The sequence below is a fragment of the Akebia trifoliata genome, chromosome 5 (genome assembly GCF_017979445.1).
Source record: "Akebia trifoliata isolate Shusen 1 chromosome 5, ASM1797944v1, whole genome shotgun sequence".
Taxonomy (NCBI): domain Eukaryota; kingdom Viridiplantae; phylum Streptophyta; class Magnoliopsida; order Ranunculales; family Lardizabalaceae; genus Akebia; species Akebia trifoliata.
Genome location: NC_141379.1, coordinates 15,352,796 through 15,424,884, shown reverse-complemented (window position 1 = coordinate 15,424,884; position 72,089 = coordinate 15,352,796).

Below are 72,089 nucleotides of genomic sequence, written 5' to 3'. Positions count from 1 at the left end.
GACTCATGTAAGCCCGGATCCCAGCTATATCCCTCTCCTCAGCTTATCCTTGCACAAAGATTTGAAAGTATTAAGGCAAAACATTTATTGATAATACCTTTTTAAATTACATGCATTCCATGGTCTAGGCAGCTCCAGACCAGATATTGTGACTAAATAATAGGTTCCCTTTTGGCTCATTTTTGCTATTCTATATGGCCCTTCCCAATTTGTACCCAGCTTGCCACTATTCTGTTCCTCCGTATTTTGGAATACTCTTCGCAGTATCAAATTTCCTTCTTGAAACTGTCGAGGGTGGACTTTCTTACTAAAATAGTTTTGCAACTTCTTGTGGTAGTGCTCTAATCTGACCAATGCCACGTCACACTTTCCTCCAACAAGTCCAGTTTTGCGACCAGTTGTTGGTTATTCCTACCAGATTGAACTACCTTGGACCTCATGGTGGGAAAACTATTTTCTGTAGGTATCACGGCTTTAGTTCCATAGGCCATGGTGAATGGGGACATCCCCGTATATGTTCTGGCAGTTGTCCTATAAGCCCATAATACTTTATGTAAGACTGATGTCCATCTACCATTTGCTTCCCCTAACCTCTTTTTCAAAGTGTCTAGCAGCACTTTATTTGTAGCCTCAGCTTGGCCATTACCCTGAGGGTACTACGGTATGAAAAATAATTGTTTTATTCCATATTCACTGCAAATTTTTTTGATCTGATCTCCTAGAAACTATCTTCCATTGTCAGAAACTATGGTATGTGGCAAGCCAAACCTACAAATAATATTCTCCCAAAAGAACTTTTGGACTTCTTACTATCGAATTCTTGCCAATAAGAGGGCTTTCGCCCACTTAGTGAAATAATCCGTTGCTACCAACAAGAAAGTTAGATTGCCTAGTACCCTAGGCAACGGGCCTATTAAGTCGATCTTCCACTATGAAAATGGCCACGGGCTGACAAGGGAGTAGAGTTATACTGCTGGTTATCAGATTATTTTCCCATGTCTTTGGCAGCTATCACAGTGCTTGACATTTAGCAATGCATCCTTCTACAAATAGGGCCAGAAATAATCTTGAGAAAGTACCTTATGTGCCAAAGATCGCCCTAATGAATGATTTTCATAGTCTTCCCCATGGATTTCACTTAACACTTCTTTTGTTTCTTCCAGGGTAAGCAACACAAGAGTGAATCCCCTACAGACTTCATGTAAAGAGCCCTATCTAGAATAATGTATATCTTTGCCCTGTTCTTGGCCCTCTTGGCCTCCTTCGAATTATTGGGCAGCTCTCCTTATTGTAAATAGGCTAAGATTGGACTCATCCCTCTTTAGTCTCTCACAACTACTACTAAACAGTTAGTCTAAGCTCATCTATTGATGGACGTTCCTGGTAACTCAACGATAATTCTCTCTTGTACTTCCCAGCCAGCATCGAAGCGATGTAGGCCAGAGCATCTACATGCCTATTATCTGTCTGAGGTATGTGTTCGACCTTTATCTCCTGCACGGTGCATGACAGTCCTAATTTTCTCAAGATAGAGCTGCATCAGAGGGTCCCGAGCCTCAAATGTCCCATTGATGTGGTTCACCACTAACTATGAGTCGTTATAGACGGTGGCCTCAGATATTCCCAGACCTGCTAAGGATTCGAGGTCGAGTAACATCGCCTCATATTCTTCCTCATTGTTCGACGTCTTGAATCCCAAACATGACCTTGCTGGAAAAAAGGACTCGAGCTAACCCAAATGACTCATGAAAATTCAAGACAAGTACTCACACCGGGCTTGATTAGGACTGAGGACTGAGACATTGCTTACAACCGGCATGACTGAGGCATTGTGATCTTCAAAGAACAACTGGGCGATGTTGAGAAATTTTGAGGTCATTTCTCACTGTTGACTTGATATTGACGTTTACTCTAACTGACCGGATTTACAACCTTAGCTAAACGATGGACGATGGAGCTTAGATATAATGATAACCCTTAAACCTCATTGAAGGTGAATTTAATCAATTCCAGGATTATCCCCTTGATAACATTTTAAACGAACCCTGAGATTTTATTGAATTCTGTGCACCAATCCATTAAACAATTCATTAATGTAATGATTATTCAAAAAAATAATTTTATTGCACTCTTGAAAAATATTGACAAATAATGTTTTCATTGAATAACAACTTCCACAAACATATTTCAATAATTTTTCATGCAAAAATAGATTTTTTGTAAACCATTTTTTTCTGAAAAATATTTTTCTTCCTTTTCTTTTTTTTTTAGAAAATATTTTCTGTTAGAAAACTTTTTGGGAAAGCATTTCCTTTTGGAAAATCTTATTCTTCCGAAAAATATTTTACTTTTGAAAAGCATTTCTCTTCTGAAAAAGATTTTTCTTCTGGAAAACATTTTTCTTCTTTTAAAATGGGTTTAAAATCCGAATCAGAAAAAGTTTAAATTTCATTTTGATTCAAATGGCTCGGCCCATAATGATTGTTGGATCGAGATGGACTGGGTCAAGTTTAAAATGGATTTTTTATTGGGTTGGTGCATCCATTTTAATTTCCAAAAATAACATTTTTGATTCTTGGGGACAATCATACACTCTGATCTCATCATTCACATCATTCACATACATTCATCAATCCAAAGGTTCCATTCAATAACAACCCGGGAACACCCACGATAAGTTCGAGTCGTGACCTACAGGAAAGGTTTTTAGACTCTAAGCTTACTACGTGCAATGCATTTTTATCTAGCCACCCTTGCCCAAGCACACCTATATACCTTTCGATACATGGTGACTTGGTTTGATATACCGTTGTAGACACCCCATTTTTTGCATCCGCCTGATTAATCAACTCATCAACCCGATCGCAATGATTCCCAATGATGGATGTGTATTCCATTGCTTTATTTTGTTACCAGATGTGTTTCAAAAATCCGGATGAGGTATCTCGAATTGACAAAACCTTAGAAACCACGCTACGCTAGGAAAATACGACCCCAAAAACATAGAAATCATCATCTTTCAAATCAAAAAGAAACTTCACGATAAAAATCACTCAAAAATTATCAAATTACCAAAATACCCCTAACCTCAAAACAACCCTAGAGCCTACGTTACGCTTAGGAAAACTCTCTCAAACACATAAAATAACAAATCGAAACCAAATAAATCATTTCACCAATTTTAAAAGAATTCGACAAAATTACGAAAATGCCCCTCATAAAGTTCACAATCAATTCACACAAAAAACTTCATAAATGACATAAAATAATATTTCCATTGAATTCCTTACGAAAAATCGATTCTAAAACATCCTAGAACATTAAAAATCGACTTAAAACGTGAAAAGTCCTCTCCGGGGGTAAAACAGTAATTTCACAATTTTCATAATTAAAAAATTCGAAATTAATAAATAAAACATTAAATAATTAAATTGAAACATTAATGAAATTAATTTAAAAATTTGAACCTAAAAAATCGATTAATCGGACTCTCAGGCAAAATTGTTGAGGGTTCGTGGGATATTTCTTTAAGGATCCCTCCATTTGGAGGTCCAAAGAATTAAAGAAATAATGGAAGGGGGTTCTCCAAAAATTAAAAGTAAATCAAGCAAGACTAAAGTCAAGGTATTAAAGTCAATAAAGTGAGACTAAAGTCAAAATTAAAGTCAATTAAGCAAGACTGAAGTCAAAATATTAAAAGTCAATCAATTAAGATTAAAGTCAAAACATTAAAAGTCAATCAAATAAGACCAAAAGTCATAATAAAATTCTAATTAAATAATAACTCTATCTAATAGAGTTCTAAATTAAAAATAATTCTACCTAAAACAATTCTAATTAAAACACAATTCTACCTAAAACAATTCTAATTAAAACACAATTCTACCTAAGACAATTTTAATTAAAACACAACTCTAATTGAAAGATCTCTAATTAAACACTAACTCTATCCAAATCAACCCTAAAAAACATCTATAAATAGAGGTGCTCACACTCTATTTTCGTATCAAATGATAAACCCTAAGAGAAATAGGTCTAGAAGCTTCCATAGCCTCCCATAAACTCTAGTTTTGGAGCCCCAACTCCTTACCTAACATCCCTCCTTCAATTTTAACCTAGAAAACACCTAAAAACCCTCCAAAAACACCCTTAAATCCGCAACAAACTTTAAGAGTTCAGATCCAAAAATAAGGAGATACCTTGCCTCGGAGATCCGAAATCAAATTCGGAGACAGAACGAAGCAAGGAAGTACGGTACAATGAGTTATTTTTGTCAGATCTGAGGAAACAAAATCCTTGCTATCGGAAAGGTATGAATTTTTTATTTTTGTTTTTATCTAGGTTTTTAACAATGTGATATATTTGGGAAGTTAATAGAGACCGACTTTGGCCGGGCGAGGTTGGTGCCTAACACCTTCCAACCCCGTAACATGATCCTCGAATTCAGATTTTTTATGGTAGATTAGTTCTTTTTATCCATGTTAGAGTCAGTTTGGTTCCTAGACCACAATAACTAGGTCGCGACTCCCAAACCTCAAGGGTCAAAAGCGGATCAGCGCACCCCGCAGATTGAAGGCGCTTTCAGTGGCGACTCCACTGGGGACTATTGAGGATCAAACTTGAAAAACCCCAAGAATGGGAGCATTGCCAAGATGACCTAGTTTTTTTATTATTTAGTTGGATTTATTTTATTTATTTTTCTGTTTATTTATTTTTTTGTCTTGATTGTAGATGATTTTGGGTATTGCATTTTTTTTCCAATTAAGGATCACTTTTTGATGACCCCTAAATAGTGAAAGATTCAAATTGACCTATGATAATGATGGAATGATGAAAGTTGGACAGAAATATTAAAACTTTTTTACAGAACATTCTAGTGATAATTAAGTCTGGGAACCTCTTAACAAAACGTAGATCTCATCGAATAGATTAATGTAGAACTTGATTTTACTCAATTTCGTTATCGGAAGCCTTAGATATCATCGATGCAAGTTCAATCTGTAAATCTGAAATTATTTCTGAATGAAAGTTGGGACAGCAACGTTAAAACGTTTTTACAGAACATTCTGGTGAGAACTAAGTCTGGACACCTATTAATAAAATGTAGATCTCATCGAGTAGATTAATTTAGAATTGAGTTCACTCAATTTCGTTATCGGAAGCCTTAGATATCATCGATGCAAGTTCAATCTGTAAATCTGAAATTATTTCTGAATGAAAGTTGGGACAGCAACGTTAAAACGTTTTTACAGACATTCTGGTGAGAACTAAGTCTGGACACCTATTAATAAAATGTAGATCTCATCGAGTAGATTAATTTAGAACTTGATTTCACTCTATTTCGTTATCGGGAGCCTTAGATATCATCGATGCAAGTTCAGATTGTATTTTCCTAATTAACAGAAACTCTGAATTTATCTAATGTTGGCACAATTAATGTTCTTGAGAGTGAGCTCATCTCAACCATTGTCATTATATCATCAATGTAACACCTATTGGAATCTCGATTTATTTTGGATCACCCAAAAGTGATCATTGATTGGATCTTAAAAATTATAAAAATTATGCCTATTGCAATGTTTGTTTGATCATTATCATATGCCATATTTATTGATTAATTTACCATGATCTTGCTTGAAATACATTATTGATGTTGATCGTAATGTTAATGTGCTTATGTGATGAGAATAATGTGATCTTAATTGAATATTCATATGATTTGAATGATTTTGGTTTTGATTAAATGTATGATTGTTTTGATTGGATCCATGGGCCCATTTGTTTGAAAAAGGTCTCGGGCACACCCCACCCTGTTTTGCACACACCACATGCACGTTTGCTGTTTTACTCACTTACACGTCCCATTTAGCCAACGTGGCACTAGTGCGTGGCCCGATCTCTTTGGAGATGCGACGTCATTCATGAAAACCATAACTCCAGTCACGTACCTTAGGGTATATCAAACTGGGGCATCAATACCGTCTGATCAGGTGATTCTGAGAGATATATTGATGCACCCAGGCTGGAGCGACCTGAGCCTTTTACCTATTGTGAGCCATACAGTCACATGTCCCGATTGCCAACGTAGTACTAGTACGTGGTCGGTCCTCTCGTGGGATGCCAAACCATTTATGAAAGCTACAACTCTTGACTCGTACCCATAGGTATATAAAAGATAATCCAAGTATATCAATTGCACTTCTTGGTCAAAACCGGTGCCTAAGCAAGATCTTGCCCTGATGTACCCTACTGTACGAGGGGGATAGACTACGTCTATTATAGACGAGAGGTATTTAAGTGGGCCCTTGCTCAGCATTATGCGCCACCTCTCAACTGGAGATCAAACTGGCTATTTTTTGCTTTAGAGAAGTGAGTTGAGGTTTTAGATTATCACCTATACGGTATATCAAACCAAGTCACCACGTATCGAGAGGTATATAGGTGTGCTTGGGAAAGGGTGACTAGATAAAAATGCATTGCACGTAGTAAACCTAGAGTCTAAAAGCCTTCCTATAGGTCACGACCCGAACTGACTATGGGTGTTCCCGGGTTACTTTATTCAATCCAACCAACAGGTAGGTGGGCAAACCAATCCAGAATAATCAAACAAAACCCACAACATCGGTCCGACCCAATCGGTGAAATGTACCGATTAATTTGAACCACTTAAACCAATTGACCCAATGGACAAATGGATCAAACTGATCAATACCAAATTAGTTGGACTAATTGATTTCACTTTTAAAGATCCAGAGCACTTTATCTAGAAAGATTCGATCTTAAGATCAAATTAATTTATCTGATCAAAGGTTCAATCCCAATCAGGGGTAGACCCGCATCTAACATTTCTCACTTTCTTGGTCACTATAGACTTATGGTGCATTTGGATTCGATTTTCCGTCAGACTTGGACTATTTTATGTCAAAACTTTAATCATGTGGTTAAGAGTCAAACCTTTAGAGTCAATGGTTAACCTTGGTTTACCTCCAATCAGGTGATAATTGGTCCTAAACGTTCTAAACCTCCATCTGTACCACTTTGGGTCCGTGAAAAGAGTCGTCTTTCTAGAGTACCATTGCCAGTAGTCAGTCATTGCCACAAGAAGAAACGAGTACCATGGATGAAGCTGCGCTCCGTCAGATTTTAGAATCTTTTCAAGCCCAGATTATTGCCTCTGTCCAAACACAAATTGAATCTCTGAAAATTGAAAAGGGAAAAGATAAAGCTATAGAACCTCAGGATGTGTTTGACCTCGTTGAAAACCAAGAAGATGATCAGTTACACGTCGACCCTGTCCTAGCTCATCGAATAACTCAAGTTGAAACTGCTTTGAAGAACATCAAAGACCCTGATGATCTTACTTTTGGATTAGGGTCAATGACCTTGTTTCCCACGGTCCGTCTACCAGAAAAGTTCACAATGCCAGATATGGAGAAGTTTGACGGTATTGGATGCCCTAGGACTCACTTAAAAGTATATGTCGGCATAATGCAATCTCAGGGTCTAAGTGAAGAACAGATGGCTCAACTTTTTCAAAGAACCCTGACAGGTCCTGCACTACGCTGGTTAATGTCATTGGACTCATCTCGGGTAAGAACATGGCATGAATTGATGAAGGAGTTTATTGGTCGGTACTCATTCAACACAGATATTGAACTTACAAGAAGAGACCTAGAAACTACTAAACAGAAACCCGGAGAAACTTTCACTGAGTTCATTGCTCGATGGAGAGCTAAAGCCGCTCAATTGTGGACCGACCTCAAGAGAAGGAACAAGTCAAGATTATCCTCAGGAATCTCACTCCAAATTATGCCAAGTACTTGATGCCTCAGTACCTTCCTACTTTTCAATCCCTCATTGAGGCTGGAAATCAAGTTGAGGATGCCTATTCCTCGGGACTTTTTGGTTACCCGTCTGAGTCAAAACCCAAACATTTCAAACCTAATGTCAATTCCTTACAAGTGGCCAACACCTCCTTCGCACTATCTCCACAAGCTACTCAGCCTTCACAAGCTAAGCCTAGGAGACAGTTTGCCAATCTTGGAATGTCCCTTAGTGTTGCTTATCAAAAATTGATGAAAAGGGGATTGCTGGCACCTTTACAACCTAAGCCTTTACCTAATCCTCTTCCCCAAACATGGATAATAGGCAATTCTGTGAATTCCATCAGATGCCTGGTCATATTCTTGACAGGTGTATTACTCTCCGACATGCTATCCAAGACCTTATTGAGCAAGGAAAAGTCACCATACCCACTCCTACTACTCCCAATGTTAAGACTAACCCTTTGCCTACCTTTCAAAATCAACCCCCTCCTACTCTGAACCTAATATCAATATCCAAACCTGAATCAGTTGACCCAATTTCCTTCATTCACCCAATCGGTCTAAACAGTGCATTCGCTCCATGCCAGAATGAACTCAACTACCCTAAGGCAGTGACAGACTGAAGAATAGAGAAATTATTGAAGCAATGGGTTGTCCCGCATATGACAAGAATATGAAGAGATAGTAAAAACAGGCAAATTCAAGTCATCCATCGAAGATAACTGAAGTGGCATAGACTCTAGAATTATGTCCCTCCATTCATAATGATGTCATAGTTTTTTTTAGCTTTAGTTGCGTCAGTCTTTGAATTCAGTTAGTCATCTTTATTTTTGGGTTTTAGAAAGGTTTGTCAGTCTATGTTCTTTTCAATTCCAATAAATAAAGAAGCTTTTGATTATCTTGTGTGCAATAATGATGTGAACATAAAATCTAAAATGAGAAATGACTTAAAGCTCACTAACTGAACTTAATAAACATTAGAATTAAAGAGTACACTCAAGAAGTGCAAATTGGTGATACATTATCCTCAAGAGAACATGAAAGAATAATAAACTTACTTGAGAAATTCAACAATATTTCTTGCATGATCTCATAAGGATATATGGATGAATTACACATAGATCAAGTCAAGAGTGATTTCAAAGTCAAAGATTATCGGTCAAAGATGATATAGCTGAAAGCATCAACAAAGATGCTAAGACTTACAAGTGGATCTACCATGTTTTTCACTCAAGTGAAGAAAGTTCTCATTCACAAAAGAATATGAGATTTCTTTTGAAGTTTGGAAATAGTTGAACGAGTCAAAGTCAAATACAAATAACTCAGTCTCACTCAACTCCGTAGAAGAAGACTGAAGATTACTCTTTCTCAGAAGAAGATTGAAGACTCATTCTCAAAAGAAGACCTTACTCGATAGAGCAATCAAGACATCAAGTTCCTAAAACCTTGGCCAAATCAAGTAGTATTTCACAAAAGGAGGCCTTCATTGGTCGAACCATTTTCCTGTCTTACCAAGAAAAAGATAACCCGTCTTTAACCCCTCGCAGCCTAAAAAAAATAAAATCAATAGCCTCTTCTTTCTAAACTATGCCGACCACCTTGGGAGGGAATCTTATTATGAACTACGTTTTGACCTATCCAAAAAGAAAAAAAGAAATATTTGGGGTACGTAGGCAACCTGAGAAGTTACTTCAGGCCCGGTCATTAAAAGAAAAATGTATTCTCTTAAGGAAAGTGTCATCCAAAAGAAAAATCCCCTATTGAAATGTTCAAAAGAAAAGAATGCCAAACTAGGGGCATTAAAAAAAATCAAAAGAATTGATAAAAAAAATGTCAAACTAGGGGCATTTAGAAAAAATCAAAATAATTAACAGAAAAGAGAGAATATCAAACTAGGGGCATTTTGGGAAGTTGAGCCTTATATCTTTTCTTTCTAAACCATATCCTAAGCCCACCTATTAAGTCCTCCTGAATGCTAATTGACTCAGTTAAGGTCTAGGGAACCAAGAAGTTGTCAAGTTGGTTATTCAAAATCATCAAGAAAAAAGAGAAGCCCGCTAAGTCGAAAACCCGAAAAGGCGACTTAGGCAAAATTTAGGGTATAATCATAAAAAAAGAAGGCCTGCTAGGTTGAAAACCTGAAAAGGCGACCTAGGCAAAAATCAAGGCATCATCAGAAAAAGAAAAACAAAGTCCGCTAGATTGAAAACCTGAAGAGGCGATCTAGGAAAAAATTAGGGTATCACTAATGGAAGGAAATGTCCCATCAAGAAGAAAAATTCAGAAGGAAGCTGTTGTGCAGAAGCTAGAAAATGCAGAACCATTCAAGCCACAATATTCATTTTTCAACCAAGAGCTCACATCCGACGAAGACAATGTTGAAGTCAAAAAAATCAGAAGTCATTTTGAACATTGTAGGATCTTCAACAGTATGTTACTTGTTCAAGTGTTCGCTACTGGAAGATGTAGAATCATCAACCACTTTGAAGAGAAAGATCTCCTATTCTAATATTTATCAAGATTTTTAAGTCCAGCTCAAGTATTTCTCAAAATAATGATCAATTCTTTATTGCACATATGATAATCTTAAGATCTTAAATTTAAGAGAATGTTAGTTCTTCTATCTGTCATACATCAGAGTTCATATTTTTCAAGCGTAATCCATTTTATCAATCTCGTAGTCAAGTTCCAATAAAGCCAACCTTGAAACTAGGGGCATTTTTGAAAGTCATTTAATTCCAAAGTTTTGTTCTTAATCACATGATAAAATGAAAATCTTATTTAAAAGTCCGATGAAGTCAATGATAATTATGAATCCAAATACATGAAGCTAATAAAGGCTTGATCTTTCAAACTTTGAGCTCGATTTTGAATCGTAGAATCAATTAATAGGATTGTTTAAGTTCCTATAAACTAAGCCCGAGAAACGTGACTTAGTAAGTTCGAGTCTGAGAAATGAGACTCCAATTTTTTGAATCGTAGAATGAATAGGCTTTTTGAAGTGCCTACAAACCTAAGTTCGAGTCCGAGAAACGAGACTCCAAATTTTTGAATTATAGAATGAATAGGCTTTTTGAAGTGCCTACAAACCTAAGTTTGAGTCCGAGAAACGAGACTCCAACTTTTTGAATCATAGAATGAATAGACTTTTTTAAGTGCCTATAAACCTAAGTTCGAGTCCGAGAAATGAGACTCCAACTTGTTGAATCATAGAATGAATAGGCTTTTTGAAGTGCCTACAAACCCAAGTTCGAGTCCGAGAAACGAGACTCCAACTTTTTGAATCATAGAATGAATAGGCTTTTTGAAGTGCCTACAAACCTAAGTTCGAGTCCGAGAAACGAGACTCCAATTTTTGAATCATAGAATGAATAGGCTTTTTGAAGTGCCTATAACCTAAGTTCGAGTCCGAGAAACGAGACTCCAATTTTTGAATCATAGAATGAATAGGCTTTTTGAAATGCCTACAAACCTAAGTTCGAGTCCGAGAACGAGACTCCAACTTTTTGAATAATATATAGGCTTTTTGAAGTGCCTATAAACCTAAGTTCGAGTCCGAGAACGAGACTCCAACGTTTTGAATCATAGGCTTTTTGAAGTGCCTGTTAACCTTAGTTCGAGTCCGAGAAACGAGACTCCAATTTTAATAGGATTGTTTAAGTTCCTTTAAACCTTAGCCAGAGTCTGAGAAACGAGACTCCAGCTTTGTTTGAATCATATTGAATTAATAGGATTGTTTAAGTTCCTTAGCCTGAGAAGCTTGGCTACAATAGGCTCGAGTCTAATAAACAAGACTCAAATTTTTCGAACTCTAAAAAAAAATTTCAAATAGGATTTAATGAAGTTCCTACAATGTTATGACTCCAATTACTTTATTGTTCAACCTTGCCATGATTGCTTTCGTTGCATAAGCACATTTCAATTTTGAATCATTATTGTCAGTGAGAGAAGATCTCTGGGACCTGACACATTTTTACTCAGTTTCACACAGTACACACACTCACACTTGCACCTTTTAGTCAAGGAGAATTCTTTAAAATTCAAGGATCTGACACTGTCAATGAAAGCTCACGCTTGAGGACCTGACAACATTTTTGTTCGGGGAGAGTTTTACGCTCAAGGATCCGAACGCCCTGACGAATTGCTAAATCAGGCTGCAAAATGAACTGTCACTAGCTTTGGCATTCAGAAATCGCACTATCTACCAAAATAGATTTGCTATCTAGTTTGCTTCAACCCTCTGCCAAAGAAGGGCATCTGTAGACACCCCATTTTTTGCATCCGCCTGATTAATCAACTCGTCAACCCGATCACAATGATTCCCAATGATGGATGTGTATTCCATTGCTTTATTTTGTTACCAGATGTGTTTCAGAAATCCGGATGAGGTATCTCGAATTGACAAAACCTTAGAAACCACGCTACGCTAGGAAAATACGACCCCAGAAACATAGAAATCATCATCTTGCAAACCAAAAAGAAACTTCACGATAAAAACACTAAAAATTATCAAATTACCAAAATACCCCTAACCTCAAAACAACCCTAGAGCCTACGTTACGCTTAGGAAAACTCTCTCAAACACATAAAATAACAAATCGAAACCAAATAAATCATTTCACCACACAATTTAAAAGAATTCGACAAAATTACGAAAATGCCCCTCATAAAGTTCACAATCAATTCACACAAAAAACTTCATAAATGACATAAAATAATATTTCCATTGAATTCCTTACGAAAAATCGATTCTAAAACATCCTAGAACATTAAAAATCGACTTAAAACGTGAAAAGTCCTCTCCGGGGGTAAAACGGTAATTTCACAATTTTCATAATTAAAAAATTCCAAATTAATAAATAAAATATTAAATAATTAAAGTGAAACATTAATGAAATTAATTTAAAAATTTGAACCTAAAAAATCGATTAATCGGACTCTCAGGCAAAATTGTTGAGGGTTCGTGGGATATTTCTTTAAGGATCCCTCCATTTGGAGGTCCAAAGAATTAAAGAAATAATGGAAGGGGGTTCTCCAAAAATTAAAAGTAAATCAAGCAAGACTAAAGTCAAGGTATTAAAGTCAATCAAGTAAGACTAAAGTCAAAATTAAAGTCAATTAAGCAAGACTGAAGTCAAAATATTAAAAGTCAATCAATTAAGACTAAAGTCAAAACATTAAAAGTCAATCAAATAAGACCAAAAGTCATAATAAAATTCTAATTAAATAATAACTCTATCTAATAGAGTTCTAAATTAAAAACAATTCTACCTAAAACAATTCTAATTAAAACACAATTTTACCTAAAACAATTCTAATTAAAACACAATTCTACCTAAGACAATTTTAATTAAAACACAACTCTAATTGAAAGATCTCTAATTAAACACTAATTCTATCTAAATTAACCCTAAAAAACATCTATAAATAGAGGTACTCACACTCTATTTTCGTATCAAATGATAAACCCTAAGAGAAGTAGGTCTAGAAGCTCTCATAGCCTCCCATAAACCCTAGTTTTGGAGCCCAACTCCTTACCTAACATCCCTCCTTCAATTTTAACCTAGAAAACACCTAAAAGCCCTCCAAAAACACCCCTAAATCCGCAACAAACTTGAAGAGTTCAGATCCAAAAATAAGGAGATACCTTGCCTCGGAGATCCGAAATCAAATCCGGAGACAGAACGAAGCAAGGGAGTACGGTACAATGAGTTATTTTTGTCAGATCTGAGGGAACAAAATTCTTGCTATCGGAAAGGTATGAATTTTTTATTTTTGTTTTTATCTAGGTTTTTAGCAATGTGATATGTTTGGGAAGTTAATAGAGACCGGTTTTGGCCGGGCGAGGTTGGTGCCTAACACCTTCCAACCCCGTAACATGATCCCCGAATTCAGATTTTTTATGGTAGATTAGTTCTTTTTGTCCATGTTAGAGTCAGTTTGGTTCCTAGACCACAATAACTAGGTGGCGACTCCCAAACCTCAAGGGTCAAAAGCGGATCCGCGCACCCCGCGGATCGAGGGCGCTTTCAACCGTATAGGTGATAATCTAAAACCTCAACCCACTTCTCTGAAGCCAAAAACAGCCAGTTTGATCTCTAGTTGAGAGGTGGCGCACGATGCTGAGTAAGGGCCCACTTAAATACCTCTCGTCTAGAATAGACGTAGTCTATCCCCTTCGTACAGTAGGGTACAGCGGGGCAAGATCTCGCTTAGGCACTGGTTTTGACCAAGAAGTGCAATTGATATACTTAGATTATCTTTTACATACCTATGGGTACGAGTCAAGAGTTGTAGCTTTCATAAATGGTTTGGCATCCCACAAGGGGACCGACCACGTACTAGTACTACGTTGGCAATCGGGACATGTGACTATGTGGCTCATAATAGGTAAAAGGCTCAGGTCGCTCCAGCCTAGGTGCATCAATACATATCTCAGAATCACCTGATCAGACGGTATTGATGCCCCAGTTTGATATACTCTAAGGTACGTGACTAGAGTTGTGGTTTTCATGAATGACGTCACATCTCCGAAGAGATTGGGCTACGCACTAGTACCACGTTGGCTATATAGGACGTGTAAGTGTGCAAAACAGTAAACGTGCATGTGGTGTGTGCAAAACAGGGTGGGGTGTGCCCGGGGCCTTTTTCAAACACATGGGCCCATGGGCCAGATTATGTCATCACATATGGATATTAAATGAATATTGATCAAGAAAATAATACAAAACCCATCACATCGAAATTAAGATGAAAGCAAACACATCACAAATATATCTGTAAAGATCATGGCACATTATATGGGCATATAACACAAATAATAATTAATCTGATCCAACATTAAAAAGGCTCACAAATTTGTTGTCTATGGTCCAATCAAGGGTTACTTTTGGGTGATCCAAAATAAATTGAGATTCCAATAGATGTTACATTGATGATAGAATGACAATGGTTGAGATGAGCTCACTCTCAGGAACATTAACTGTGTTAACATTAGATAAATTCGGATTTTCTGTGAATTAGGAAAATACAATCCGAACTTGCATCGATGATATCTAAGGCTCCCAATAATGAAATCGAGTGAAATCAAGTTCTAAATTAATCTACTCGATGAGATCTACATTTTATTAATAGATGTCCAGACTTAATTCTCACTAAAATGTTTTGTAAAAACGTTTTAACATTGCTGTCCCAACCTTCATTCAGAAACAATTCCAGATTTACAGATTGAAGTTGCATCGATGATATCTAAGGCTTCCGATAACGAAATTGAGTGAAATCAGGTTCTAAATTAATCTACTCGATGAGATCTACATTTTATTAAAGGTTTTCAGACTTAATTCTCACTAGAATATTCTGTAAAAATGTTTTAACATTGCTGTCCCAACCTTCATTCAACAACAATTCCAGATTTACAGATTGAGTTGCATCGATGATATCTAAGGCTTCCAATAACGAAATTGAGTGAACTCAGGTTCTAAATTAATCTACTCGATGAGATCTACGTTTTATTAATAGGTTCCCAGACTTAATTCTCACTAAAATATTTTGTAAAAACGTTTTAACATTACTGTCCCAACCTTCATCATTCCATCATTTTCATATGTCAATTTGAATCTTTCATTATTTAGGGGTCATCAAAAAGTGATCCTTAATAGGGAAAAAAAATGGAATACCCAAAATCATCTACAATCAAGTCACAAAAATAAATAAACAGAAAAAAATAAATAAAATAAATCGAACTAAATAATAAAAAAAACTAGGTTATCTTGGCAATGCTCCCATACTTGGGATTTTTCAAGTTTGATCCTCAATAGTCCCCAGCGGAGTCGCCACTGAAAGCGCCCTCGATCCGCGGGGTGCGCGAATCCTCTTTGGACCCTTGAGGTTTGGGAGTCACCACCTAGTTATTACGGTCTACGAACCAAATTGACTCTAAAATGGATAAAAAACTAATTTACTAAAGAAAAACTGAATCCGGGGATCACATTACAGGATTGGAAGGTGTTAGGCACCAACCTCGCCCGGCCAATGCCGGTCTCTACTTATCCCAAATAAGACTACATTGCTAATGACAAAACCTAGATAAAAATATAACAGAAATGTTACCTTCGATACGCAAAGGTTCTATTCCCTCAGATCTAGTGAAACTGCTCCTTGTACCGTATTCCTTGCTTCGTTCTATCTCCGGATCTGATTTCTGATCTCCGAGGCAAGGTATCTCTTTATTGGATCTGGATTCTTTGAATTTTTTATGGATTCTGGGGTATTTTTGAAAGGTTTTTAGGTATTTTTTAGGCTAAAATCAAAGCATGGGTATTAGGTAAGGAGTTGGGGCTTCAAAATTAGGATTTTAGGGAGGTTGTGGAGGCTTCTTTACCTACTTTTTCTAGGGTTTTTTCTTTGATACGAAAATAGGGTGTGGAGGCTCCTATTTATAAAGTTTTTTAGGAGAATTAGGGTTTGATTAAGATTTCTTGTAGGGTTTCAATTAGGGTTTTGACTTTGGTCTCATGAGATTGACTTAGTCTTTAGGGTTTTAATTTAGGATTTTGACTTTAGTCTTATGAGATTGACTTGATTAGTTTGGATTACGATTTTGATTTAGGGTTTTGATTTAAGTCTTATGAGATTGACTTAATTAGTTTAGATTAGTGTTTTGATTTAGGGTTTTGACTTTAGTCTTATGAGATTGACTTTAATACTTTGACTTTAGTCTTTCTTGGTTGACTTTTAATATCTTGACTTTAGCCTTACTTGATTGACTTTAATGTTTCACTTTACATTATTTAATGATTTATTTATTAATTTTGAAAATTTTAATTATTAAAGTTGTAGAATTATCGTTTTGCCCTCGGAGAGGATTTTTTACGTTTTAAGTCATTTTTCAATGTTTCAGGATGTTTTGGAATCAGTTTTTTGTAAGGAATTCAATGAGAATGTTGATTTTTATCATTTATAAAAAAAATTTATGAAATGGTCGTGAATTTTATGAGGGGTATTTTCGTAATTTTGTCGAATTTTGTGAAAATTGGCGAAGTGGTTTATTTGATTTCGATTTGTTGTTTTATGTGTTTTGAATGGGTTTTCCTAAGCATAACGTAGGTTCTAGGGTTATTTTGATGTTAGGGGTATTTAGGTAATTTGGTCATTTTAGTGGTTTTTATCGTGAAGCTTCTTTTTGGTTTGCAAGATGATGATTTTTATGTTTCTGGGGTCGTATTTTCCTAGTATAGCGTGGTTTCTAAGTTTTGTTAGTTCGAAATACTTCATCCGGATTTTTTAAACATATGTGATAACAAAATAAAGCATTGAAATGTACATCCATCATTGGGGAACCGTTGCGATCAGGTTAACGAGTTGATTAATCAGGCGGATGCAAAAATGGGGTGTCTACAACGCGTAGTTTCAAATCAACAGGTTCCTATTATTTCATTATGCTTGCTTCTAGTCAAATGAATTAAATCGATCACATCACTTTGCCAATCGGACTGTAAATCATTTTATTAATTTCTTATTTTGGTAAACCTGGTAATGATAAAGGATGCGTCCGGATTTAACAAAGAAGAAAATATTTTATTTGGTCGAAATTGCTCTAAGATATTCTACATCATCCTATTTTGTGTCTATTATTTTAATACATTTTTACCCCGATCATTCTCTCAAGTCACCCAACTGGTCGTCTAAGCATAATCTCTATTATTTGGTCAAATCCTTTGCCTTTATTGATCGTGATCTCCAATTTATTTCCGAAGGATTATCAATCTTCAACACAGTTAATCTACGTCAAATCATGCAAGATTTTGTGAACCAGATGAATCATGCTTGCCAATGCCACCCGATGGGGGCATGCCAAGATAACGAAGATAGACATAAAAGGGATTCAACGACTAGAATCAATACTTTAAAAAAATATGAATTGTTAAGCATGCCTAAATATGACGGAACTTCCTGTCCAAGAAATCACCTATGCTCGTATGTCGGGGACATGCATCTTCGAGGTTTAGAAAGTGAACAAATGGCACAATTATTTTGCACCACTCTCAAAGGACCCGCTCTTGAATGGCTTATATTGTTAATACAGTCTCGACTTCATACTTGGGAAGAAATCATGGAAGAGTTTATGAAGCATTTTAGTCTAAAGATCACTAACTCAAATCCAACAAAATCGACAGTTAACATTATTAAACAATCCAAGCCTAGAAGAAAGTTTGATAATCTCGAGATGACTTTAAGTATCGCCTTGAGGATGTTAACAAAGAAATGACTATTACAGCCTAAATCCGTACCCAATGCCTCTCAAAATAATGACGAAAGTCACCAGTTCTGTGAATTTTACTAAGTTACAAGTCGTTACACTGACAAATGTATATCTCTCCGCCATGCTATTCAAGACCTCATCGACGTAGGGAAGATAACCTTTAAGTGAAATATTGAGTCTGCTAGATAAGACACCATTTAGTTGTCCTAGTCTTTCCATTATTTTTTATCTCGTTAATTTCCAAGTAGTGTCAAGTTTCAAAGAAAATTTTTTTTTACAAGAGTCATTGTTCTAGGTTAATAATGGAATCCTTCCATTCCAATGAAATAAAAAGATTCTTTCGATTATCATGTGTGCAACAAGTCTTCAAATTTTGAAAATGAATTTGATTAAAAATTGAATCTAAGGATAATTCTTGAGAAGTACGAATCAAAACTGTCCAATTCCTAGAGGAACATGAGAAAATAATGGACTTACTTAAGGAGTTCAGAGATGTTTTCGCATGATCCTATGAGGATACGCCTAATGTGAACATTAATATTTTTCAACAATGAATCTTTGGTCTAATGATATGGGCACGACATATATCTCTAGAATCGAAGGTTAGTCTGACAGTTCGAAGATACATCGCATCTCGAGGGAGTCATGGTCAAGAGATAGAAAATTTGGAGCATGAATTACACTCAGAAGAATCAAATGTCACCAATGAGTTCAAATACTCAAAGTAACCCATCAAATTGGATTAAACACTTCAAGATCACAGCGTTCAGAATTTATCATCTCAGGTATCAAGGAAATGAACATTATATAATGGATGCCAAAAAGGAGACATCAAGTAAGGGGAAAATTTTTTTTTTAGAAAAAATACTATCTCTAAGAGCCAGAATCAATACTATAAGAGAAGACCAGCTCAAGTACTCAATGTTAAAAATAAAATCACTCGTTCAGAAGTTTGAGCCCAACTTGGGCAGGTCAGTTATCATCTAAAGAGACCTTACAAGGCAAAACATTAACTAACCTCAATCAAATTATGTGATACCCCATTTAAAGAGGGCTTTCTTTGATCGATACACTTTTCCCAATCTCACCCTTTTTAAAAAAAATATATATATATTTTCCTTCGCTAGCCCCTCTATCCAATATGAAAAGATAACCATTTTTTTTTCTAAACCACACCAACCAACCAACCTAGGGGAAGGTATTTCGAACTACGTTTAGACTTGATGCCAAACTAAATTGGGGTACGTAGGCAACCTGAGAAGTTACTTCAGGCCCGGTTAAAAAAATAAATGATTTCTACTCCTAGAAAAAAATGGAGTATTTTTCAAAGAAAAATCTTTCATCCAAAGTATAGAAGAAAAAATCAAGAATGCCAAACTAGGGGCATTTTTTTAAATAAAAAAAATAAAATAAAAAAATATACTTAGAAATGGAGAGTACATTAGACTAGGGGCATTTTTTTTTGGGATTTTTAACCATATATCCTTTCTTTCTAAACCCTTCTAAGCCTACCTAAAAAGTCCTCCTGGGTATTACGTAAAATGGTCAAGGGAAATTCGTGCTATCGCTAATAAGGATCTCTTAATGAAGAAAAGTAAAAGCCTGCTAAGTTGAAAATCTAAAAAGGGTGACTTAGGCAAAAACTAAGGCAAGCTCGTAAGGTTGAAAATCTGAAAGGACAACTTTGTCAACAATCAGAGCCAAGAAAAAAATAAAAAGCTCGCTAGATCGAAAACCTGAAAAGGCGATCTGGGTAAAAGCCAGAGCAAGCTCGTTAGATTGAAAATCCGAAAGGACGGTCTAAGCAAAAAGAAGAGCATATAAAAAATAAAATTCCTAACCTGCTAGATTGAAAATCCAGAAGGACAATTCTGACAAAAGTTAAGGCACCATCAAAAAAGAATCCGAGAGGAGAATCTACGAAACTTCCTTCAAGGCTCATGCCGTAATAGAAAGATCAGACGAAGGACAAAAACTCAGAAGACATCGAAATCACCTTTGATTTTCGAAGGAATGTTCATTAGATTAAATGATCTGAAAGGGAGAAAGACAGATTAATTTCAAACTTCGAAAGAAAAATCCAAACTTTCAATGTTCATCAAATTTTGAGTTTTTCAAATAATGTTCATTTATTCAAAGTTGCACATATGATGCTCTTAAGAGTCTCAGAATTTCAAAGGATGAGGTCACTTGAGCCAAGCATGTTCGTCTATTCTTTGTCATCTTTAAATAAGGGAATTTTTTTTATCTCAATCGTAGAAGTTCTTGTTATGTTTCATGTGTTCAAATTGTCTGTTGAGCAATCTTGACCTAATAAAAATTAACCATCTCAATAAATCTAGATATTGTCAAACCAGGTTTATCAAAAAGAAAGAAATTCTGATTTAAAGATCATTTTGGAACATGTGCCTAAAGAGAATGAGATGCCTAATATGTTTTGAACAGAAGTTTTCAAGGTTTTTCTTTTTAAACTTTCTTTCCATTAGTGTTTATTCAATTTTTTTTTTGGGATAAAAGTATCGCAAAAACTTGTTGATCACTCAGATCTTTTCCCAGAGATTTTCTCAACCTTTAAGTTTTATTCTACTCAGAATTTATTTCCCAGATTTATTCCCAGATTCATTTATTATTTCCATGATTCTTTCCAAATTCACTAATTATTTCTCAGATTTATTCATTCCTAGATTCAATCATTCATTTCCAAATTCATCATTATTTTCCAGATCTGTTCATTCCCAGATTCAATCTTTCTTTTCCTTACTTTATCTTTCCCAAATTTATTCATTCTTTCATAGATTCATCCACTCTCTCCTAGATTTATTCATTTTGCTCAGATGCCGCCAAGGGTTAACTTGGATTTTGCTTAGTTGCCGCCAAGGATTATCTTAGATTTTGCTAAGCCAGTTACCGCCGAGGGTTTGCTCGGATTATGCTCAACCAGTTGCCGCCAAGGGTTATCTTGGATTTTGCTCAGCCAGTTGCCGCCGAGGGTTATCTCGGATTTTGCTCAGTTGCCGCCAAGGGTTATCTTGGATTTTGCTCAACCAGTTGCCGACAAGGATTATCTTGGATTTTACTCAGCCAGTTACCGCCGAGGGTTTGCTCGGATTATGCTCAGCCAGTTGCCGCCGAAGGTTTGCTAGGATTATGCTCAGCCAGTTGCCGCTGAGGGTTATCTTGGATTTTGCTCAGTTGTCGCCAAGGGTTATCTTGGATTTTGCTCAGCCAGTTGCCGCCGAAGGTTTGCTCGGATTATGCTCAGCTAGTTGTCGCCGAGGGTTATCTCGAATTTTGCTCAGTTGTTGCCAAGGGTTATCTTGGATTTTGCTCATCCAGTTGCCGCCGAGGGTTTGCTCGAATTATGTTCAGTCAATTGCCGCCGAGGATTTGCTCGGATTATGCTCAGCCAGTTACCGCCGAGGGTTATCTCGGATTTTGCTCAGTTGCCGCCAAGGGTTATCTTGGATTTTGCTCAGCCAGTTGCCGCCAAGGGTTTGCTCGGATTATGCTCAGCCAGATGCCACCGAAGGTTTGCTCGGATTATGCTCAGCCAGTTGTTGCCGAGGGTTATCTCAGATTTTGCTCAGTTGCCACCAAGGGTTATCTTGGATTTTGCTCAGATGCCGCCAAGGGTTATCTTGGATTTTGCTCAGCCAGTTACCGCCGAGGGTTTGCTCGGATTATGCTTAGCCAGATGCCACCGAAGGTTTGCTCGGATTATGCTCAGCCAGTTGCCGCCGAGGGTTATCTCAGATTTTGCTCAGTTGCCACCAAGGGTTATCTTGGATTTTGCTCAGATGCCGCCAAGGGTTATCTTGGATTTTGCTCAGTTGCCGCCAAGGGTTATCTTGGATTTTGCTCAGTTATGCTTAGTTTATGCTTAGTCTATGCTCAATTTATGCTCAGTCGATGCTCAGATTATGCTCAAATTATGCTCAGATTTTACTCAGTTCCAACTTAAACTCTTTGAAATTTATCACAGATTTTAAATCACACACTTACACAGTTGTTACATCAGTCAAGGAAAATTTTCTAAAATTCAAGGATTTGACACTGTCAGTGAGAGCTCTCGCTCAAGGACCTAACAACTTTTTAATTCAGGGAGAGTTTTATCCTCAAGGATCCGAACACCTCGACGAATTGCTAAATCAGTGATGAGACTATTGTTATTCTTCTCACCGGAGTTAATAATAATCTTACGTTTACCTTACTTGTGGGCAAGTAGGGGATCGAACCCAAGAGAAAGGCGGAATAGAGTTAAGCTAAGAAGATAAAATTCAAATTAACTAAAAGGAATTAAAACTATTTTTCTTTGTATTTTTGAACTTATAAGAAAATGTAAAATTACTAGAAAAGAAACTAAAGTAAATGAAATTAAAAGCAAGTAAACTTATGAAATTAAAACACCATTGGAGGTGGATCTACCTAGAACATGTTGATGAGCAATTCTTAATTTCAAGCCTTTTTATAACTCAATCGTAAGGGCTTGGTGTTAGCTCCTTAGATCGAAAAGTTTTGCAAATGAAATGAAATAAGGGAACATAAACAAAGTAGAATTCTTTGAAAACTTCCTACTACCAATTATCTAATTTAAGCATACTTTATCTTGATCTAATCTAAGCATAAAGTATCTATATTAAGAATAAAAGGTGCAAGAAACTTAAAGAGAATTCATAAGCATTTTAAATAATAGAAAGGCATGAAATTAAAAATAACACAAAAACTTGCTCTAGGCTTTTCCACTCTCCAATGGAGGGGAACTTAGCCTAATGTCATTGCAAGAGAGGGAAGATAAGAGATGAAAGAACTTTTCTTCATTTCATTGAGAAAATTACAACTTCTTCTTCTTCTACTTCTTACAAGACTAATTAGCCAAAAGAAAATAACTAGAAAATGAAAATACAAAAAATAAGAGAATAGGCAAAGAGCCTTAGATTAAAAGAGTCTTGGATAAGAGAACTAAGATGGGACCCTTTCTCTAGAAATAGAGACTCTATTTATAGAGAAAAAAGTGTGTATAAGAGTCTAAAAGTAGCCTCCACTTTTCTTTGCACAAAAAGACAAAAGAAGAGAATATGAGTTAAGGATTAGGGCATTCCAAAGGATTAGGGCATTCCAAAGTGTTAGGACATTCCAAAGTGGGCCCAAATGCTTTTGCCTTGAGATTTTGATTCCAAATTGTTTATTTTCTGCACAAGAAACACACGTAATTAGATTTATCTAGTAAATTAATTTAATTATATATAATTAAACCTAATTAACATGCAACATGGTGGTTTGAGGCTTATCATGATTATTATCTTAATATAGATAAATAGGTAAAAAAATCAAGATAAATATCCAGAAAATGTGCGTATAATTGAGTGTTTGGAGACACTCATCACACCCCCAAACTTACCTTTTTCTAATCCCTAGAAAATAAAACTGTCACTTTCGCAGGCACCTCGACTGCATTTAGCGAATGCAGCAAGCCCTTGAACCGCTAGATTACCCCTAGTGAACGAGTTTGACTCGTGAGGGTTTGCAGAAAATATACCCACAAAATTTGAAAATAACTTTGAAGTAAAAATAGTCAAAATCAAAACTTATATTGAAAAGCACAAGTTTTTTTTTTCAATCAATTAGAAGTACTGCTTGGTATAGAGTCCCAACCCTTATTTCTCTACGACAAAACTTAGACTTAAATTGACATTTGAGCCATAGTGATTCTAACTCAGAAATTTAAGAGATTCGATTTCCTAAAATGAGTTTCAACCTTCTAACTACTCAAGAATAACTGGAGTAACTTAGGGTTTAATTCTAAACTTAGCATCCTGTCTGGGGTAGTGAGAAGTGAGGATATTCACTTTAATACCTCTAAGGGGCTTTATCTGTGATATTCCAGTATACTCACATTTTTATACTTGATGGCTTTCACCCTACTAAAACTTTACATAACTTTTAGATCTTTGATTTTTTTTTTTTTTTTGTTGAAAAGTCTCTCCTTTTTTTTCTATTACTTCTTCACTCTTTTTCTTAGAAAAGTAGGTAGTCATTTTCAAGGTACCCAGTCTAATTTAATGGTTGCTGTACAATGTGTATACAACCCAGTTCTGTTTTTCTTCTGATCAGCCAACCAATTGAATAAGGAAGTCAAAGTTCATCAACCCTAGTTTTTCCTTAAACTCTAAGTAGAAAGAAGGTAACAAGCTCTCTTAATATAATCTAGACTCTTGGTAATCTTATTAGAAAAACTATAAACCAAAAGATAACTTTGCTCTAATTTTTGCCTAAGAGAAACACAAATGGGGACTCCAGATCATAGTTTCCAATGAAAGACTGATCAAATATTTTTAACTAAGTACTTAAAGATACAAGTTAAGATTTTGAGCAAAATACAACAAAGTCGCCAACTAAATATTTTTCAATTTTTTTTTTGAAAGAAGAAAATAATAAGTGGAAATCCGACCCATACACCCTCAAACTTAAACATTATATTGTCCTCAATATTTCAACATATACATGCAAAGGTAAAATTGAAATTGACAAAATGAAATGAAGTGGGTTAGATAGCACCTGAGAAAGACCTTATAGTCCTGTTGATATTTAACACAATGTCCCTTGAAGTGCATGGATTGCCTCCCAGAAGCGCTAAGTTTAACATCTTTAGCTAGACGAAAACATAGTTAATTTTGATAGATAGGATCATTGAGAAAAAGAACTTCCTCTTGCGGAACATACTCGAGAAACGGTTTGAGACGTTGGCCATTCACTTTGAAAGTGGATCCGTCCTTAGGATTAAGGATTTCAACAGCATCATGGGGGTAGACTGTTTGGATAATATATGGGCCAGTCCATCGAGACTTAAGTTTTCCTGGAAAAAGGTGGAGTCTATTATCATACAACAAAACTCTTTGATTAGGAATAAAATTCCTCCTAAGAATGTGCCTCTCGTGAAAGAATTTGGTACGCTTTTTGTACCTTTTGGCACAATCATACGAGTCATTTCTAATCTCTTCTAACTCGTCTAGTTGTAACTTTCGCTTCTCACCGGCTTTATCAAAATCAAAGTTGAGGCGCTTGATCACCCAATATACACGATGTTCTAGTTCTACAGGGAGATGACAGGCCTTGCCAAAAACTAACCTATGAGGAGACATCCCTATGGGTGTCTTGAATGCAGTCCTATAGGCCCAGAGTGAATCACTTAATCTCAAAGACCAATCTTTCCTTGAAGGATTAACTATTTTTTTTAAGATAGTCTTTATTTCCCTATTAGAAATCTCCACTTGCCCACTTGTTTGTGGGTTGTAAGGTGTGGCAACCTTATTCGTTATGAGGTATTTCTTCATCAACGCAGCAAATATCTTGTTGCAAAAATGCGAGCCACCATCACTTATGATAGCTCGTGGAGTACCAAATCTTGAAAAAATCGTCTCCTTGATGAATTTTATCACAATCTTGTGATCGTTAGTTCTACATGCCACAGCTTCAACCCATTTTGACACATAGTCAACGGTAAGTAGGATGTATTGGTAACCCTGGGAGATAGGAAGGGTCCCATGAAGTCTATACCCCACACGTCAAAAATTTCGATGATCAGGATAGGATTTTGAGGCAATTCATTTCTCTTAGAGATTTTTCCTAATCTCTGACATCTATCCCAAGATTGTCTAAACTCGTGGGCATCACGAAAAATACTAGGCCAGAAAAAACCGTATTGTAAGATTTTCATGACGGTCTTCTTACCACTGAAGTGCCCTCCGCAGGCATGATTATGACAAAACTCTAGGATACTGACTTGCTCACAGGTTGAAATATAACGTCTAATGATTTGATCGGGACAATACTTAAATAAGTATGGTTCATCCCAGAAATACCATTTTGTTTTTGACAGAAGATGAAGTTTCTCTTGACTAGTCATTTCGACTGGGAATTAACCTGTAACTAGGTAGTTGACAATGTCCGCATACCATGGAGCATTAGCTTGAGAGATTTGCATAATTTACTCATCGGGAAAGGATTCAGAGATGGGTAAGGATTCCTCGGATGGCTTGTTAACTATCCTAGACAAGTGATCAGCTACGACATTTTCTGCCCCTTTTTTGTCTCGGATCTCGAGATCAAACTCTTGTAGAAGTAGAATCCAACGGATTAATCTTGCTTTAGCATCTTTCTTTGATAGAAGGTACTTCAATGCTGCGTGGTCTGTGTAGATCACAACTTTAGATCCTATAAGGTAGGGGCGGAAGTTTTCAACGGCATAGACCACTGCTAGTATTTCCTTCTCCGTTGTAGAGTAGTTAAGTTGAGCATCGTTAAGGGTTTTACTAGCATATTGGATAACATGAGGTTGTTTTTCAATTCGCTGACCCAAAACAGCTCCTATTGCATAATCTGAAGCGTCGCACATAACTTCGAATGGAATGATCCAGTTTGGAGGTTGAATAATGGGTGCCGAGGTTAACTCGGACTTGAGCTTGTTGAACGCAGAGAGACATGACTCTGAAAAGTCAAAAGGAACATCCTTTCCCAATAGCTCACATAAAGGCTTCGAGATTTTCTCGAAATCTTTAATGAATCTACGATAAAAACCTGCATGGCCTAGGAATGACCTAATTTCTTTGACCGTTCTAGGAGGTGGTAATTTTTCAATTAGACTTACCTTTGCCTTATCTACCTCAATTCCTTTAGCAGAAAAAATGTGCCCTAGCACAATCCCCGATGTTACCATGAAATGGCATTTTTCCCAATTGAGGACTAGATTGACCTCTTTGTAACGTTGAAGGACCAAAGTCAAGTGATGGAGACATTCCTCAAAACTTGGTCCGAAAATTGAAAAATCATCCATGAACACTTCGAGATATCTTTCTAGCATGTCGGAAAATATACTCATCATGCACCGTTGAAAAGTAGCGGGTGCATTGCACAATCCAAAAGGCATGCGACGATACGCGAAAGTTCCAAAGGGATAGGTGAACGTTGTTTTCTCTTGATCGATTGGAGCAACAAGTATCTGGTTGTACCCGGAATAACCATCTAAGAAACAATAATAAGAATGTCCTGCTAGACGCTCTAACATTTGATCAATGAAAGGTAAGGGGAAATGATCCTTAGGAGTCATCGAGTTGAGTTTCCTATAATCGATACACACTCTCCATCCATTTTGGACTCGAGTGGGGATTAATTCGTTGTCTTGGTTCACTACCACAGTGATACCAGATTTCTTAGGACTACATGTATAGGACTCACCCAACGACTGTCAGAGATAGGATAGAGATAATACCCGCATCTAGCAATTTCATCACTTCCATCCGAACCACGTCTTTCATAACAGGATTTAGGCGTCTCTGAGGTTTAAGGAAGGTTTAGCAAAATCCTCTAAACGAATGTGGTGCATCACCACAGATTGACTAATTCCCTTGATGTCAGCTATGCTCCAACCAATAGCTCTTGATGTTCCCTTAATACTCCTAACAACTTTCCCTCTTGCACTTCATTGAGGTGAGAGGAAATGATCACAGGCAAGGTTTGATTCTTGCCAAGAAATGCATATCTCAATGTCTCTGGAAGAGATTTGAGTTCTAATTTTGGAGGCTCGACATGAGAAGGAACAAGATTGGATGTGCGCACAGGAAGACTTTCAGCTTTTGCGTGTGTCACCGCACAGAATCTAAGAGTGGAACGGATTCAAGCAAAGCATTGACTTCGCTTATAGACTCTTCTACGTCCAAGTCAAAGCCAAAGTGAGCCAAACATTTTGTTAGGGAATCAGAGTATCCTAACTCTTGATACGTTTCATTGACTAGCGTATCTATCATGTTCACTTCCTCCATACCATCATCTACATCAATTCCTTGGAAATTGTGGAAGACGTTCAGTTTCACTTTCACAACCCCAAATGCTAAAGTCATAATTCTGTTTCTACAACGAATGACTACGTTAGCGTGGCTAAGAATGGACGTCCTAAGATGATAGGAATATGACTGTTCGAATTGATGATTGGCTCTGTGTCTAAGACAACAAAGTCAACAAGGAAATAAAAATCTTTGACTTTAACTATCACGTCTTCAACTATACCCTTTGGAATTTTTATGGACCTATCGGCTAGATTCAACGTGATATCTGTAGGTTTCAAAACCCCCAAACCTAATTGTTTATAAACCGAATATGGTAAAAGGTTCACACTAGCCCCTAAGTCTAAGAGACATTTTTTGACTACTTGATTTTCAATACGAATAGAAATTGTCGGACATCTAGGATCCTTAAATTTTGGTGCAATCGTTTGTTGGATGAGTAACGAAGCTTGGGCTGTCATAATAGCTTTCCGAGGAAATGGTGTTTTCCTTTTAGCTATGGTCAAATCCTTTAAGAATTTTGCATAAGAAGGTATCTGCTTAATGGCATCTAGGAATGGGATATTGATATGCACATTTTGGAAGACTTCTAAGACACTCTCAAACTACTTACCTTTTTTAGAATCTCTAAGACGATGGGGAAATGGAGCTTTTGGAATTGGCAAAATGATAGGAGGATTTTTCAAATCTTTATCCTTCTCTATTGGAGACTCTATGGCTTCTTTTTGAACTTTGTCTTTTTCTAAGACTTTTTCTCCCGTGTCAATAGGTTGGACCTTGTTGTCCACCTTCTTTCCCTAACGCAAGATGTGGATAACCTGGACTGAGTCTTGTGGAGCTCCAGAATGGCTTCCTACTTCGTATTGACCTTTTGATCCATTTGGAATCATAGGTTGACCTCTAGGGTTAGGGATAGTCTGACTAGAAAATTGACCTTTCTCTCTCCCACTCAATGAAAAAGCTAACTGCCCCAACTGAACTTCCATCTTAGCTATGGATTGCGCTGTGACCTGGTTAATCTGAGTTTGATTTTGAGGGGTTTGCTGTTGAGTTTGGATGAATTGTTGTTGCTGTCTCATCAACTCGGCAATCATAGATTCTAAGGACGATTGTTGTTGGGCAGGCTGTTGGTAATTGGTCATGGGATCTGGTATGATGGCTCTGCAATCTGTAAATTGTTGGGGTTGATAAGGGACTTGAGGAACAATTGCTTGGTTTGTGGAAGAACCAGATTGCTTAGGAAAACTCCTATTATAACCTGACGGACTACTAGATTGAATAGGTTTGTTCTGTCTGTATGAGAAATTAGGATGAAACCTATTATCTGAGTGATACATTTGGCTAAAGGAGTTTGGAGTTGGCTTCTTAAAAACACTATAGCCATTAATCGCATTTGCTTGTTCAGCTTTGATTTGAGGCAAGGTAGGACAACACTCGACCAAATGGTCATTGTCGTCGCATATGACACACAAAGAACTTGGTTCGACAGTCACTTGCGAAATTGTACGAGGGTCTAGGTGAGATTTGGATGCTGAGATGGTAAATGCATCTAACTTTTTCGTGAGGTTATTCATCCCACTCACTAGACTACACATGACATTTTTGAGATCAGGGTCTGCCTTCATCTCATACATGCCTGTCTTCCTAATCAGATCGTCTCTATCAAATTCTTCTTAGTTAGTGCTCCAATTTTGAGCACTCTCAGCTACTCTACGAGGAAATCGTACGCTTGGTTGGGAGTCTGGTTCATGAACTGACCCTTATGCATTGACTCGACTAAGGTACGTTGATTCATTGTTAATCCTCTATAAAAACTTTACACCAACTGTGCTTTGTCAATGCCATGGTGTGGGCACTTGACCAATAAATCATTGAATATTTCCTAAGTTTGGGAAAATTCATCATTAGAACGGGTTCTAAAATTTCTAATAGAGTCCTTCATTTTCTCAGTTTTGGCCACAGGATAGAATTTAGCCATAAATTTTTTTGATAGAACATCCCAGGTAGATATGGAATTAGGTGTTAGGGAGTTTAACCACGCAGCTGCATGGTCTTCCAAGGATAACGGGAACAGAATAAGCTTGATACTCTCCTCATCTAGATTCTGATTTCTAAAAGTTTGACATATAGTCAAGTCTAATTGATTTTAATTAATTTGATTGGATGACTAGTGAATTGATTATCCTAATTAGAGCAAGGAATTGGTAATGACTTCCAATCCTTATCTTATCATGCCATCCCTAGGAGAGGGGTGCTCTTTACTACTTAACTAACTATTCCAATTGTGTGCAAATTGAAAAAATAACATACAAAGGCAAGGAGTAACCCACTAGCAAAAAGAGGCGTGGGTGTTTCGGATTACCTCCCGTGCTAGACGGGGTGAAGACGGTTTGGGTCGACTTAGTCCACCAACTCCATTTTGGTGTGCGAACCTAAGGAGCCTGAAGGTAGGTATGTCCACCCGTCGTCCTTCCTTAGTCTATTACAATCCAAGCCTTTTTAGATAATTATAAAACTTACAAGAAATCCTATACAAGAGTTTCTAAAACAGAAAAATAAACCTAACTAAAGATTAAAGGAAATTGAAAGAAAAGAAGAAAAAAAAATGTTCACTTACGAGAAGCAAAACAGAAATGTTAGTAGAAATGATAGTAAATGGACTCAAAAACAGAATCTGACTTACCGCTATCTTGCTAACTTTGTCACATTTTATAAAAAATTTCGTTCTACCCCAAATCGATATACACTAATAGATAATCGGAGATCGGAGTAAAAAGTTACAGTCAGTTTAAGTTCTGCTGTCAAGGGTGAAAAAGAAAACGAGAATGACTTTTTTTTTTTCAATGTTTTTTCCTTTTTTCTTCTCTCTTAAAATCTCAAGAATACTTGAACTTATAGAAAGAAACCAAAAGAAAAAAGAAAATAAAATAAAAATGAAAAAAAATAAATTTTAAATAAAAACTTACCACTACTACCTTTACCTTTCCCCGGCAGCGGCGCCAAAATTCTGATGAGACTATCGTTGTTCTTCTCACCGGAGTTAATAATAATCTTACGTTACCTTACTTGTGGGGCAAGTAGGGGATCGAACTCAAGAGAAAAGAGGAATAGAGTTAAGCTAAGAAGAAAAAATTCAAATTAACTAAAAGGAATTAAAACTGTTTTTCTTTGTATTTTTGAACTTATAAGAAAATTTAAAATTACTAGAAAAGAAACTAAAGTAATTGAAATTAAAAGCAAGTAAACTTATGAAATTAAAACACCATTGGAGGTGGATCTACCTAGAACATGTTGACGAGCAATTTTTAGTTTCAAGCCTTTTTATAACTCAATCGTAAGGGCTTGGTGTTAGCTCCTTAGATCGAAAAGTTTTGCAAATGAAATGAAATAAGGGAACATAAACAAAGTAGAATTCTTTGAAAACTTCTTACTACCAATTATCTAATTTAAGCATATTTTATCTTGATCTAATCTAAGCATAAAGTATCTATATTAAGAATAAAAGGTGCAAGAAACTTAAAGAGAATTCATAAGCATTTTAAATAAAAGAAAGGCATGAAATTAAAAATAATACAAAAACTTGCTCTAGGCTTTTCCACTCTCCAATGGAGGGGAACTTAGACTAATGTCATTGCAAAAGAGGGAAGATAAGAGATGAAAGAACTTTTCTTCATTTCATGGAGAAAATTACAACTTCTTCTTCTTCTACTTCTTACAAGACTAATTAGCCAAAAGAAAATAACTAGAAAATGAAAATACAAAAAATAAGAGAATAGGCAAAGAACCTTAGATTAAATGAGTCTTGGATAAGAGAACCAAGATGGGACCCTTTCTCTAGAAATGGAGACTTTATTTATAAAGAAAAATGTGTGTAGAAGAGTCTAAAAGTAGCCTCCACTTTTCTTTCCACAAAAAGACAAAAAAAAAGAATATGAGTTAAGGATTAGGGCATTCCAAGGGGTTAGGGTATTCCAAAGTGTTAGGACATTCAAAAGTGGGCCCAAATGCTTTTGCCTTGAGATTTTGATTCCAAATTGTTGATTTTCTGCACAAGAAACACTCGTAATTAGATTTATCTAGTAAATGAATTTAATTATATATAATTAAACCTAATTAACATGCAACATGGTGATTTGAGGCTTATCATGATTATTATCTTAATATAGATAAATAGGTAAAAAAATCAAGATAAATATCCAGAAAATGTACGTATAATTAAGTGTTTGGAGACACTCATCAATCAGGCTGCAAAATGAACTGTCACTAGCTTTGACATTCGGATATCGCACCATCAACCAAAATAGATTTGCTATCTAGTTTGCTTCTACCCTCTGCCAAAGAAAAGTATCTGTAGACACCTCATTTTTGTATTTGCCTGATTAATCAACTCGTCAACCCGATCGCAATGGTTCTCAATGATGGATGTTTATTTCATTGCTTTATTTTGTTACCAGATATGTTTCAGAAATCCGGATGAGGTATCTCGAATTGATAAAACCTTAGAAACCACGCTACGCTAGGAAAATACAACCCCAGAAGCTTGGAAATCATCATTTTTCAAATAAAAAGAAGCTTCACGATAAAAATCACTAAAAATTGACCAAATTACCAAAATACCCCTAACATCAAAACAACCCTAGAGCCTACATTACGCTTAAGAAAACTCTTTCGAACACATAAAATAACAAATCGTAACCAAATAAATCATTTCACCAATTTTCACAGAATTCGACAAAATTACGAAAATGCCCCTCATAAAGTTCATGATCTTTTCACACAAAAAAATTCATAAATGACACAAACTAATATTTTCATTGAATTCCTTACGAAAAATCGATTCTAAAACATCTTAGAACATTAAAAACTGACTTAAAACGTGAAAAGCCCTCTTCGGGGGCAAAACGGTAATTTCACAATTTTCATAATTAAAAATTTTGAAATTAATAAATAAAACATTAAATAATTAAAGTGAAACATTAATGAAATTAATTTAAAATTTTGAACTAAAAAAATCGATCAATTGGGCTCTCATAAAAAATTGTTGAGGGGTCATGAGATATTTCTTTAAGGACCACTCCATTTGGGGGTCCAAAGAATTAAAGATATAATGGAGGAGAGTTCGCCAAAAATTAAAGTCAATCAAGCAAGACTAAGGTCAAGGTATTAAAGTCAATCAAGTGAGACTAAAGTCAAAATTAAAGTCAATTAAGCAAGACTGAAGTCAAGATATTAAAAGTCAACAAATTAAGACTAAAGTCAAAATATTAAAAGTCAATCAAATAAGACCAAAAGTCAAAACCCTAATAGAGTTCTAATTAAATAATAACTCTATTTAATAGAGTTCTAACTAAAATACAACTCTACCTAATAGAATTCTAATTAAAATACAATTCTACCTAAAACAATTCTAACTAAAACACAACTCTAACTAAAAGAATTATAATCAAACATTAATTCTATCTAAATCAACTCTTAAAAAAATCTATAAATAGAGGTCCTCACACCCTATTTTCGTATCAAATCATAAACCCTAAGAGAAGTAGGTCAAAAAGTCCCCCAAGCCTCCCATAAATCCTAGTTTTGAAGCCCCAACTCCTTACCTAACACCCATACTTCAATTTTATCTCAAAAAACACCTAAAAGCCCTTCAAAAACACCCCAAAATCCATAACAAACTGAAGAATCCAGATAAAAAAAAAAAGATACCTTACCTCGGAGATCAGAAATCAAATCCGGAGAAAGAACGAAGCAAGGAGTACGGTACAAGGAGCAATTTTTGTCGGATCTGAGGGAACAAGGTTTTTGCTATCGGAAAGGTATAATTTCTTACTTTTTTATTATCTAGGTTTTTTTTAGCAATGTAATTTATTTGGAAAATTAGTAGAGACCGGCTTTGGCCGGGAGGGGTTGGTGCCTAACACCTTCCAACCCCATAACGTGATCCTTGGACCTTTTTTTCTTTTGAAGATTAGTAATGTTTGCCTTTTTTAGAGTCAGTTTGGTTCCTAGACCTTAATAACTAGGTGGCGACTCTCAAACCTCAAGGATCAAAAGTGGATCCGCGCACCCCGCAGATCGAGGGCGCTTTCAGGCGGGTCTGAGCAAAATCTGAGAATAATTCGAGACGAATCTCGGCGGGTCTGAGCAAAATCTGAGAAAAAATGTCGGCGGGTCTGAGTAAAATCCAAGAAAACCCTCAGCGGTATTTGAGCAAAATCTGAGAAAATCGAGAAAACCCTCGGTAGTGTCTGAGCAAAATTCGATAAAATCCTCGACGGTATTTGAGCAAAATTAGAGAAAATCCTCGGCGGTATCTGAGCAAAATTCAGGAAAGAATTTCTGCTGGTCTGAGTAAAATCTGAGTAGAGTCTGAGTAAAATCTAATAAATCCCTCGGCGGTATCTGAGCAAAATTCGAGAAAACCCTCGGCGGCATCTGAGCAAAATCTGAGTAGGTCTGAGTGACATCCGAGATGAATCTCGATGGGTCTGAGCAAAATCCGAGAAAGAATCTCGATGGGTCTGAGTAAAATATTGGAGTAAAATCTTATTCCATAGGAACCAATTTTTTTATTTATTTTTATTTTTTATTTATATAAAAAGGTCAAATCTACATTTTAACTTTCTTTGAACCAAAGGGATTTTAAAAAAATGCTATCGAAAGGGTAACCTTTAATTTTAGATTTTCCTTATCCTTTGGAGCTGGAATTGATCAGGCTTAAGAACAAAAAATGCCCCTAGTTTGATAAGACCTTACATTGGAGATAATTGAACATATTTTGAAAAGACATGACCCTAATGTAGGGGGAAAATAAATATGCTTCCGAACAAAAGGAGAAGTGCCCCTTAATATGAAAATTAGAAGTTTTAGATTACCACAACTGCAATAAGGATTCATTTTTAATTTCGACTTTATTAAGATCATGAATCAGGCTCATCTGTTGGAAATAAATATTCACTTTTGAGATTCATCTTGGAGATCATGTTCTTTTCCCTTTGGCTCGCTGAGGAAAGTAAACTTTTCTAGATCAGTCGTAGACGAGATACATGTGGCTTCTAAGTCTTTGCCTAACTTAAACTAGGTATTGAAGCTTGGTCATTCAGACTTCTGATGCTCTGACTCGGCTTGTCTTTTTAGATTCTTTGCTCGACGAAGATTTTCTTTTGATTGTTCTATCTTTTGCCTAGATTGCCTATTCAGGTTTTCAATCTAGTGAGCATGCTCTAAATTTTGCCTAGATCGCCTTTTCAGATTTTTGATTTAGCGAGCTTATAATTTTTTTTTTCTTTACTCTGATTGTTGCCAAGGCTGTCCTTTCTAATTTTCAACCTTACAAGCTTGCCTTAATTTTTTTTTTTTAACTTCTGGAGTTACTATCTAATCACACTTGCTATTTTTCTCGACTTTTCTGTGCGGTACTTAGGAGAACTTCCATAGGTTGGCTTAAGAGTAGGCTAAGAAAGAAAGCAGACTTGAGGCTCAAGAACCCGAATGCCCCTTGTGTGGCATTCCTTTAAAATAATTTTCTTTTCTTTTCCCATTTTGACAATATTTTCTTTGTGAGGGAACATATATATATATATATATATATATATATATATATATATATATAATATATATATATATATATATATATATATATATTTTGAATTGGTCGGGCCTGAAGTAACTTCTCAGGTTGCCTACGTACTCCAGAATTTTTGGATCAGACCAAAACGTAGTTCGAACATTTTCCTCCCCTGGGTTAGGTGATCGGGTTGAGAAAGAAAAAAGGCTTTATTATACCAATCTAGGGATGAGTCTCACGGTAGCATTTCACAAATTGATGAAAAAAGGGCTTCTTACCCCTATCCAACCCCGACCTTTACCTAATCCCTTGCCAACTGGACACAATGCTAACTTGTTCTGCGAGTTCCATCAAAATCCTGGCCATCACACGGATCGATGTATCACCTTGCGCCATGCCATTCATAACTTTATTGACAACAAAAAGGTCACCATCCTTAACCCACCAAATGTCACCACTAATCCACTACCTACTTATCAACTTCCACAAACCCTGAACATGATTTCTCACACCCCATTACTATTCAACCCTGTTTCTCTTATCCATCCAATCCAAGTCAAACCGCCTAGTTACCCCTTTGCCGGGATAACTTACACTGATGAGGTTTTCACTACGAATTATGAACCATTTGATCTAACTTCGGATGATACATATTGTTTATCTCCGCCTCGTTACGATAGTCCCGCATTCACTAGTTACTTGTTAGCCCAAATAAATCTGAAAAGTCTTGTACCTTTGACAGACGAAGATCCATACTTGTTGACTGAAGAAGATGAGCCTTTCCCCCTTTCTTGTGATGAAATTAGACATATGACTCGAGGGGGAAGAGTTTTTAAGCCACAAGAACTCTGTGTTGATAATCCTACAGTCCTGGCAAGAAAAGAAGGAGAAGATCCCATTAAGGAAAGCATCGAGGAAGATAACTCCGTGATCAAGTAGTTGAAAAAATCAGGGACCAATATCTCAGTATGGGGTTTACTCATGGCTTCTACTGCTCATAGGGAGGCTGTTTTCAAAGCATTAAACACAGCCCAAGTCTCCCTTGATACTTCTCCAGATCAGTTGGCCAGTATAGTAGGGGCAACTTACGTGGAGAATATCCTATCCTTCTCGGACTCAGATCTCCCAAAAGAAGGGGCAAGCCACACTAAGCCGTTGCATATTACAGTTGACTATAACGGGATGAGGGTACCTCTGGTTCTGATTGATAACGGGAGTGCACTGAACGTTTGCCCGCTGAAAACGGCTACTTATCTCGGGTTTAAGGCTGAAGATCTCAAACCTACTAATCAAGGTGTTAGAGCCTATGATAACACCAAGAGAGATGTACTGAGAATTTTGTACCTTCGATTGTCCATAGGCATAGCTGAATTTCCTGTGGAATTTCACGTCATTGACATCTAGTCTTCTTTCAATTTACTGTTAGGGAGACCATGGTTACACCAGATCAAAGCCATCCCTTCTACGCTACACCAGAAGGTCAAGTTTATCAATGATGGGCTAGTAATTACTTTTCATGGAGACGCTGAAATTGTAGGGATCGTAAATAATACTGAGGCTACGGATGAGCCGTTGCTTGAGATTCAACCAGAACAACAGGGAGTAGAGCTCAGTGGGTTCGAATTTGAAAAGATATGCTCAGTCCAATGGGATCAAGCCATGAAAGAATATTTTCCAATGGAAAATACCTCTAATTGCTACATGGCCAATATATTCAAGAAAATGAGATTCTTTCCTAGTATGGGCTTAGGTCGCAAGCAGCAAGGTATTAAGGAAGCACCAGTGATTAAAGAGGTCATCGACACATTCAGACTAGGATATAAACCTACTAAGGAAGATTGGGCCCAATACTGGAAGACAAAACGGGATAAGGCCATTGCTAAAAGGCAAAGGCGTACCACAGATCTCATTAAAATGAAGCCCTATCGAAAGACCCTCAATGGTTATTTTGTGAAAGAAGGAGAAGACTTCCGTTACTGTGGGTTCCCAGAGCCTTTCATTGATCACATCACATGCACTCGTCTGCCGGGGTTTGAAATCTTCTTTGGCATGGATGGCCTGAAAAGGAAGCAAGCACAGAAGTTAAGGAGAAGAAAGTTGAAGACTGGCAGCTCGATCAGGACTCCCTCAACATCGATCAGCTATTCATTGAAGATTATAGTATCTTAGTGTTGTCAGTTGAGAAAGGGATCCCAAATCCTCAGTCTGTAATCAAACCCGCTGTTGGGTCTCTATCAAATTATCATGTAATCAGTCCTGTGTTGCATGTCAAGGCTGGGTCTGTCGGTCCCATTAGTCCTGTTCAGTCTGACATGCCGGTTGAGTCATTTATTTCTATTGAGTCTAGTAAGTTAGTTGTTTCTGCTGAGTCTGTCATTTCTAGTGAGTCTGTTTTCCTGCTGAGTCAAGTGAGTCTGTCAAGTCTTCAATGAGTCCTGTTACCCCATCTCTTTTTAATGAAATGAAAGAAATTTTTGATTACCCCGAGCGTAATAATAATTTAACTAATAATCTGGCTTCGGAGGGAGAATCTTTTGACGAAGAACCTCCCCCTGAAATAATCAAATTACTTGAACAAGAAGAGGAACGTCGGGCTCAACCTCTAATAGAGGAAGTAGAGATTATTAACCTCGGAACAAAAGAAAGTCCTCAAGAAATTCGTATAGGGGTCACTTTATCTCCTGATGAACGCAAAGGGATAGTAGACTTGCTCAGAAAGTTCAAGGACGTATTCGCGTGGTCTTACGAGGATATGCCGGGGGTAAGCACAGATATTGTTCAACATCGGATTCCGTTATATCCTGATGCTCGACCAATCAAACAGAAACTTCGACGTATGAAGCCGGAATGGACTTTGAAAATTAAAGAAGAAGTTACGAAGTAAATTAACGTTGAATTTTTGGAAGTAGTAGAATACCCTGAGTGGATTGCCAATGTCGTCCCGGTGCCGAAAAAGGATGGAAAAGTTAGAATGTGTGTGGATTTCAGAGACCTGAACAAAGCAAGCCCAAAGGATAGTTTCCCTTTACCACACATAGATGTTCTTGTGGACAGTACAGCAGGACACGCTTTATTGTCCTTCATGGATGGATTTTCAGGGTACAATCAGATAAAGATGGATCCTCAAGATATGCAAAAAATGTCGTTTATCACACAGTGGGGGACCTTCTGCTATAAGATCATGCCTTTTGGTTTGAAGAACGCTGGAGCCACCTATCAAAGAGCAGCCGCGACTTTACTACATGATATGATACACAAGGAAGTCGAAGTCTATGTAGATGATATGATAGTCAAATCTAAGGAACGACTAGGGCATGTTATAGCGTTAGAAAAGTTTCTCACAAGGATCCAAAAGTACCAACTCCGCCTCAACTCACATAAGTGTGTATTTGGAGTAACTTCTGGAAAACTATTGGGATTTGTGGTTAGTCAGAGAAGGATCGAAGTAGACCCTGTAAAGATTAAAGCTATCCAAGAGATGCCACCACCCAAGACTAAAAAGCAGATTTGAGGTTTTCTGGGCAGAATCCAGTATGTTAGTAGATTCATCGCTCAACTCACCAACGTTTGTGAACCTATTTTCAAACTTCTAAAAAAGAATGAACCAACAGTTTAGAATGAGCAATGTCAAAAGGCTTTCGACCAAGTCAAGGAGTATCTCTTAAATCCACCTATTTTGGTCTCACCTACATCGGGTGAACCACTTCTTCTTTATCTGTCGGTCACAGAAGAAACAATGGGATGCATGCTTGCACAATATGACAAAGATACTGGCAAAGAAAGGGCCATCTACTATATCAGCAAGAAAATGTTAGAGTATGAACGAAAATATTCATCCTTGGAGAAAACCTGCTTAACACTGGTATGGGCTACTCAGAGACTCCGGTACTATATGCTATCTCATTCAATTATCCTGTTATCTCGGATGGATCCTCTCAAGTATCTTTTCGAGAAGCCGGCATTGACAGGGAGAACTGCGCGATGGTTATTGTTGCTATCAGAGTTTGACATCACGCATGTTACACAGAAATCTATCAAGGGGAGAGCTGTAGCAGAATACTTGGCAGATCAACCTGTAGCAAAAGGAATAAGGCTTGTTGATCAATTCCCAGATGAGAACATCTTGCACGTTAAAGAAGAACCGCAGAACCAAACATGGCAGTTGTACTTTGATGGAGCCGCCAATCAAAATGGGTACGGAATAGGGGCAGTCATGTTTTCTCCGGAAGGATGCCACATTCCTATCGCTATTAATTTGCCTTTTCGAACACTAATAACACGGCTGAATATGAGGCATGCATCGCGGGGCTCGAAGCTACTTTGAACCTGGGCATTTCAGAAATTGAAGTTTTTGGGGATTCAGCCTTGGTCATACATCAGTCATGAGAAGAATGGAAGACTAGGGATGAAAAATTGAAACCTTATCATGAGTATTTGTTAAACTTAATCAGTAAGTTTAAAGTTATCCTGTTCCAACACTTGTCAAGGGAGGATAACAGATTTGCTGACTCCTTAGCAACTTTATCTTCAATGATCCATTTACCCCCTGACATGGAATTGAGGCCGATCACTGTTGAAGTCAAGACAAACCCGCATACTGTCATCAGATCAACATTGCTACTCGACTACCCGATGGAAAGCCATGGTACACAGACATAAAGAGAGTATTGGAAAAACAAGAATTCCTGGAAGAAGCATCAAGGAAGGAACGACAAACCCTATTAAGATTAGCATCTCAATTTATCCTGTACGCAGGAAGTTTATACAAAAGGTCTTATGATGGGATCCATTTGTCGTGTGTTGATGAAGATCAACCTGAATAGATAATGATTGAACTACATTCAGGAGAATGTGGCCCTCACATGAGTGGGAAAATGTTAGCTAAGAAGATTATGAGACAAGGATACTACTGGCCTACGATGGAAACAGATTGTCATCACATGGTCAAAACCTGTCATAAGTGTCAAATACATGCGAACCTTATACATGTGTCACCATCTCAATTAGTGGGTCTGACTTCACCATGGCCATTCTCAGTTTGGGGAATTGACATTATTGGTAAAATATCGCCTAAGACGTCAAACGGGCATGAATATATTCTAGTTGCCGTCGATTATTTTATCAAATGGGTCGAAGCTGCCTCTTATGCTGTCCTCGCTGCATCTCGAGTTGCAAAGTTCATCCAAACAAACATCATCAGTCGATACAGGGTACCTTCGGAGTTGATCTCCGATAACGGGTCACACTTCAAAGTTGAGGTTATTAAATTGTGTCCAAAGTTCAAAATATCACACCATAAATCATCTCTTTATCGCCCTCAGACTAATGGAGCAGTCGAAGAAGCTAATAAGAATATTAAGACTATCCTCAGGAAAATGTGTCAATCACATCGAGATTGGTCAGAAAAACTGTCATTTGCATTATGGGCATATCGAACCTCAATTCGATCCTCCACTGCAGTTACTCCCTACTCCTTAGTATATGGCATGGAAGCAGTCTTACCAGTTGAAATGGAGATTCCGTCTCTCAGGGTTTTGTTAGAAAATCAATTGTCAGAAGCAGATTGGGTTCGCCAACAGTATGAAGAATTTAATTTGATCGAAGAAAAATGACTAAGAGCGTTGTACCACGTGCAAGCTTATCAAAGAAGAGTCGCTCGTGCGTTTGATAAAAAGATCAAGGCTCGTCACTTACAAGTCGGGGATTTAGTACTCAAAGAGAATCGGGCACCTATTTTTGACCCTAGAGGGAAGTTCAAGCCAAATTGGGGAGGTCCGTTCATCGTCAAGGAAATATTACCAGGAAAAGCTGTCAGACTTCAAGATCATGATGGAATTGAATTACCATAGTTACCTTGACCAAATCAAATGGTACTACATTTAAGGAGGTCATCTTTGGCCGAATCAATCCTCATATTACCTAGTTACCCAGTTCAACATATCCTTTCTCAACTCCTTTGTAGCCTTTTCAAAAAGAAAAATTATGCATTTTTCTTTCTCAGCCCGATCACCTAACCTAGGGGAGGGAAGCTTCGAACTACGTTTTGGTCTGATCCCAAAATTCTGGGGTACATAGGCAACCTGAGAAGTTACTTCAGATCCGACCACATCAAAAAAAAAATCTATTTTCCCACACAATAAAAAAAAATCAAGAAAGAATTCAAAAGAAAAGAAATATCATCCAAAATAGGGAAGAAAATTTAAAAAAAAAAGAAATAATTTAAAAGGAAATGCCACACAAGGGGCATTAGAATTTTTGAACCTCAAAATTCCTTTCTTTTTATACCCAATCCTAAGTCTAGCCATGAAAGTCCTCCTAAGTACCGTGCGAAAAGTCAAGGAAGATAGCAAAGCATGATCAGACAGCAACTCCAGAAGTTCAGACAAGAAGAAAAGAAAAAATTAAAAAAAAAGCCTGCTAGGTTGGAAACCCGAAAAAAATGACTTAGGCAAAAATTAAGGTAAGCTCGCAAGGTTGAAAATCTGAAAGGACAACTTTGGCAACAATCAGAGCAAAAAAAAAGAAAAAAAAGAAAAACTCGCTAGATTGAAAACCTGAAAAGGCGATCTAGGCAAAAGTTAGAGCAAGCTTGATAGATTGAAAACCTGAAAAGGCGATCTAAGCAAAAATTAGAGCAACAAAGAAAAAATAGAAGAAGATCCCAAGTTGAGAGTAGTCCGAGCCGAAACATCAGAAGTCCGAATAATCAAGTTCAATACTTAGTTTAAACCAGGCATAGACTCAGAAGCCACAAGTATCTTGTCTACGATCGATCTGAAAATGTTTACTTCCCCGAGTGAACCAATGGAGAAAAGGGTGAATTCTAATATGAGTCCCAAAAGGAAATATTTTCTCTTGAGCCTGACTCAAAATCTTCAATAAAATTAATCAAAATTAAAAGTTTGATCTTTATTGCACTTATGGTAATCAAATATTTCAGACCTTCATACAAGGGGCATTTTCTTTCTTCTTTAATGTAACTTTTCCCCTTATACTTTTTTAATTTTTGTATGATGTATTCAATTATCTTTAATGTCACGTACATTGTCAAACTAGGGGCATTTTGTCTTTGAGCAATGTTAATCCTAAAAAAATAATAGGAACCCTAAACTCAAGGTTACCCTCTTGATAACAATTTTTCGAAAAACTTTTGAGGTTCAAAAGAAATAAAAAACTTATGTTTTAAATTCATAAAACTTTTTGGATAAAACCTTGAGGTTCAAACAAAAGCACTTTGGATCTCACATTTGACTGCGCCCAGAGATTAACTAATAATTCACTTACCTAAAGTAGGTGATATGGCATTCTTTCCTTTCCAGATTCCTTTCCAGATCCAATCATTTTTAGATTCGATCATTTCTCTTCCAGATTCATTATCTTTCGGATTTATTCATTCTCCGATTCATTCTAATGAGTCTTCTCCAAATTCATTCATTATTTTCCAAAATTCCTTCATTCCTCTGCCAGTTTTGCTCAGATGCCGCCAAGGGTTTTCTTGGAACTATGCTCAGATGCCGCCTAGGGTTTTCTCGGAACTATGCTCAGATGCCGCCGAGGGTTTTCTCGGAACTATGCTCAGATGCCGCCGAGGGTTTTCTTGGAACTTTGCTCAGATGCCGCTGAGGGTTTTCTCGAAACTATGCTCAGTTACCGTCGAGGGTTTTCTCGGAACTATGCTTAGATGCCGCCGAGGGTTTTCTCGGAACTATGCTCAGTTGTCGCCAAGGGTTTTCTCTGAACTATGCTCAGTTGCCGCCAAGGGTTTTCTCGGAACTATGCTCAGATGCCGTCGAGGGTTTTCTCGGAAGTATGCTCAGTTGCCGCCGAGGGTTTTCTTGGAACTATGCTCAGATGCCGCCGAGGGTTTTCTCGGAATTATGCTCAGATGCCGCCGAGGGTTTTCTTAGAACTATACTCAGATGCCGCCGAGGGTTTTCTCAGAATTATGCTCAGGGTATTCTCGGAATTATGCTCAGTTTATACTCAGTTTATATTCAAATTATACTCAGTTTATGCTCAGATTATGCTCAAATTATGTTCAGATTTTAAATCACACACTTGCACAGTTGTCACATCAGTCAAGGAGAATTTTCTAAAATTCAAGGATTTGACACTGTCAGTGAGAGTTTGGCTCAAGGACCTGACAACCTTTTAATTCGGGGAGAGCTTTACCCTCAAGGATCCTAACACCTTGACGAATTGTTAAATCAGGCTGCAAAATGAACTGTCATTAGCTTTGGCATTCAGATATCGCACTATCTACCAAAATAGATTTGCTATCTAGTTTGCTTCAACCCTCTGCAAAAGAGGGGCATCTGTAGACATCCCATTTTTGCATCTGCCTGATTAATCAACTCATCAACCCGATCACAACGATTCCCAATGATGGATATTATTTCCATTGCTTTATTTTGTTACGAGAAATGTTTCAGAAATCCGGATGAGGTATCTCGAACTGACAAACTATAGAAACCACGCTACGTTAGGAAAATACTACTCCAGAAACATAGAAATCATCATTTTTCAGACAAAGAGAAGCTTTAGGATAAAAATCACTAAAAATTGACCAAATTACCAAAATACCCCTAACATCAAAACAACCCTAGAGCCTATATTATGCTTAGAAAAACTCTTTTGAACACATAAAATAACAAATCGGAACTAAATAAATCATTTCACTAATTTTAATAGAATTCGACAAAATTACGAAAATGCCCCTCATAAAGTTCATGACCATTTCACACAAAAAATTCCATAAATAACACAAACTAATATTTCCATTGAATTCCTTATGAAAAATCGATTCTAAAACATCCTAGAACATTAAAAACCGACTTAAAATGTGAAAAATCCTCTCCGAGGGTAAAACGGTAATTTCACAACTTTCAAACTAAAAATTTTGAAATTAATAAATAAAATATTAAATAATTAAAGTGAAATATTAATGAAATTAATTTAAAATTTTGAATTAAAAAAATCGATCAATCGGACTTTCAAGTAAAATTGTTGAGGGTTCGTGAGATATTTCTTTAAGGACCCCTCCATTTGGGGGTCTAAAGAATTAAAGATATATTAGGGGGGGTTCTCCAAAAATTTAAAGCCAATCAAGCAAGACTGAAGTCAAGGTATTAAAGTCAATTAAGTAAGACTAAAGTCAAAATTAAAGGCAATTAAGCAAGACTAAAGTCAAGATATTAAAAGTCAATCAATTAAGACTAAAGTCAAAATATTAAAAGTCAATCAAATAAGACCAAAAGTCAAAATCATAATAGAGTTCTAATTAAAAAATAACTCTATCTAATAAAGTTCTAACTAAAAAATAATTCTACCTAAAACAATTCTAATTAAAACACAATTCTACTTAAAACAAGTTTAACTAAAACACAACTCTAATTAAATACTAACTCTATCAAAATCAACCCCTAAAAAATTCTATAAATAGGGGTGCTCACACCCTATTTTCGTATCAAATCTTAAACCCTAAGAGAAGTAGGTCTAAAAGCCCCCTAACCTCCCATAAACCCTAGTTTAGGAGTCCCAATTCCTTACCTAACATCCCTCCTTCGATTTTAGCCTAAGAAACACCTAAAAGCCATCCAAAAACATCCCAAAATTCACAACAAACTTGAAGAATTCAGATCCAAGAAAAAAAGATATACTTTTCCTCGGAGATCGAAAATCAAATCCGAAGACAGAACGAAGCAAGAAGTACGGTACAAGGAGCAACTTTTGTCGGATCTGAGGGAACAAAGTCTTTGTTATCGGAAAGGTATAATCTTTTTTTTTATTTTTTTATTATTATCTAGGTTTTTAGCAATGTAATTTATTTGCGAAGTTAGTAGAGACCAACTTTGGCCGGGCGGGGTTGGTGCCTAACACCTTCCAACCCCGTAACATGATCCCCGAATTCAGTTTTTTTCTATTCTAGATTAGTTCTTTATCTATTTAGAGTCATTGATCGGTTCCTAGACCGTAATAACTAGGTGGCGACTCCCAAACCTCAAGGGTCAAAAGCGGATCCGCGCACCCCGCGGATCGAGGGCGCTTTCAGACACCATCGTGATCTTGGAGATTGATAGCTTTCCCAGGCAGTACCTCTTTGACAATAAAAGGAACTCCCCAATTGGATTTGAATTTACCTCTAGGATCGAAGATGGGTGCTCGATTTTCTTTGAGTACTAGGTCTCCAACTTGTAAGTTGCGAACTTTAACCCTTTTATCAAATGCCTGATCGACTCTTTTCTGATAAGCTTGCACATGGTATAGATCTCTAAGTCATTTTTCATCAATTAAATTTAACTCTTCGTACCGGTGACGAACTCAGTCTGCTTCTGATAACTGACTTTCCATTAAAATCCTGAGGGACAGGATTTCCATTTCAACTGGTAAGTCAGCTTTCATTCCGTACATTAGTGAATAAGGGGTAGCTCTTGTGGAAAATCGTATCGAGGTACGGTATGCCTAGAGTGCAAATGATAACTTTTCAGACCAATCCCTATGCGAGTGACATATCTTCCTGATGATTGTCTTGAGATTTTTATTGGTTGCTTCAACTGCTCTGTTAGTTTGGGGATGGTAGGGTGATGATTTGTGGTGTTGGTTCTTAAACTTTGAACACAGGAAAATAAATTCAACTTTGAAATGTGACCCGTTATCAGAGATCAATTCAGAAGGTACCCCATATCGACTGATAATATGTGTTTGGACGAACTTGACAACTTTCGATGCAGTGAGAACAGCATATGAAGTGGCCTCCACCCATTTTGTAAAATAATCAATGGCCACGAGAATGTACTCATGTCCATTTGATGCTTTAGGTGTGATTTTGCCAATTATGTCGATACCCCAGATAGAAAATGGACATGGCGAAGTCAAACCAACTAACTGAGACGGAGGTACATGTATGAGGTTAGCATGTACTTGACATTTATGATAGGTCTTGACCAGGTGATGATAGTCTGTTTCCATTGTTGGCCAATAATACCCCTGTCTCATGATTCATTTGGCTAACATTTTTTTACTCATATGTGGTCCACAGTTTCCGGAATGTAACTCTTCCATTAACCGTTCAGCTTGATTTTCATCAACACATGACAAATGAATTCCTTCATAAGACCTTTTATATAAGTTTCCTGCCCACAAGATGAATTGGGATGCGAATCTTTGTTGGGTTTGTCTTCTTTCCTTGACGCTTCAACTGGGAACTCTTATTTTTTCAATACTTTCTAGATGTCAATGTACCATGGCTTTCTATGAGGGAGTCGAGCAGCGATGTCGACCTGATGGCAATATGGAGGTTTATCTTTGATTTCTACGGTGATAGGCCTTAGTTCAATGCCTGGAGGCAAATGGATCATTGAAGAAAGAGTAGCCAGAGCATCAACGAATCTATTATCTTCCCTTGACAAATGTTGGAATAAGATGGCTTTGAACTTCCTTACTAAATTTAGCAGATATTCGTGATAGGGTTTTAGTTTCACATCCTTAGTTTTCTATTATTCCAACGACTGATGTATAACCAAGGTTGAATCTCCAAATACTTCAATTTCTGTGATACCTAGATTCAAAGCAGCCTCGAGCCCTGCGATATATGCTTCGTATTCAGCTGTATTATTAGTATTAGAGAAAGCTAGCTTAATAGCAATCGGAATATGGCATCCTTCGGGAGAGAATAAGACTACCCCTATTCCAAACCCGTTCTGATTCGCTGCTCCATCAAAGTATAACCGCCATACTCTATCTTGCGATTCTTCTTCAAGGTTAAGATATTTTCATCTAGGAATTGATCGGTAGGTCTTGTTCCTTCTACCACTGGATGAGCAGCCAAGTATTCTGTTACTGCTCTTCCCTTGATAGATTTCTGCGTAACATGCATAATATCGAATTTTGATAATAACAATAACCACCGTGCAGATCTTCCTGTTAATGTCGATTTCTCGAAGAGATATTTTAGGGGGTCCATCTGAGATAACAGAATGACTAAATGAGAGAGCATGTAGTGCCGAAGCCTTTGAGTAGCCCGTACTAGTGCTAGGCAGGTCTTTTCGAGAGCTCTAACATGTTTTTACTGATATAGTAGATGGCCCTCTCTTTGTGACTGTCTTTGTCATACTGTGCCAGCATGCATCCCATAGCTTCTTCCGTGACTAACAAATAAAGGAGAAGAGGTTCACCTGGGGTAGATGGAACCAAAATGAGCGGATTTGAGAGATACTCCTTAACTTGGTCGAAGGCTTTTTGGCATTGCTCATTCCATATTGTCGGTTTGTTCTTCTTGAGAAGCTTGAATATACGTTCGCACATATTGGTAAGCTGGGCGATAAATCTGCTGACATACTGAATTCTGCCTAAGAACCCTCGAATCTGCTTTTCAGCCTTAGGAGGTGCCATTTCTGGTATAGCTTTGATTTTTTCAGGGTCTACTTCGATCCCCCTTTGACTGACCACGAATCCAAGTAATTTTCCTGAAGTCACTCCGAATATGCATTTTTGAGGGTTGAGGCGTAACTGGTATTTTTGGATCCTTGTAAGAACGTTCCTGATCGTTCTTTGGATGTCACTATCATGTCATCTATATAGACCTCAACCTCTTTGTGTATCATGTCGTGTAATAAGGTAGTAGCTGGTCTTTGATAGGTAGTCCCAACGTTTTTCAAACCGAAAGGCATGACTTTCTAGCTAAAGGTTCCCCATTGCGTGATGAATGATGTCTTTTGCATATCGCGATGATCCATTTTTATTTGGTTATATCGTGAAAACCCATCCATAAATGAAAGCATGACGTATCCTGCTGCATTATCGACCAGTACATCTATGTGAGGCAACAGAAAGCTATCCTTTGGACTGGCCTTATTTAGATTTCTGAAGTTCACGCACATTCTCACTTTTCCATCTTTTTTGGGAACTAGAACTACATTAGGAATCCATTTTGGGTATTTTACCACTTCCAAGAATCTAGTATTGATCTGCTTAGTAACCTCTTCCTTAATCTTCAAAGTCCATTCTGACTTCATACGTCGGAGTTTCTGCTTTACTGGCCGAGCATCGGGATGCAATTGAATTCGATGTTGAACAATATCCGTACTTACTCCTGGTATGTCCTCATACAACCACGCCAATACGTCCTTGAACTTTCTGAGCAAATCCACTATCCCTTCGCGTTCCTCGGGAGATAAGGTGACTCCAATTTGAATCTCTTGAGGATTATCTTTAATCCCGAGATTGACTAGTTCTGTTTCTTCCATTATAGGTTGAGTCCGACGTTCATCTTCTTGTTCAAGTAGTTTAATTAATTTGATAGGAGTTTCTTCATCAAAAGATTCATCAGTCGAAGTCAGATTATCAGTTAAATCATTATTGCACTCGGGGTAATCAGAAACTTCTTCTATTTCATTAAAGATAGATGGGTGACAGGACTTACTGCAGACTCGACAGACTCAACATGACTAGACCCGACATACAATAAAAGACTCATTACATGGTAATTAGAAAGGGACCCGCTACGGGTTTGATTAAAGACTGTGGGTTCTAAGCACCACTTTTGACTGACAAAATTGACACGTTTCCTTCTTCGAGAAACATCTGAGCAATATTGAGTGAATCCACAGTTGTCTGCCAATTACTTACTCCTTCGACTTCTTCAGATGCTTTATCTTTTTTCCTTGTCAAGCCAACCCATCCCAAAGAAAATCTCAAATCCTGGTTGGCGAGCACCCATGACATGGTCGACAAAAGGTTCTGGAAAATCACAATAAGGAAAATCTTCCTCTGCTTTCACGAAACGCCCATTAAAATTTTTGCGAAAATGCCTCATTTTGATTATATCAGCGACATTCCTTTGTCTTATCGCATTTGCGTTATCTTTCCTTATCTTCCAATATTGGGCCTAATTTTCTTTGGTAGGTTCGTACCTGTAGACACCCCATTTTTGCACTCGCATGATTAATCAACTCGTCAACCCGATTGCAACGGTTCTCTATGTTGGATGTTTATTCCAACGCTTTATTTTGTTACCAGATGTGTTTCAAAAATCCAGATGAGGTATCTCGAACTGACAAAATTGTAAAAACCACGCTACGCTAGGATAACACGACCCCAGAAACATAGAAATCATCATCTTGCAGACAAAAAGAAGCTTTACAATAAAAATCACTAAAAAATGACCAAATTACCAAAATACCCCTAACCTTAAAACATTCCTAGAGCCTACGTTACACTTAGGAAAACCCATTCAAACACATAAAACAACAAATCGAAACCAAATAAATCATTTCACTAATTTTCACAGAATTCGATAAAATTACGAAAATGCCCCTCATAAATGACAAAATCCAACATTCCCATTGAATTCCTTATGAAAAACTGATTCCAAAACATCTTGGAACATTGAAAAATGACTTAAAACGTAAAAAATCCTCTCCAAGGGAAAAACGATAATTTTATAATTTTAATACTTAAAAATTTTGAAATTAATAAATAAACCATTAAATAATGTACAGTGAAACATTAATAAAATTAATTTAAAATTTTTAATAAAAAATTGATCAATCAAATTTTCAGGCAAAATTGTTGATGGTTGCCAGGATATTTATTCAAGGACCCCTCCATTTGAGGGCCCAAAGAATTAAAGATATAATAAAAGGGGGTTCTCCAAAAATTAAAGTCAATCAAGTAAGGTTAAAGTCAATCAAGTAAGGCTAAAGTCAAGATATTAAAAGCCAACCAAGAAAGACTAAAGTCAAAGTATTAAAGTCAATCTCATAAGACTAAAGTCAAAACACTAAATTAAAACCCTAATCTAAACTAATCAAGTCAATCTAATAAGACTAAAGTCAAAACCCTAAATCAAAACCCTAATCTAAAGTAATCAAGTCAATCTCATAAGACTAAAGTCAAAACCCTAAATTAAAACCCTAAAGACTAAGTCAATCTCATAAGACTAAAGTCAAAATCCTAATTAAAACCCTAAAAGAAACCCTAATCAAACCCTAATTCTTCTAAAAAATTTTATAAATAGGAGCCTCCACACCCTATTTTCGTATCAATGAAAAAACCCGAGAAAAAGTAGGTCAAGAAGCCTCCATAACCCTCCGAAAACCCTAATTTTGAAGCCCCAACTCCTTACCTAACACCCATACTTCAATTTTAGCTTGAAAAATACCTAGAAGCCCTTCAAAAACACCCCAAAATCCATAACAAATTTGAAGAATCCAGATCCAAGAAGGAGATACCTTGCCTCGGAGATCAAAAATCAGATCCGGAGATAGAAAGAAGTAAGGAGTATGGTATAAGGAGCAGTTTTATCAAATCTGAGGGAATAGAACCGTTGCGTTCGAAGGTAAAATCTCTTTTATTTTTTCTATCTAGGATTTTGTTAGCAATGTAGTCTTATTTGGGATAAGTAGAGACCGACATTAGCCGGGCGGGGTTGGTGCCTAACACCTTCCAATCCCGTAATGTAATCCCCGAATTTTATTTTTCTTTAGTAGATTAGTTTCTTTATCTATTTAGAGTCAGTATTCGGTTCCTAGACTGTAATAACCAGGTGGCGACTCCCAAATCTCAAGGGTCAAAAGTGGATCCGAGCACCTCGCGGATCAAGGGTGCTTTCAGTGACGACTCCACTGGGGACTATTAAGGATCAAACTTGAAAAACACCAAGTATGGGGGCATTGTCAAGATGACCTAGTTTTTTTTATTATTTAGTTCGATTTATTTTATTTTATTTTATTTTTTGTTTATTTATTTTTGTGACTTGATTGTAGATGATTTTGGGTATTGCATTTTTTTCCAATTAAGGATCACTTTTTGATGACCCCTAAATAATGAAAGATTCAAATTGACATATGAAAATGATGGAATGATGAAGGTTGGGACAGCAATGTTAAAACATTTTTACAAAACATTCTAATGAGAATTAAGTCTGGGAACCTTTAATAAAACGTAGATCTCATCGAGTAGATTAATTTAGAACCTGAGTTCACTCAATTTCGTTATCGGAAACCTTAGATATCATCGATGCAAGCTGTAAATCTGGAATTGTTGTTGAATGAAGGTTGAGATAGTAATGTTAAAACGTTTTTACAGAACATTTTAGTAAGAATTAGGTCTGGGAACCTATTAATAAAACATAGATCCCATCGAGTAGATTAATTTAGGACTTGAATTCCCTCGATTTCGTTATCGAGAGCCTTAGATATCATCGATGCAAGTTCGGATTGTATTTTCCTAATTCACAGAAAATCCGAATTTATCTAATATTAGCACAATTAATGTTCCTAAGAGTGAGCTCATCTCAACAATTGTCATTCTATCATCAATGTAACATCTATTGGAATCTTGATTTATTTTGGATCACCCAAAAGTGATAATTGATTGGACCTTAAAAATTATAAAAATTATACCTATTGCAATATTTGTTTGATCAATTATTATATGCCATGCTTATTAATTGATTTGCCATGATCTTGATAGATATATTTTGATGTGCATGCTTTGATCTTAATCTTGATGTGATGAATTATGTGGGTAATATTCATATGATATTCATGTTGTGATGGTTTGATTAGGCCTATGGACCCATTTATTTGAAAAAGGCCCCGGGCACACCCCACCCTGTTTTGCACACACCACATGCATGTTTACTGTTTTGCACACTTACACGTCCCATATAGCCAACGTGACACTAGTGCGTGGCCCGGTCTCTTCGGAGATGCGACGTCATTCATGAAAACCACAACTCCAGTCACGTACCTTAGGGTATATAAAACTGGAGCATCAATACTGTCTGATCAGGTGATTCTGAGAGGTATATTGATACACCTAGGCTGGAGCGACCCGAGCCTTTGACCTATTGTGAGCCACACAGTCACATGTCCCGATTTCCAACGTATTACTAGTACGTGGTCGGTCCCCTCGTGGGATGCCAAACCATTTATGAAAACTACAACTCTTGACTCGTACCCATAGATATGTAAAAGATAATCTAAGTATATCAATTGCACTTCTTGGTCAAAATCAGTGCCTAAGCGAGATCATGCTCTGATGTACCCTACTGTACAAGGGGGATAGACTACATCTATTTTAGACGAGAGGTATTTAAGTGGGCCCTTGCTCAGTATCGTGCGCCACCTATCAACTGGAGATCAAACTGGCTATTTTTGGCTTCAGAAAAGTGAGTTGAAACTTTAGATTATCACCTACACGGTATATCAAACCAAGTCATCACGTACCGTCCGATTGAGTACGCTCGAGAGGTATATAGGTGCACTTGGGCAAGGGTGGCCAGATAAATTGCATTGTACATAGTAAACCTAAAGTCTAGAAGCCTTTCTATAGGTTACGACTCGAACTGATTATGGGTGTTCCCGGGTTGCTTTATTCAATCCAAGCAACAAGTAAGTGGGCGGACCGATCCAGAATAATCAAACAAAACCCGTAATATCAGTCCGACCCAATCGGTGAAATGTACCGATTAATTTGAACCACTTAAATCAATTGGCCCAATTGACAAATGGATCAAACTGATCAATACCAAATCAGTTGGACTAATTGGTTTCACTTTTAAAGATCCAAACTACTTTGTATAAAAAGATTCGATCTTAGGATCAAATTAATTTATCTGATCAAAGGTTCAATCCCAATCAGGGGTAGACCCGCGTCTAACTTTTCTCACTTTCTTGATCACTATAGACTTATAGTGCATTTGAATTTGATACTTTCCATCGGACTTAGGATATTCTATATCGAAACTTTAATCATGTGGTTAGGAGTCAAACCTTTAGAGTCAATGGTTAACCTCGGTTTACTTCCAATCAGGTGATAATTGATCCCAAACGTTCTAAACCTCCATCTGTACCACTTTGGATCCGTAGAAAAAGCCGTCTTTCTAGAGTACCATTGCCAAGTAGTCAGTCTTTGCCACGAGAAGAAACGAGTACCATGGATGAAGCTACGCTCCGTCAGATTTTAGAATCTTTTCAAGCACAGATTATTGCTTCTGTCCAAACACAAATCGAATCCCTGAAAATTGAAAAGAAAAAAGATAAAGTTATAGAACCTCAGGCCGTATTTGACCTGGTTGAAGATTTTGAAGATGATCAAGTGCCCGTTGACCCTGTATTAGCTCATCGAATAACTCAGGTAGAAACTGCATTGAAGAATATCAAAGACCCTGACGATCTCGTCCTTGGATTAGGGGCAATGACATTATTTCCTACAGCCCGTCTGCCAGAAAAGTTCGCAATGCCAGATATGGATAAATTTGATGGGATTGGATGCCCTAGGACTCACTTAAAAATATATGTCAGTATCATGCAGTCTCAGGATCTGAGTGAAGAACAGATGGCCCAACTTTTTCAGAGAACCCTTACAGTTCCTGCTTTACGCTGGTTAATGTCACTGGACTCGTCTCGGGTAAGAACATGGCACGAATTGATGAAAGACTTCATTGGTCGATATTCCTTTAACACGGACATTGAACTCACAAGAAGAGATCTAGAAACAACTAAGCAGAAGCCTGGGGAAACCTTTACAGAATTCATTGCTCGATGGAGAGCCAAGGCCGCTAAGTTATGGGACCGACTTCAAGAAAAAGAGCAAGTTAAGATTATCCTCAGGAATCTTACTCCCAATTACGCCAAGTACTTGATGCCTCAATACTTGCCTACCTTTCAATCCCTTCTTGAAGCTGGAAACCAAGTTGAGGACGCCTAGTCTTCAGGACTCTTTGGCAACTCGTCTGAGTCAAAACCTAAACACTTCAAACCTAGTACAAATTTCTTGCAAGTGGCCTACACCTCTTTTTCCCTAGCTCCTCAAGCCACTCAATCCTCATAAGCCAAGCCTAGGAGACAATTCTCCAATCTCGGGATGTTCCTTAGTGTTGCTTATCAAAAACTAATGAAAAGGGGACTGTTGACACCATTACAACCCAAGCCGTTGCCTAACCCTCTACCTCCAAAATTGGACAATGGGCAATTCTGTGAATTCCATCAAATGCCCGGTCATGTTCTAGATAGGTGCATTACCCTCCGCAATGCTATCCAAGACCTTATCGAACAAGGAAAAGTTACCATACCTGCTCCTACCACACCTAATGTCAAAACTAACATTTTGCCTACCTTTCAAAATCAACCTCCTCCTATTCTGAATCTAATATTCATGTCCAAACCCGAATCAGTTGACCCAATTTTCTTCATTTACCCAATTGGTCTTAACAGTGCATTCGCTCCATGCCAGAATGAGCTCAACTACCCTAAGGCAATGACAAAACTGAAGAACAAAAAAATTATTGAAGCAACAGGTTGTGTCGCATATGACAGGCTTGAATCGAAATATGAAGAGATAGTAAAAACAGGCAAGTTCAAGTCATCCATCGAAGATAACCGAAGTGGCATAGACTCTAGAATTGTGTCCCTCCATTCAGAATGATGTCGTCTTTTAAGTCTTCTTGATTTTTTTTATAGCTTCAGTTGCGTTAGTCTTTGAATTCAGTTAGTCATCTTTATTTTTGGGTATTAGTAAGGTTTGTGAGTCTATATTCTTTTCAATTCCAATAAATAAAGAAGCTTTTGATTATCATGTGTGCAATAACGATGTGAATATAAAATCTAAGATGAGAAATGACATAAAACTCACTAACCAAATTTGATAAATATTGGAATTAAAGAGTACACTCAAGAAGTGCAAATTGGTGATACGTTATCCTCAGGAGAACATGAGAGAATAGTAAACTTACTTGAGAAATTCAACAATGTTCTTGCATGGTCTCATAAGGATATATGAATGGATTACATAAAAACATAGATCAAGACATAAAATCATGAGTGATTTCAAAGTCAAAGATTATTGGTCAAAAATGATATAGCTGAAAGCATCGAGAAAGACGCTAAGACCTACAAGTGGATCTACCATGTTTTTTCACTCAAGAGAGGAGAGTTCTCATTTATAAAAGAATAAAAGATTTTCTCAAATTCTAGAAGAGTTGAAAAGTCGATCATACTCAATTTCATAAAAGAAGACGGAAGAATTTACATCTTCAAAAGAAGACCTTATTCGATAGAGCAATCCAGATATCGAATTCTTGAAATTTTGATCAAGTCAAGCAGCAGTCACCAAAGGAGGCCTTCTTTGATCGAACAATTTTCCTATCTTACTAAAAAAGAAAAAAATAAATAAAAAAACCTTCTTTAACCCCTTGCAGCTTCTGAAAAAAAATTAATAACCTCTTCTTTCCAAACCACACCGACCAATCTTGGGAGGGAATCTTAGTATGAACTATGTTTTGACCTGATCCCAAAAGAAAAAGAAATATTTGGGGTACGAAGGCAACCTGAGAAGTTACTTCAGGTCCAGTCACACAAAGAATAAGTATATTCTCTTAAGAAAAGTGTCATCTAAAAGAAAAATCTCCTATTGAATGGTTCAAAAGAAAAGAATGCCAAACTATGGGCATTAGAAAAATGAATCAAAAGAATTTATAAAAAGAAAAGAATGCCAAACTAGGGGCATTAGAAAAAAAAGTCAAAAGAATGATAAAAAAAAGAGAATATTAGACTAGGGGCATTTTGGAAAGCTGAGCCTTATATCTTTTCTTTCTAAACCATATCCTAAGCCCACCTATTAAGTCCTCCTGAATGCTAATTGACTCAGTTAAGGTGCAGGGAACCAAGAAGTTGTCGAGTTGGTTATTCAAGATCATCAAGAAAAAAAAAAGCCTGCTAAGTCGAAAACCCGAAAAGGTGACTTAGGCAAAATTTAGGGCATAATCATAAAAAAGGAAAGTCTGCTAGGTTGAAAACCTGAAAAGGCGACCTAGGCAAAAATCAAGGCATCATCAGAAAAAAAAAAAAACAAAGTTGTTAGATTGAAAACCTGAAGAGATGATCTAGGAAAAAATTAGGACATCATCAAATGGGAGGAAATGTCCCATCAAGAAGAAAAATTCAAAAGGAATCTTGTGTACAAACTAGAAAATATAGAACCATTCAAGCCACAATATTCGTTTTTCAGCCAAGAGCTCACATCTGACGAAGACAATGTTGAAGTCGAAAAAAATCAGAAGTCATCTTGAACATTGTAGGATCTTCAAGAGTATGTTTACTTGTTCAAGTGTTCGCTAATGGAAGATGTAAAACCATCAACCACTTTGAAGAGAAAGATCTTCTATTCTAATATTTATCAAGATATTTTAAGTCTAGTTCAAGCATTTTTCAAAGGAAATTCGAAAGAAAATGATCAATCTCTTATTGCACATATAATAACCTTAAGAGTCTTAAATTTAAGGGAATGTCAGTTCTTCTATCTATCATACATCAGAGTCCATATTTTTCAAGCGTAATCCATTCCATCAGTCTCGTAGTCAAGTTCCATTTAAAGCCAACCTTGAAACTAGGGGCATTTTTTGAAAGTCATTTAATTCCAAAGTTTTGTTCTTAATCACATGATAAAAAATAAAATCTTATTTAAAAGTTCGATAAAGTACAATGACAATTATGAATCCAGATGCATGATAAGCCAATAAAGGCCCGATCTTTTAAGCTTTGAGCTCGATTAATAGGATTGTTTTAGTTCCTATAAATCTAAGCCCGAGAAATATGGCTTAGTAAGTTCGAGTCTGAGAAACGAGACTCCAATTTTTTGAATCATAGAATGAGTAGGTCTTGAAGTGCCTACAAACCTAAGTTCGAGTCTGAGAAACGAGACTCCAACTTGTTGAATCATAGAATGAGTAGGTTTTTTGAAGTGCCTAGAAACCTGAGTTCGAGTCTGAGAAACGAAATTTCAACTTGTTGAATCATAGAATGAATAGGCTTTTTGAAGTGCCTACAAACCTAAGTTTGAGTCCGAGAAACAAGACTCCAACTTTTTGAATCATAGAATGAATAGGTTTTTTGAAATGCCTATAAACCTGAGTTCGAGTCCGAGAAACGAGACTCCAACTTTTTGAATCATAGAATGAATAGGCTTTTTGAAGTGCCTACAAACTTAAGTGCGAGTCTGAGAAACGAGACTCCAACTTTTTGAATCATAGAATGAGTAGGTTTTTGGAAGTGCCTACAAACCTAGGTTCGAGTCCGAGAAGCGTGACTCCAACTTTTTGAATCATAGAATGAGTAGGTTTTTTGAACTGCCTACAAACCTAGGTTCGAGTCCGAGAAACGTGACTCCAATTTTAATAGGATTATGTAAGTTCCTGTAAACATTAGCCAGAGTCTAAGAAACGAGACTCCAGCTTTGCTTGAATCATATTGAATTAACAGGGTTGTTTAAGTTCTTTAACCCGAGAAGCGTGACTACAATAGGTTTGAGTCCGATAAACGAGACTCATACTTTTTCAAACTCTAAAAAAGAATTTCAAATAGGATTTAACGAAGTTCTTACATTGTTATGACTACAATTACCTCATTGTTCAACTTTGCCATTATTGCTTTTGTTGTATAAGTACATTTCAATTTTGAATCATTATTGTCAGTGAGAGAAGATAGGACCTGACACATTTTACTCAGTAATCATCACACCATTGCACACACATGTACTTTTGCATTAGTCAGGGAGAATTTTCTAAAATTCAAGGATCTGGTGCCGTCAATGAGAGCTTGCACTTAGGGACCTGACAACTTTTTTGTTTGAGGAGAGTTTAACCCTCAAGGATCCGAACATCCCGACGAATTGCTAAATCAGGCTGCAAAATGAACTGTCACTAGCTTTGGCATTCGGATATTGCACTATCTACCAAAATAGATTTGGTATCTAGTTTGCTTCAACCCTCTGCCAAAGAGGGGCATCTGTAGACATCCCATTTTTGCACTCGCTTGATTAATCAACTCGTCAACCCGATTGCAACGGTTCCCAATGATGGATGTTTATTCCAACGCTTTATTTTGTTACCAGATGTGTTTCAGAAAACTGGATAAGGTATCTCGAACTGACAAAACTGTAGAAACCACGCTACGCTAGGATAACACGACCCCAGAAACATAGAAATCATCATCTTGCAGACAAAAAGAAGCTTTACGATAAAAATCACTAAAAAATGATCAAATTATCAAAATACCCCTAACCTTAAAACATCCCTAGAGCCTATGTTACGCTTATGAAAATCCATTCAAATACATAAAACAACAAATCGAAACCAAATAAATCATTTCACCAATTTTCACAGAATTCAACAAAATTACGAAAATGCCCCTCATAAAGTTCACGACCATTTCATACAAAAAACTTCATAAATGACAAAATCCAACATTCCCATTGAATTCCTTATGAAAAACTAATTCCAAAACATCCTGGAACATTGGAAAATGACTTAAAACGTAAAAAAATCCTCTCTGAGGGCAAAATGATAATTTTATAATTTTAATAATTAAAATTTTCAAAATTAATAAATAAACCATTAAATAATGTACAGTGAAACATTAATAAAATAATTTAAAAATTTTAACCAAAAAATCAATCAATCAGGCTTTCAGGCAAAATTGTTGATGATTGCCAGGATATTTATTCAAGGACCCCTCCATCTGAGGGCCCAAAGAATTAAAGATATAATAAAAGGGGGTTCTCCAAAAATTAAAGTCAATCAAGTAAGGCTAAAGTTAATCTTAAAGTCAATCAAGTAAGGCTAAAGTCAAGATATTAAAAGCCAACCAAGAAAGACTAAAGTCAAAGTATTAAAGTCAATCTCATAAGACTAAAGTCAAAATCCTAAATCAAAACCCTAATCTAAACTAATCAAGTCAATCTCATATGACTAAAGTCAAAACCCTTAATCAAAACCCTAATCTAAATTAATCAAGTCAATCTCATAAGATTAAAGTCAAAACTTTAAATTAAAACCCTAAAGACTAAGTCAATCTCATAAGACTAAAGTCAAAACCCTAATTAAAATCCTAAAAGAAACCCTAATCAAACCCTAATTCTACTAAAAAACTTTATAAATAGGAGCCTCCACACCCTATTTTCGTATCAAAGAAAAAACCCAAGAAAAAGTAGGTCAAGAAGCCTCCACAACCCTCCAAAAATCCTAATTTTGAAGCCCCAATTCCTTACCTAAGACCCATACTTCAATTTTAGCTTGAAAAATACCTATAAGTCCTTCAAAAATACCCCAAAATCTATAAAAATTTCAAATAATCCAGATCCAAGAAAGAGATACCTTACCTCGGAGATCAGAAATCAGATCCGAAAACAGAACGAAGTAAGGAGTACGGTATAAAGAGCAGTTTTATCAAATCTGAGGGAATAGAGCCGTTGCGTTCGAAGGTAAAATCTCTTTTATTTTTTTATCTAGGTTTTTGTTAACAATGTAGTCATATTTGGGATAAGTAGAGACCGGCATTGGCCGGGCGGGGTTGATGCCTAACACCTTCCAACCCCGTAATGTGATCCCCGGATTCAATTTTTCTTTAGTAGATTAGTTTCTTTATCCATTTAGAGTCAGTATTCGGTTCTTAGACCGTAATAACTAGGTGGCGACTCCCAAACCTCAAGGGTCAAAAGCAGATCCGCACACCCCGTAGATCGAGGGCGCTTTCAGTACCCCAATTCGAATATCCCAACTACTTTTTTAATGGTTGGTGCAGATTTGATCCCTTGTTGTCTACGACCCAAGCCCATGCTTGGAAAGAATCTCATGCTTTTGAACATGTTGGCCACACAACAACTGAACGTATTATCAATAGGTACTAGCTCTTTCGCAGAATCGTCCTACTGAACAGTATGAATATTTTCAAATTCAAACCTGTTGAGTTGTATTTCCTTTTGTTCGGGTTGAATTTCAGGCAGCGACTTATCTTTGATTTCTATTTCGTTTACAATCCCCATAATTTTGGCATCCCCATGAAGTGTGATCACTAGACCGTCCTTGATGAATTTAATCTTCTGATGCAAAGCAAAAGGTACAGCCTTGATCTGATGCAGCCATGGTCTCCCTAGTAGTAAGTTGAATGATGACTGAATATCCAAGATTTGGAATTCCACAGGGAAGTCTGTTATACCCGTGGATATTCGTAGTTGCAAAGTCCCTAGTACATCCCTTTTCGTATTATCATAAACTTTGACACTTTGATTAGTTGTTTTGAAATCTTTTGCCTTTAAATCAAGACAAGTTGCGATTTTCATGGACAAACATTTAATGCGCTTCCGTTGTCTACCAAGACTAAAGGGATTCTCATTTCGTTGCAATCAACTGTGATATGTAGCAGCTTCGTGTGGCTCGACCCTTCTTTTGGGAGGTCGGAGTCTGAGAAGGATATACAGTTTTCAGCATAGGTTGCCCCTACTATATTAGCTCGTTGATCCAGAGATGTGTCGAGGGAAACTTGGGCTGCGCTTAATGCTTTGAGAGCAACTTCCCTATGAACTGTGGAGGCCATGAGCAAACCCCAAACTGAAATGTTGGCGCCTGTCTTTTTTAGCTGTTTGATCATGATATGATTCACTTCAATAGTTTCCTGAATGGGGTCTACTTTTTCCTTCCTTGCCAAGGCCGCTGGATTGTCAACGCTAAGTTCCGATGGCTTAAAGACTCTCCCTCCTCGTGTCATGTGCTTGACTTCATCACAAAATAGTGGAAATAGCTCGTCTTCTTTGGCCAATAGATAAGGATCTTCATCTGTTACAGAGAATGGGTTTTTCGAGATCATTTGTGCCAAGAGGTAGCTGGTATATGATGGGCTATCGTAGCGAGGTGGGGATAGACAGTATGATTCATCTTCAGTTAGATCAAATGGCTTATGACTTGTAGCATAGACCTCATCATTGAAATTTATTCCGATAAAGGGATAACTGGGTGGTTTGGCGTAGATTAGATGGATGAGAGAGACTGGGTCGAATGATAGTTGGGTGTTTGAAACCATATTCAATGTTGGCGGAGGTTGATATGCAGGTAGTGGATTGATAGTGACATTTGGCGATGTTGGGGTAGGAATGCTGACTTTTTTATCATCAATGAGATTTTGGATGGCATGGCGGAGAGAGATGCATCGGTCAGTATGATGACCAGGACTTTTATGGAATTCGTAAAAGACGTTAGGGTTATGTGAAGTTGGTAGGGGGTTTGGCAGAGGTCGAGACTGGAAAGGGGTGAGGAGCCCCTTTTTCAATAGTTTCTGAAAGGCTACGGTAAGGGTCATCCCTAGATTTGTGAACTGTCGAGGGGGGTGTAAACACCCCATTTTTGCATTCGCCTGATTAATCAACTCGTCAATCCGATTGCAATGGTTTCCAATGATGGATAATCATTCCAATGCTTTATTTTGTTATCAGATTATGTTTTAGAAATCCGAATAAGGTATCTCGAGATAACAAAACCTTAGAAACCATGCTTCGCTAAGAAAATATAACCTCAAAAATATAGAAATCATCATCTTGCAGACAAAAACAAACTTTACGATAAAAATCACTAAAAAATGATCAAATTACCAAAATACCCTTAACCTGAAAATATCCCTAGAACCTATATTACGTTTAGGAAAACCCTTTCAAACACATAAAATAACAAATCGAAATCAAATAAGTCATTTCACCAATTTTCACAGAATTCGACAAAATTACGAAAAGGCTCCTCATAAAGTTCACGACCATTTCGTATAAAAATTTTTATAAATGATAAAAACTAACATTCCCATTGAATTCCTTATGAAAAATTGATTCCAAAATATCCTAGAACATCAAAAACCGACTTAAAACGCAAAAAAGTCATCTCTGAGGGTAAAACAGTAATTTTAAAATTTTCGAAATTAATAATTAAAACATTAATTAATGTAAAGTGAAATCCTAACTAAAATTAAATTCAATCAAGTATGACTAAAGTCAATCTTAAAGTCAATCAAGTATGACCAAAGTCAAGATCTTAAAGTCAATCAAGTAAGACTAAACTCAAAATATTAAAGTCAATCAAGTGAGACTAAAAGTCAAAATCTTAATAGAATTCTAATTAAATAATAACTATATTTAAAACAATCCTAATTAGATAATAACTCCATCTAAAACAATTCTAATTAAAATATAACTCTATCTAAAGCAATTATAATTAAACAATAACTCTTTCCAAAAGAATTATAATTAAACACTAACTCTATCAAAAAAATCACTTAAAAAATCTATAAATAGGGGTCATTACATCCTATTTTCGTATCAAATAAAAAATCTTAAGAGAAGTAGGTCAAAAAGCTTCCCTAGTCTCTCATAAACCCTAATTTTGAAGTCCCAACTCCTTACATAACACCCATACTTCAATTTTAGTTCAAAAAATACTTAAAAGCCCTTAAAAAATACCCAAAAATCCATAACAAATCCAAAGAATCCAGATCTAAAAAAGAGATATCTTGTCTTGGAGATTCGAAGCGAATTCGTTGACAAAACGAAGCGAAGAGTGCTGTACGAAGAACTATTTTACTAGATCTGAGAGAACAAAATCGTTGTCTTTGTAAAGGTAAAGATTTAAATTTTTTTATTGATTAGGTCTTTTTAGCAATGTAGTTCTATTTGGAAAAAGTAGAGACTGACGTTTGCCGGGCGGGGTTGGTGCCTAACACCTTCCAACCCTGTAACGTGATCCCCAGACCCGTATTTTCTTTCGTAGATTAGTGTTATTTATCTTTTAGAGTCAAAGTTCGGTTCCTAAATCGTAATAACTACGTGACGACTCCCAAACCTCAAAGGTCAAAAGCGGATCCACGCACCCCGCGGATCGTGGGCACTTTCAGTGGCGACTCCACTGGGGATCCTTGAGGATCACACTTGAAAAATCACAAGAATGGGGGCATTGCTAAAATAACCTAGACTTTTTTTAGTTGTTAGTTTACCTATTTTTTATTTTTATCATCTTTTTTCAATTTAATCATCGATTGTGTGTTTGGATTATGAATATTCCACTCTTGCATGTTCGTATTATTTTAATTTTATTTTATTTTATTATTATGGCTCAATCAAAGGTTATTTGGAATGACCCTAAGTAATTAAAGACATCATAAGGTTTAATTGAGGATGGAGTGATGGTTAATGAATGTTGAAGTTTTATCTTTTTTTTTTTGTTTTAGGATTCTATTTTTAAGCATCATTGTTTAAAAATAAAAAATAAAAATAAATTTTTTTGTTCAAGGGTGTGGGATGTATCCTTCGATAACTTTTTTTTTATTTGTTTTGTGTAAAAAAAAATCTATTTGTTTTGAAAAAAATAAAATTATGTGATGCTGTCCATTGACAGCAAAGAAAAAATAATAAAAAAAGGTGGGCCAAAACTTGGTGTGCTGTTGACAACAGCAACATCCAAGGCGTGTTTTTCAATGGTGTGCGATTAGCGAAACAGCTCTTTTATTTTTGAACCCTTTTTAATCATTATTTAAGAAAAAAGAATTCTGTTTTCTTCCCCAACTTCATCTTCTCCAACAGAGACCGTTTTTGTCCCTCAATCCAGTAGATTGAAACCAGCCCCATCGATTTAAAGCTTGTGTAAATCAATTTAAAAAAAAAAACCAGTCTTCTTCCATTGATTGGCCGGTTCGAATTAAAGATCGATCAGTCCAATCTCCTTATCCGATCGATTAGAACCCTCCATCCCAATCGATTTTAGACCTCAAACATTCGAAGAGAATTCTCGATTCATGTTGATGGAAATATATAGAACAAAAAATCATCGATTTCTTTAGAAATCGACCCGATCTCGAATGACCCCGCCAGAAGTTGGTGTCTCTTTCATCCGTTGAAGAGAACTTCAGACTTCGCTGGTTTTGATCGATCGGAAACTCTCGATTCTAAATGAACGGGTAAAATCTCAATCGAAGGGAAATTTTCTTTTTTTAAAATAAAAATTAAAACAATTTGTGTCGTTTTTTTTTTTTTTTTTTTGAAAATCGGATTTAGTTTTGCAATTTGAATCGAGGACTCAAAGTTTTTTTTTTTTTTTCGGATCTTTAATTCAAGGAACAACATTTCCTACCTTTAAACCATCTCACCAAATGGCTAGGTTTTCTTTGATTATTCTCTTAATCCAGTGTTCGTGTGCAGCATTCTCGAATATTGGAAAGAAAATGGTGCTGTCGCCTTTCATGCTAAAGAGCAAACGTGCTCCTCTGTTTGGTTTCAAAAGAAACAGAAAAAGTTTTGAATTAATGTTGCTGGTAGGAACACACATAAAGAAAAAAAATTTTGTTGTAATCATGGTACATAGGTTGTGTGTGTTGGCAGCCACACTTTTAAACAAAGAGTAAATGTGTTCCTCTGCTTGATTTCAAAAAGAAATAGAAAAAGTTTTGAATTAATGTTGCTGGTAGCAACACACATAAAGAAATTTTTTTTGTTGTAATCATGGTACATAGGTTGTGTGTGTTGGCAGCCACACTTTTAAACAAAGAGTAAACGTGTTCCTCTGTTTGATTTCAAAAAGAAACAAAAAAAAATTTGAATTAATGTTGCTGGTAGCAACACACATAAAAAAAATTTGTTGTATTTATGGTGCATAAGTTGTGTGTGCTGCCTTACTTTTAAAGAAAAAATAATAAAAACGGCGAGTAGTGCGCGTGTTATCGGTAAACAAAATTTGGGAATTGCTTTCCTCACAAAGTTAGTAAGATTTTAAATCTTACTAACATCTTTGACCTCGCCACGTGGCAATATAAAAATGAAAGAGAATTTATAAGTCCTATCTCGTAATTAGCAATTTAATCTCAATTGGATATTCGTTTAAGTCTTGAATTATTTTGGGTTGCCCAAAATAACCCTTGATTGGGCTGTATAAAAATAATATATATATATATATATATATTCGAACTAAATTGCATGTTTTCTTTAACGATCATCCGATTACCAATCTTCATGTTGATTGCCTGTCTAACGTACTATGATCTTGAGTGGAGTATATGTTTGATGGGTTTATTTTGGTCCGGATATGATGGGTTTGTGCATTATCTTGATTATTATCTCCATAATATCAATGTCGTATGGTTTAATTGGGCCCATGGGTCCATTTGTTTGGAAAAAGGCCCCGGGCACACCCCACCTTATTTTGCACACACCACATGCACGTTTACTGTTTTGCATGCTTGTACGTCCCATATAGCCAACGTGGCACTAGTGCGTGACCCGGTCTCTTTGGTGATGCGACGTCATTCATGAAAACCACAACTCTCAAAGGTCCCACTCTTGAATGGCTTATATTGCTAATACAGTCCCGACTTCATAATTGGGAAGAAATCATGGAAGAGTTTATGAAGCATTTTAGTTTACATGTCACTAACTCAAATCCAACACAATCGATAGTTAATGTTGTTAAGCGATCCAAGCATAGAAGAAAGTTTGATAATCTCGGGATGACGTTGAGTATCGCCTTGAGGATGTTAACAAAGAAAGGATTATTATAGCCTAAATCCGTACCCAATTCCCTTCAAATTAATGGCGAAAGTCACCAGTATTGCGAGTTTCACCAAGTTACAAGTCATTACACCGACAAATGTATATCTCTCCGCCATGTTATTCAAGACCTCATCGACGCAGGGAAGATAACTTTTAAGTGAAATGTTGAGTCTACTAGATAAAACACCATCTAATTATCCTAGTCTTTCCATTATTTCTTGTCTCATTAATTTGTGTCAAGTTTCAAGGAGTATTTCTTTTACAAGGGTCATTGTTCTAGGTTAATAATGGAATCCTTCCATTCTAATTAAGTAAAAAGATTATTTCGATTATCATGTGTTCAAAAAGTCTTCAAATTTTGAAAATGAATTTGATTAAAAATTGAATCTAAGGATAATTCTTGAGAAATGCGAATCAAAACTGTTCAATCCCTAGAGGAACACGAGAAAATGATGGACTTACTTCAGGAGTTCAGAGATGTTTTCGTAAGATCCTATGAGGATACGCCTAATGTGAGCATTAATATTTTTCAACAATGAATCTTTGGTCTAATGATATGGGCATGGCATATATCTCTAGAATCGGAGGTTATTCTGACAGTTCGAAGACACATCGCACCTCGAGGGAGTCATGATCAAGAGATAGAAAATTCAGAGCATGAATTATACTCAGAAGAATCAAATGTCACTAATGAGTTCAAATACTCAAAGTAATCCATCAAATTAGATTAAACATTTCAAGATCATAGCGCTCAGAATTTATCATCCCAGGTATCAAGGAAAGGAACATTATATAATGGATGTCAAAAAGGGGACATCAAGTAAGGGGCAAAGATTTTTCCTTTAGAAAAAATACTATCTCTAAGTCAAAATTGAAAATCAACACTATAAGAGTAGACCAGTTCAAGTACTCAATGTTAAAAATGAAATCACTCATTCAGAAGTTTGAGCCTAACTAGGGCAGATCAGTTATCATCAAAGAGACCTTACAAGACAAAGCATTAACTAACCTCAATCAAATTATGTAATACTCCATTTAAGGAGGCCTTTCTTTGATTGATGCATTTTTCCTAATCTCACCCTTTTTAAAAAAATATATATTTTTCCTTTGCTAGCCCCTCTATCCAATAAGAAAAGATAACCATTTTTTTTCTCTAAATTACACCAACCAACCAACCTAAGGGAGGGTATTTCGAACTACGTTTAGACCTGATCCCAAACTAAATTGGGGTACGTAGGCAACCTGAGAAGTTACTTCAAGCCCGATTAAAAAAAAAATAAAAAAATAATAAATAATAAAAAATTATTTCAAAGAAAAATCTTTCATCCAAAGTATAGAAGAAAGAAAATCAAGAATGCCAAACTAAGGCATTTTTTTCGGGATTTTGAACCATATATCCTTTCTTTCTAAACCCTCATAAGCCCACCTAAAAAATCCTCTTGGGTATTACGCAAAATTGTCAAGGGAAGTTCGTGCTATCGCCAATAAGGATCTCTTAATAAAGAAAATTAAAAGCATGCTAGGTTGAAAACCTGTAAGGGCGGCTTAGGCAAAAGTCAAGGTAAAAAGAAAAAAAAATCAAAGCTCGTTAGGTTGAAAATCTGAAATGACAGTCTAAGCAAAAGGAAAAGCATACAGAAAAAATAAAATTCCTAACCTGTGAGATTGAAAACCCAGAAGGGCAATTTAGGCAAAAGTTAAGGTACCATCAAAGAAGAATCCGAGAGGAGAATCTAAGAAACTTCCTTCAAGGTTCGTGCCGCAGTAAAAAGATCAAACGAAGGACAATATCAAATTCAAAGTTGATAAAAACTCAGAAGACATTGAAATCATCTTTGATTTTCGAAGGAATGTTCATTTGATTAAATGATCTGAAAGGGAGAAAGACAGATTAATTTCAAATTTCGAAAGAAAAATCCAAACTTTCAATGTTCATCAAATTTTGATTTTTTCAAACAATAGTCATCTATTCAAAGTTGCACATATGATGCTCTTAAGAGTCTCAGAATTTCAAAGGATGAGGTCATTTGAGTCAAGCATGTTCATCTATTCTTTGTCATCTCTAAATAAGTGCATTTTTTTCATCTCAGTTGTAGAAGTTCTTGTTATGTGTGTTCAAGTTGTCTGTTGAGCAATTTTGACCTAATAAAAACTAACCATCTCAATAAATCTAAATATTCAAAAAGAAAGAAATTCTGATTTAAAGACCGTTTTGAAACATATGCCCAAAGAGAATGAGATGCCTAATATGTTTTGAACAGAAGTTTTCAAGGATTTCTTTTTAAACTTTCTTTTCATTAGTGTTTATTCAATTTTTTGTTCGAGGATAAAAGTATCGCCAAACTTGTTGATTTTTTCCATAGGTTTTCTCAACCTTCAAGTTTTATTTTACTCAAATTTTTTTCAAATTCATTCATTATTTTCCTAATTTATTCATTACATCCCAGATTTATTCCCAAATTCATCCATTATTTCCTTGATTCTTTTCAAATTCATTATTATTTCCCAGATTCAATCATTCTTTTCCAGATTCATTTTCAATCATTCTTTCCCAGAACTATTCATTCCCAGATTCAATCCTTCTTTTTTTTACAAATTCATTTTCAATCATTCTCTCCCAAATCTATTCATTCCCATATTCAATCATCATTTTTCAAATTCATTTTCAATCATTCTTTTCCAGATTCATTGTCAATCATTCTTTCCCAGATTCATTGATTCATTCATTCCCAGTTTTATTCAGTCAGATGCTGCCAAGGGTTTTCTCGAAAATATGCTCAGATGCCATTGAGGTTTTCTCGGAACTATGCTCAGTTACTGCCGAGGTTTTTTCAAAATTATGCTTAGTTACCGTCGAGGGTTTTCTAGGAACTATGCTCAGATGTTGCCGAGGGTTTTCTCGAAACTATCCTCAGTTACCGCTGAGGGTTTCTTGGAATTATGCTCTCTTACCGTCGAGGGTTTTTTCGGAACTATGCTTAGATGCCGCCGAGGATTTTCTCGGAACTATGCTTAGATGCCGCTGAGGGCTTTCTCGGAATTAAGCTCAGATGCCGCCAAGGGTTTTCTCGAAACTATGCTCAGATGCCGTCGAGGGTTTTCTAAGAACTATGCTCAGTTACCGCCGAGGGTTTCTCGGAATTATGCTCAGTTACCTTTTTCTCGAAACTATGCTCAGATGCTACCGAGGGTTTCTTGGAATTATGCTCAGTTACCGCCGAGAATTTTCTCGGAACAATGCTCAGTTACCGCCGAGGGTTTACTCGGAATTATACTCATTTACCACTGAGGGTTTTCTCGGAATTATGCTCAGTAACCGTCGAGCATTTTCTCGAAATTATGCTTAATTACCGTCGAGGGTTTCTCGGAATTATGCTCAGATACCGCCAAGGGTTTCTCGAAATTATTCTCAGTTACCGCCGAGGGTTTTCTTGGAATTATGCTTAGTTTATGCCCAGATTATGCCCAGTTTATGCTCAAATTATGCTCAACTTATGCTCAATTTATATTCATTTTGTGCTCAGATTTTACTCAGTTCCCAACTTAAACTCTTTGAAATTTATCTCAGATTTTAAGTGCACACACTTGCACTTTTTAGTCAGGGAGAATTATCTAAAATTTAATGATCTGACGCTGTCAGTGAGAGCTCGCACTCAAGGACCTGACATTTTTTTAGTTCGGAGAGAGTTTTACCCTCAAGGATCCGAACATCTCAACGAATTGCTAAATCAGGCTGCAAAATGAGTTGTCACTAGTTTTGGCATTCAGATATCGCACTATCTACCAAAATAGATTTGCTATCTAGTTTGTTTCAACCCTCTACCAAAGAGGGGCATCTGTAGACACCCCATTTTTACATTCGCCTGATTAATCAACTCTTCAATCCGATTGCAATGGTACCCAATGATGGATGATCATTCCAATACTTTATTTTGTTACCAGATATGTTTCAGAAATCCGAATAAGGTATCTCGAGCTAACAAAACCTTAGAAACCACATTATGCTAGGAAAATATAACCTCAAAAATATAGAAATCATCATCTTGCAGATAAAAACAAACTTTACGATAAAAATCACTAAAAAATGACCAAATTACCAAAATACCCCTATCCTAAAAACATCCCTAGAGCCTATATTACGTTTAGAAAAATCTTTTCAAACACATAAAACAACAAATCGAAATCACATAAGTCATTTAGCCAATTTTCACAAAATTCGATAAAATTACGAAAATGTCCCTCATAAAGTTCACGGCCATTTCACATAAATTTTTTTTATAAATGATAAAAACTAACATTCCCATTGAATTCCTTATGAAAAATTGACTCCAAAATATCCTAGAACATAAAAACCGACTTAAAACAAAAAAAGTCATTTCTGAGGGCAGAACGGTAATTTTACAATTTTAAATATTAAAGTTTCCGAAATTAATAATTAAAACATTAATTAATATAAAGTGAAGTCCTACCTAAAATTAAAGTTAATCAAGTAAAACTAAAGTCAATCTTAAAAGACTAAAGTCAATCTTAAAGTCAATCAAGTAAGACTAAATTCAAGATCTTAAAGTCAATCAAGTAAGACCAAAGTCAAAATATTTAAGTCAATCAAGTAAGACTGAAGTCAAGTCAATCAAGTAAGACTAAAGTCAAAATATTGAAGTCAATCAAGTGAGACTAGAAGTCAAAATCTTAATCGAATTCTAATTAAATAAGAACTTTATTTAAAACAATCCTTATTAGATAATTACTCCATCTAAAACAATTCTAAGTAAAATATAATTCTACCTAAAGCAATTATAATTAAACAATAACTCTTTCGAAAAGAATTATAATTAAACACTAACTCTTTCGAAGAATCCAGATCTAAGAAAGAGATACCTTGCCTTGGAGATCCGAATCGAATCCGTTGACAGAACGAAACGAAGAGTGCTATACGAAAAACTATTTTCCAGATCTAAGGGAACAAGAACGTTGTCTTCGTAAAGGTAATGATTTAAATTTTTTTTATTGATTAGGTCTTTTTAGCAATGTAGTTCTATTTGGAAATAAGTAGAGACCGACGTTTGCCGGGTGGGGTTGGTGCCTAACACCTTCCAACCCCTTAACGTGATCCTCGAACCCGTATTTTCTTTCGTAGATTAGTGTTATTTGCCTTTTAGAGTCAAAGTTCGGTTCCTAGACCATAATAACTAGGTGGCGACTTCCAAACCTCAAAGGTCAAAAGTTGATCCGTGCACCCCGCGGTTCAAGGGTGCTTTCAGGGGGGTTCTACCCGAATTTGCCTGATTATTGGTTCGAGCTGGGGGTTGAACTAGGGTGGTGGACGTGTTGGCTATATAGGCATGGTTAATGTAGGGTTTGGAATTAGTGAAGGGTTTTTTGGCTTTGTTGTCAGAAGAGTTGGAAAAGATCCCAGAGGCAAAAGTATCCTCAAGTTGGCTTCCAGCTTCTAACAGGGATTCAAATGTGAGGAAATACTGGGCAACTAAATGCTAAGCATACCCCTGCGAGAGGTTTTTCAAGATAATTGCCACTTGTTCCTTTTCTGATGGTCTGTCCCACATCTGTGCAGCCTTAGCCCTCTAGCGGTTAATAAAATCAGTAAATGTTTCCCCATTTTTCTGCTTAGTGGATTCCAAATCCCTTCGAGAAGTTTTGATTTCAGTACTGTACTTGTACTAGTGCCAAAACATCCTTGACATATTTTCTCATGTCCCTATTGCAACTGAATCTTGGGACATTATCCATCGTAGTATTGATCCTGATAGAGTACATTGGAACAACAATGTCCTCTGTTCGTCATTGAGGCCATTGTGCGCATATTGGTGACATATACCTTGAGATGCGTTTTTGCGCAGCCTACTCCATTGAATTTTTCCATTTCTAGCATGACAAACTTCTCGGACAGACGGATCTTAGGGATTTGATTCAAAGCCTCTATTCCTACTGCAATTTCGTCAATCCCTTTTATGTTTTTCGCTGTTATTTCCAACTGAGTCATTCTGTTGGCCAACATTTGATTCTCATTATAATGCTCCTCATTTCCTTCAAGTTCATAAACCTCATCCAGATTCTTAACCGTGCTACTTTCTGGTCCCTTGCCCCTTTGATCGTCAGGCTGGTCTCTTGTGTGACTCAGAGATCTGTTCTAGCATTTCTACCTTGTTCTTTATGTTGTTCATATCCATTGCAAAGATTGGAAGGATCTTACGAATTTCCGCGAGTTTAGATTCAGAAGCCATCTTTAA